The 72,089-nt window shown below is 40.8% G+C and overlaps 1 protein-coding gene and 1 long non-coding RNA gene across 3 annotated transcripts; both read left to right on the top strand.

Annotated features, from left to right (window-relative positions):
- The first annotated feature begins 2,495 nt into the window (after positions 1-2,495).
- On the top strand, positions 2,496-51,574 carry ube2d2 (ubiquitin-conjugating enzyme E2D 2 (UBC4/5 homolog, yeast)). Its single transcript, XM_043703678.2, has 7 exons — positions 2,496-2,821; positions 38,800-38,863; positions 38,969-39,000; positions 39,091-39,168; positions 39,256-39,361; positions 46,340-46,433; positions 48,165-51,574. Exons 1-7 carry the CDS (start codon positions 2,798-2,800, stop codon positions 48,208-48,210), a joined length of 444 nt encoding a protein of 147 aa, XP_043559613.1. The 5' UTR covers positions 2,496-2,797; the 3' UTR covers positions 48,211-51,574.
- On the top strand, positions 22,960-36,905 carry LOC148147535 (uncharacterized). Of its 2 annotated transcripts, none has more exons than XR_015759750.1 (3): positions 22,960-26,808; positions 35,158-35,322; positions 36,305-36,905. It is a non-coding gene; the product is annotated as an uncharacterized LOC148147535 (long non-coding RNA). The 2 variants fall into 2 exon arrangements; XR_015759749.1 differs by having other exon boundaries at positions 36,336-36,905.
- Positions 51,575-72,089: the final 20,515 nt, after the last annotated feature.

Here is a 72,089-nt window from a genome sequence, read left to right on the forward strand (position 1 = left end):
TAAGGGATACGGCGAGAGCACGGGTAAGTGGATCGGAGTCCACGAAAAGATCAGCCATGATCTTATTGAATGGCAGAGCAGGCTCTACAGGCTGGACAGACTACTTCTGTTCCTAGTTCGTATGTTCAATAAGGCCCAGATGACAATATATATCTTTAAATATTACCACTGCATATCCAGTATTTCAAATCTAAAGGTTCAGTAAAATGAAAACATATTATAACAATATGGACAATCAAACACAGAGATTCTTTTTTACAACTTAAACAATAGTGCAATGACTGAGCAAAGTGAATATTTCTTCTGTACAGTACAGTGATTGGCAAAGAGTTACATTTGGGTATTTCATGTTGCACACATGTACTATTCAAGTCTTAAGTGGAGATTTTACACTTGTAACATGTTGGAAATGCTTTCCACAAAACAGAAAGGATACAATGTAAAACAATTCCAATAAACAGCTTGATCATAGATTACTACAAAACAAATAAACAGTATCATTTTATGAAAGCAAAAGCCAATCTTTACAAATAAGTTGTGAAAAAATTAACTTAGGTATTCATAAATTGATACAATCTGCATTGGTTGCATATTTATTGTGCTTACAATAATAAGTGACGCATTCCTGAAGTCTGACTAAGGAGGAGAAAGTGAGGACGACAGGTGCTGGAGATCAGAGTCGAAAAGTTTGGTGCTGGAAAAGCACAGGTGGTTAGGCAGCATCCGAGGAGCAGGAGCGTCGACGTTTCCAGCATCAGCTCTTTCATGATGAAGAGCTCATGCTTGAAACGTCGATGCTCCCGCTCCTCGGATGCTCCCTGACCACCTGTGCTTTTCCAGCATCACTTTTCGACACTGAAGTCTGATCAAGGCTACTCTTAATTTTACCAGTTTCTAATTTGCTGATGAGTATTCATTAGCCAAAATTGCCAAGCATAATTCAATAGATGCTAAAATCTTATTTACAGATCTGTGAATATGACTACTTGACAAACTACTTTTGTACAGCTAAGAGCATCACATTGCCCGCCCATGTTTTACGAACTTTGCCAATCCTTGCAAAATGAATTGATAGCTGTGCCCTGAAGTAGAAAACTGTGACGGTCATGAGCAGCACACTGAACGAAGCTGGTTCTAGTCCTCACTTCTCAGGCTGATGGAGTTACACTGAGAACTCATCTCATCCGAAGAAAGAGAGATTCACGGTGATTGCAGCTCCTGCTTCTCACTCGCAAGACGAGACAAACTGACACCAAGCAAAGATGATCCCAGAACTACTTGATGTACCCCATTGTTGATGCTCACACCCCAGGGTGAGATGAACCCATACTGAGTAATCTTACTTCTTCTGACAACCCTCTGTGTCTGATGTACTCTCTCACACTAACTGCCTGAGGAAGGAGCGGGGACTCCAAACGCTTGTGGTTTCAAAATAAACCCGTTAGATTATTAATCACCGGAGAGATTAACCCTTTCGGAGTGAATCTACTGCGGACTCTTCTCACACCCCGGGGACACTGACCTGTTCAGAGTGAACCCAGTGATGACCCTCACTCACTCCACAGGCACACTGGCCCTCTCAGTGAACTCCGTGATGACCCTCACTCTGCCCAGGGACACTGACTCGCTCAGAGTAAACCCCTTGACCCTCACTCACTCACTCCCGAGGGACACTGACCCCCTACTCAGAGTGAACCCAGTAATGACCCTCACTCACTGCCCAGGGACACTGACCCTCTCAGAGTGAACCCTATGACCCTCACTCACTCACTCCCGAGGGACACTGACCCGCTCAGAGTGAACCCAGTGATAACCCTCACTCACTCCCTGGGGACACTGACCCACTCAGAGTGAACCCTATGACCCTCACTCACTCACTCCCGAGGGACATTGACCCGCTCAGAGTGAACCCAGTGATAACCCTCACTCACTCCCTGGGGACACTGACCCACTCAGAGTGAACCCAGTAATGACCCTCACTCACTCCACTCCCCAGGGACACTGACTCGCTCAGAATAAACCCCATGACCCTCACTCCCTCCCGAGAGACACTGACCCTCTCAGAGTGAACCCAGTGATGACCCTCACTCACTCCCTGGGGACACTAACTCCCTCTGTGTGAACCTGCTGCTGGTGGATTGTCCCTCTTTGCCTCCAGCCGCCGACCCTGACTGCGCCTGCGCGCTGCTGGAGGAGGGGGCGCAGCGTCCAGCGCTCGCGAGAGCTCGGAGACAATCGAGCCGCATCACCTCCCTCGGTGTGGGTCCGCCGCTGACTTCCTTTTCCAGAGGGACAAGGGGGGAGCTGCTTCAAAAGGCGGGGGGGTGGGGTGGTGGTCGTGCAGGCGGGCAGCTGTATTGGGAAATGTCACACACACACACATAAATTCCAGCAGGGTGGGCAGGCAGTGTCTGAAAAGAGAGGGAAAGGGCGGGGGCGGGTATGTGTGTGTGGAAATGAGTGTCTTTCCCCCCTCAGCAGCGCCTCCCCTGCAGCTGGCGGACGGATACACGGGGACTACTTTAAAGCGGCCGGTCCTTTCCTTCTATTTTCTCGGTGTCTCCGAGCGGACTCGGCGGCTTTTCCGGGTTCGCCTTTAAACCCGGCTCTTAGCAGCAGCAGCAGCAGCAGCACATACATACACAGAGAGGGAGTGGGCAAGTACAGCAAACACAGCCCCAGCCCTGGCCCGAAATCTAACCAGAGCAGACCCAGCACCGCACCGCACAGCCCATTTGCACTCCAGTGTAGTCCAGCGCAGCCCGATAATCACAGCTAACGGCCCGGCACTCCTAACATGGCTCTCAAAAGAATCCACAAGGTAATGGGGGAAGCGGCACCCACACCCGCCGTTCATTGTCTCTCTCTCTCTCTCTCTCTTTCTCTCTACAGCTCTCGGTTGTTTATTCAAGACGGTACCCCCTGCTCGCCACCACCTTCCCGACCGCAGGGCCCGGCCGACCATCCTCTATCCTCGCCATCCGATTGTTTCCTTCTCTTCCCCACCCCCCCCCCCCCCGACCGCCATTTGCTCTGAGGCCTGCGGTTGTTGGGGTAGGGGGGGAGAGACCAGGCCTCAATGCCAGGCCGCAGTGTACCCGGGTGGAGAGGGGAGGGGCGGGGGAGGGCGGCTCTGGGTTATCTTTTTGTTGTTGTTGGGGGGAAAGGTGCCCGTTCAACGGTTCGGTTATGTGCAGCTTGCGGGCGGCGGTAGCGAGGCGCAGGCAGGCTGGCCCCGAGGCGCTTCCTTTCTCACTCCCACGCCCTAGGGGTTCAGGAGGAAGTGGCGGGGGCCCGGCCACCACCGGGGTGGGGACCGGGGGAAGGTGGGGGTGGTTAGCGGCTGGCCGTGCGGATCCCATCGGGGGGTAGCGGGCCGCGCCGTAATGTCAGAGTGACCCTCAGCCGCCCCCCCAACACCGGAGCTGGGCCTCGGGTCGCAGCGGGAGTTTGTCTCCGGGTCCGATTGGCTAGTCCCGGGCCTACTGCGTTTCTTCACACAAGCCCAGGGCGATGCTGGAGGACTTAAGACCCTGGGGCGCCTATATTTTTCTCTCTCGGTGTTCTTACTCTGGAAGTTGGTTTCTTGCATCCTGTTTCCATGTGCGCTGTTTGTATTCTCTATTAGATTCCTCTCCGAAAAGCAGAATTCAAAATCCCATCTCCGTCCTCACTGTCTCAGTTGATGAGTAGGAACTGGAAGCAATAACTGTAACTTTTAATGAATAATAGGATGAGTTTTTTTTGATGTAACTACCGATGAAAAGATGTTTCTATTCATTGCACAGAGCGTGTGGATTTGCGTTGGATTTGCTAGTTTTCATTGGTGAATCTGAGTCTTTTGATCTGTCTTTTTCTTAGTGAAGAATTAGTACGAAAGAAAAACTTAGATCACATTTAATTTACAGTTGATGTATTATTGTCGTTACTTCCATTATCCACAGTAACGAAGCTTAAGATTTCTGAAAGTTTGATTCATTCTTTTTACTTGAATCTGATTAGTGATGAGTTGTATATTCATAATTGGCATTTTGTAATTGTGCAAGTTGGCATTTGTTTTTAAGATTCTCATTTATGTGGTAAATTTTGATCTTATTACACTGGTTTCTTATGTAATTAAGTTAACCTTTTTGTTAGTCTTTAAGTCTGTTTACTTTGAAAAGTTTTCTGATTTTTTGGGTCAAATGACCTTCAAGTACATAATGACTACAATGAAAACTTTAAAATGTGACATCCTTGATTTGGATTATGTCTTGTGGGAGCTCTTTATGAATAGTTGACTATTTCTTTAAAATCTGGATGTATCGAGTCTTTGACGTCTCAACATGGGTTGCAATTGTTCAATTAATCAAAAGTTTCTCAATTACTTTTTTAAAAACTGCTTCTTAAATATTTTGACATATAGCAGCACTTACCTGTATTAACTAGCAAGCAGTGCCTTGAATTTATTTTTCATCTTTGCATTTAAGTCTCATGGCTTGAACCTTCCTATCCATACAATCCTTTTGAGAACTCTGAATTACTTTCATTCTGTATTCTTGTGCATCCCTGATTTTTATCTTGCTCCAACATTGACAACTAATGTTTCAGGTCTGTGGAATCTTAAAATTTCCCTTCAATAACCTCTGCACTACTTGATGTAGCTTTTGGCTAATAGTGTGCGTATGAAGCACTATGGCATGCTTTATTACTTTAAAGTCGGTATGTTGAGCAAATTATTTGATTTTTAATAAATTGTTTTCGGAATTAGTCAACTTTTGTGACACTGCATGAGGTCGTACTTTGCTGTGATTTGTCATGTTATTCATCAAGATCATAAGTGCAATGTTAATCACTTTTCGAAAATCTTTTGTTGCAAACTAATTTCAAAGTCAAGCTGCTTTGTTCACTTGCTTTATGAGAAAACATGTTGTTTCTGCTTCAATTGTAATTGTAGTCATGGAGACCCTTAGAAGGGAAACAGACCCTTTGGCCAACTCGTCCATGCTGATCAGATATCCCAACCCAATTTAGTCTCACCTGCCAGCACCTGGTCCATATCCTCCCAAACCTTGCTATTCATATACCCATCCAGATGCTTTTTAAATGTTACAATCGTACTAGCCTCCACCACTTCCTCTGGCAGCTCAGTCCGTACATGTTCCACCCTTTGCATGAAAAAGTTTCCCTTTAGGTCTCTCTTTTATATCTTTCCCCTCTCACCCTAAACCTATGCCCTCTAGTTCTGGACTCCCCCACCCCAGGCAAAATACTTTGTCTATTTATCCTATCCATGCCCCTCATGATTTTATAAACCTCTGAGATACACCCTCGGCCTCCAATGCTCAAGGGAAAACAGCCCCAGCCTATTCAACCTCTCCCGATAGTTCAAATCCTCCAACCATGGCAACATCCTTGTAAATCTTTTCTGAACCCTTTCAAGTTTGAGCATCCTTCCAATAGGAAGGAGATCAGAATTACATGCAATATTCCAAAAGTGGCCTAATCAGTGTCGTGCACGGTTGCAACATGACCTCCCAACTCCCATACTCCATACTCTGACCGTTGAAGAATTCTGGACTTTTTTTTTACCCGAAGGCAAGTATGCTTTAGGAATGGTGCAGTAAAGGACAGCTAAATTAGTAGTAGTGATTAGACACCTGAGTTTCCATGGGAAACTGTTGAAGCTGGAATTGTTTACTCTGCAAGCGCTGAGGTAATCTGACCGTCTTTTCTGTTGAAGATCTTTTGATGACGGGCACCAAAACATTTAACAAAGTCGCAGGTTCTTGCACATGTAAGCATAATCTTAAACTTGGGTTGGGGGGACATGGTGCCTCGCAACAGTTTTGTTTGTGCTATGTTACAAAGTAGATGGAATGGCCTACAAGGGAATCAGAGGGAGCTGGTTTATGTAACAGGAAAATTGGTTTCTTACCTAACTCGAATTGTTCTCCAGGTAATGATGGATGTTGTGGTATGTATTTCCCTGTCCTTGCAAGCTGGCCAAAGGAACTACAGTGATCTTTTTCTGATTTGTATGTTGCTTTGACATTTGTTCCACTAATTCATGGACGTATTCAGTACTCGCAGAAACAGTACATATTTTGAAATTAAGTGTTCATTTTTACATCTGATCCCATTCACCCATCACCCTGTACTTGTTGATGTATATTGTGTCCTTGAGTAGCAATGTCACAGATTTTAAAAATTTTCTCTAGTTCAAATTCCTGTACCTCTCCATATCTCTGCAAACTCTTTCAGTCCAACAACTGAGAAATATTTTTCAAATTTGCATCTTTGCTTGTTCACATCAATTGGCTGTTTTCTCTGAAGCTGTAAAGACCATAAGCTCCTAAATTGGCGCACCCCCCTCCCGATGTCTCTCCTCTGCCCCTGTCAGGTACTTGTTCAGAGGTTAGTTTAAACAAGTATTTTGATTGCCTGTCTTAATGTCCTCTTGTGATTCAGTGTTGGATTTTTGTCCAACACCTATGAAGTGTTGCAGTGTAAAAATTCTTATTACAAAAGCAGTTAGCGCTGTAGCCACCTTTTTGGAGTTTAGTTAACAGATGAAGTGTATTTATTTGCAGTGTTTTAAAAATACTTGCTATTGTAGTTAACTAGATTTTATCTGTACATTTTTTTTAGAACAGTATGCAACAGCATCATGTGCTTCACTCAAATGACACATTCTTGTTCCTTTCAACTGTTAGAGACATTCTGATGTACCACAGGTTCTAATTGACATTGTTTAATGTCTCTGTTGTAAGTGTATTACAGAGCACTTGGAATCTGGTGCTGTATGTTCCTGAGATTAATACAACCTGTGTAAGGTAATGATAGTTTGCAAAATTTAACAAGTTGAATTTGGAAATGTATTGTTCTTTTGAGGTGATTGTAACCACTTGGGTGTTCAAGATATGAAGCTGACCATTTGGCCTGTCAAGTCTGGTAGTCTCCACCTGCCCCAAGTTGTCTACTTTCTACATTTATTCTGATTTATTTCTAACCTGATGATTTCTAACTTTAAAAAAATCTGCCTTGCTGTTAATTCAACATCTAAAAATCACATCTGTATGGTTGTCAAACTCAAAAGCAAGTCTAACTTAAAATTTCAATGTTCTTGAACAGTATACGTTTGAAAATTATTGGTGAAAAATCAAATATGAAGTGCTGATCCAAGGAAGTAAATGTTGTCCAAACCTGCCAATAATCTGCACCCACCTGGGAATGGCATGTTGAAATTAACGACCTTTCATTTACAAGTTGGCTGAACAATTACATTTCTAGTAGCCTGCACTACAGATCACTTCATACCCATTGGATCAGCCTGATGAGTTTCTTGGGGGTGTTGTTAAAAAGCAGGTGGAAAGAACATTTATGTAAACAATTTGGATGTGAACATACGTATAGTTAGTAAGTTTGCAGATGACACCAAAATTGGAGGTGTAGTGGACAGCAAAGAAGATTACCCTTAGATTACAGTGGGAATCTTGATCAGATGGAGTTTAATTCAGATAAATGTGAGATGCTGCATTTTGGCAAGGCAAATCGGGGCAGGACTTGTACGCTTAATGGTAAGGTCCGAGGAAGTGCTGCTGAACAAAGACACCTTGGGTTGCAGGTTCGTAGTTCCTTGAAAGTGAAGTTGCAGGTAGATAGGATAGTGAAGATGTTGGGTATGCTTTCCTTTTTGGTCAGAGCATTGAGTATAGGAGTTGGGAGGTCATGTCGTTGCTTTACAGGACATTGTAAAGGTCACTTTTGGAATATTGTGTGCATTTCTGGTCTCCCTCATATTGGAAGGATGTTATGAAACTTGAAAGAGTACAGAAAAGATTTACAAGCATTTTGCCAGGGTTGGTGGGTACAATTGCAGCATTTAAAAGGGATCTGAATGGGTATATAAATAGGAAGGGTTTAGTGGGATTTGGGCTAAGTGCTGGCAAATGTGACTAGATTAATTTAGGGTATTTGGTTGGCATGCAAAGTTGGACCGAAGGGTCCGTTTACATGCTGTGCATCTGACTCTATAGTTAAACAAACCCTTTTTTCAAGGGTTTATTCCTATATAGTTTCTGAAATTTTACTGACTCAATTACAAAATTTTTTTCCTTTTTGAAAGTCTCATTACTGGAAAGCTTAATTGACTTCATCCCAAAGCACTTAATGGTAAGATCCTGGGGAGTCTTGCGAATGAGAAGGGTGATAATGGTTCATATTCTTAATTGACATTCAGCAAAATATGTAGATATTGGGAAAGACACATCACTCTTGGCTTGAGAGTCCAGGCTCTGCAGTGTTTGTATACTTGCAGTTTAAAGCTTGTTTTTGTCAAAACCTCTTGAAATGAGGTAATCGCGAGCTAATGATACCTGTTGCACTATGCCTTAATATCAGCCATTGCAAATAGTTGTGAAAGTGGAAATTAAAAGTTTTGCACTATCCATTTTAAATTCTGAAAGTTCGTCTGATATGAAAAGGTTACCTGTGTGCTTGGTGAACTTAATACCAAGTTTCTATTACTGATTTCCTACTGTAGCTGTGATGTTGGGCATCTAGGTTTTTGGAACTGTAATTAATGGTACCTGCATACTTATTCAGCCTCTTTTGCTTTTGGTTCTGTTAACTCTTGAAATTGAAAACTTTGCCTAGAAAATGACGTGGGAAGGTAATCTTTTCTGCAATATGCAACATTTCTACGTTCATGAAGAGAGTTCCTCACTTTAATTCCAAAGTTTGCTGAAATATCAGAAAATTGTGCAGTTGTGTGAAAATATTTGCTAAAGTGTTTCATTGAAGGTCAGGATCAAACCACACTTCGTACCTAATCACTTTTTACTTGCCACCCAGTTGTTGTTCTGCAAGTTGTGGAGAAGATTGTTACTTTGGGAAAACTTCTTTTGAAGCTTCCAAGGTGCGTTTGCTTATTTATTGTGGAAATTGAGTTAAAGTTCAACCATCTCCAGTTTGCTTTAATGCCAATATAATCAGATGCTCCCTGCTTACAAGAAAAGCTGTATTCATGATTTGTGGATTTGAGACAACCTGGAATGTAAATGAAGTTATAAGCCATGAATCTTGGATTCTGCTGTTCATGTAAGGTTTACACCTCAAGGTAATGTATCCTTCTTTGATCTGGAATCTGCTGTGGTTGTACTGAAGTCCAGTGGTTTAATCAGAATTGCATCAAATGCAGGTGAATTGACTTGCTCCTGCTTCCATGTTGTCTCTAATCAGTTGGATCCATGCATGAACTCTTGATCCTAGAAATACTCATTGTCATTGATCATAGGCAACTTGCCTGTTTTAATGACAAAAACTGTATTGAAATTGCTGTTTGGATGTCTCATTTGCTTAGAGTGGATTGTTTTCCATAGACTGGAATTCATAACCATACTGAGGGGTCTTACCTGATGCCAAATATCATCTAAAATGCTATTGTGGTTCTGAGTCACTTTGAGAAACTTTGTTAAAGGTATACATTTGGTCTAAACAATTGCCATATAGTTCACATTTTATAAAGAATGGTTTTCATCTTTGGGGATAGAAAGCAAGCTGTCAGATCAATTGGCTGTTTCTTCAACCCAGTTTTCATAATGAATGAAAGGGTGGCTGATTTTTTTTCTTCTTGCCAATTTTCCATCCTTGATGAAATCATGCCTTTTTGTCTTTTTTGGGGGGGTGGTTTGAAGTTAGTCATTACTTTGAGCAGTAGCAGGATCTAGTTTTGGTCTCTTTCAGATCTTGCTAAAAAGAGCACCTGTACCCTGTGCATTCTCGTACTGCTGATTGGACTTTCAATGGCCTTTCTGTCCAGAATATGAAGTGGTAATGTCATGAGAGAAAGAAAGGTGATTTGTTCAGCTGACTTGTCCATGAATGTCTTTAAATCAAACTTAGTATGCTCTTTCCAGGTGAGTACAGATTATTGGCAGGTTTGGAAAGCAATTTTCCCCTTGGATCAACACTTTGTTGAAAATTCAAACAAAGATGTTTTGTGACTTGCTGTTCAGAGCATTGATGCTTTAAGTTGATCTTGCATTTGACAAGTATTCAGATGTTATACTTAAATGCAGGATTGACAGTTCGAAGTTTTTGTTTTCCCTCTAACTTAATTTTGTATGTTTTAATACTTTAAACCAAGGAAAGATGTACTGAAACTCCTAATGAAATAAGGATGCGAGATTTCTGCAGTGTTGAAATGCAGGAAGGCATCCATCCCATTGACTATCAGCCAACTGTCTGAGTAAGACTAGCTCATCCAATTTTCTCCACCCTTGTCCTTGTAGTTTAGCAATTTTTTTTTCTTATGTTTATATATTTCCCTTTTGAAAGCCTGAAATCCAGCTACAAATCATTCAAGTTCTTTGGCTTTTTCATAGTTGCACTTTTGGTTTTAATTTTTAAACAATATTAACTGTTTTTGAGTACCTGGGTACTCAATTTCTTTGTGTCTGGCCTCTAAATGTTTTCATATGCAACAGTTAAAAGGGAAGAACTTCTGTGGCTTTCCAGACATTTTAAAGTTACTGTGTAATCTCACATATCACTTAAAGGGAGCATTGCCTTTAACTTTGATCCATTATATCGTAGACACCAGACTTGTAACTTTCCAGTTGCAAAGACAGATATATTCTGAAGTCCCAAAACACTCATCCGTGTTTATTTTTTCGCTCCTGGTTAAACATGTGACATGTGCTTAAGCCCTATTTGTTTAAAGCACTGCTTTGGTTCCCTTGTGTGCTAGCAAACTTCAAAACTAATTTCTTCAAGCTGGCTTTTCTCTGCATAATATTACCACTCACCTTCCAGTTTAAAAATGCAATATGTTTGGCTGAACCACTCTTTGATAAAGCATTCCAAGTTTTAATAACTTCCTGAACTAGCCATCTCTTTTAAAACCTTTCAGTGAACATTTTGAATTGAATATCCTCCATTGTTCTGGTTTGGGATAAGAAACGTTTCATCATATAACAATACTGTAACTTAAAAATTTCTGACCTTTTATTAAAGGATTGGACACTCTGGAGGCAGGAAACATGTTTCCGCTGATGGGTGAGTGCCGAACCAGAGCACACAGCTTAAAAATACGGGGTAGACCATTTAGGACAGAGAGATGAGGAGAAACTTCTTCACCCAGAGTGTGGTGGTTGTGTGGAATGCTCTGCCCCAGAGGGCAGTGGAGGCCCAGTCTCTGGATTCATTTTAAGAAAGAGTTGGATAGAGCTCTCGAGGATTGTGGAATCAAGGGTTATGGAGATAAGGCAGGGACAGGATACTGATTGAGGATGATCAGTCATGACCATATTGAATGGTGGTGCAGGCTCGAAGGGCAGAATGGCCTACTCCTGCACCTATTGTCTATTGACCTTTTTCGGCTGGGGTGGAAATAGCCAAAGTATCCTGTGTCGTAATTTTTTTCATCCCTGGCATCATATGAATCAGTGCTGTCCAATGTCTTTAATACTTCCTTTATTGGGCTTTCTGGAATATATTCGATGCCTAGTTATGGAAGTCAGTGTGTTTTATTTTATTTTATTGTATGTAAATGAATGAATAAAAATGCAATAGAAAATGCAACGTAAATGAAACCTTTTAGAATTTGAATTGTGTAAGGTGTCATAGGGATAGCTGTATTTTCAGTTGTTTCCTCCTACCCTTGCCAAAAACAAATCGTTCCAATCGGTGACCCAAAGAAGTTAGCATTTTTAAACTTTTCTCCAGGAATGAGAATTTGAAAAGGCTGCAAGATTAGTTGGTGGTATAAGAATTCACTTTATAAGGCACATTAAGCATTAAATGATGTCCAGTGAAGGAACATTGTTGTAAAGTGTCATCTTTGTTTTCAATTCCCTCTGTGGCCTTGCCCCTGCTCTCAAATATCTTCTCATCCCGCAACTGCCCCTGTTACCTGCTGTCATCTAATCTTTCAGTTCCTGAACTTTTACTGTTTCACTGTTGGTAGCTGTACCTATAGCTGCTTGGGCTCTTACGCTCTGGTCATTTGATTGTAATATTTCCTTGTCTGGATGGTTTGTTTGATTATGCTTTGAAATGTGCTGGGATGCTTTAAGTTAGAGGTGTAACATTGATATTTGATGTATTGATGTAAAGTATTGATATTGTAATCTTTGTGGTGTGTTCAAAGAAGCAGTTGAGAACAGAAGTGAAGAATTCCAAGACTGAAATGCTCTTTGCAAGTGTCACATGTGCAAAAGCACATGATGATCTGTTTGGTATGTATGTTGGCAGCTGTTCTGTGGTATCTCATAACCGCATGCAGACACGTCAGAGCCCTAAATGCATACTTGCTTCGGTTAATGGTAACCCTTTTTACTCAGGTGGATTTGAGCTCACTGCATGTTAAGGTAATAGATTGCCTTATTCTAGTTGAGCAGTTAACTGCAAATGGAGTGCTACAAATGTGTAGTTTAGGTAAAATAAAAACAAATGTACCAAGCAGTTGTTGAAAACAATCTGTTCTATTTCACTTTGTGTCGAAGAGCTGTTTGCATAAATGGGATATGTCAGTTTGTGCAAAAGCCTTTCTTTCTTTGGCCTATTTTGTGAACTATGCAAGTTGTAGATAAAAAGAATTGCTTCAGAAAAACTAATGAGAAAATTGATTTTTACTTTTGCCTCAAAGATGTACTTGATGTAAAAATAAATCAGGATGCATGTACCAAAGCCATTTGAAAATGTTTGTCTTCACCAATGATCCTTTTAGGGCAATGGTTTATGATTGTGCTTTGACGTATTCCCATTTAAGGAAAGCAATAATAATCTTAACTGAAATTTAACTTGAACATACTCAGCAGTACGATTTCCCTGCTAATTAAAAAAAAGAACTTGCATAAGTTTGGTTATGAGAGAAGGATAAAACAAGTTACAGTAGTAGTAGATAGGGCACTAACATTTATGCACCAATTGACTTAAGTTGTGAGAGTTTAAATGTAGCCATAGAATTTTTTTAAAATGTTAATCTGTTCAGTATGTGTAGGTGTGTTTCAAATACGTCAGAGGTGGTAGGTGAGCCTGCCCTCAAGTCCTTCACAACATTCTGGTCAGCCTGCTGGATAATTAACTCTCAGAAAAAACATTTCTTTATAATGTGAATGGAAGGAAAGGGTGAGATCTCACCTTCAAGTAAGAGAATTGGCTTTTTTTTTTTGGATGAGCAATGAGATTTGATGGGGGCTGCTGTCGCTAATTTGTTGGGGCTTGGAGCAGGCATCCTGCCAAAGGAGGAAAGAGCTGTTTTAGTGAGGTGACAATCTCCCTGTTGAAGCTGGACTGGAATGGAGAGGCTGCAAGAAGAGAACAACTTAAAACTTGTGAATAAAGGACCACTTGGCTAACTAGGAATAAGGAGTACATGAAATTCCTAAAATAATTAATTATTTACAAATGAATGTGGTATCTTGGTTTGTGTTTAGGAGTTGGGAGGTGGTTTGGGCGATATGTCTGTTGTATTGTAACAAACTTTTTGTCAATTGTTAAATTTAAATCTGATACTAAGATCTGTGAAACTTACAGGTTGTCAATGAGCCAAAATATTCCAGCTTTGTGAACACGATGGAAACATCATTAGCTGAATGTGAAAGTAAGGAGACCATGTTTCAATTGCACAGTATATTAGTAAAACCATGTTTCAAATGTGTGCAGTTTTAGTCTGGTTCAGAGGAGGTTAGTAGGTTGATATCTGCAATGAGTGGGTTGTTTTGAGAATAGATTGGATAATCTAGGTTTATTGAAATACAATATTAGTGATGGATGATTTGAAGTATACAAGATTCTGAATGGCCTTGACAAGGAGGATCAGGAAAATATATTTCCTTGAGTCCAGAACAAAGGGATGTTTTTTTTTAAAAAAGGAAAACGTTTCCCTTTTAGGACATATGTAAATTTTTTCTTCAGGGCTATGAGACTTTAAACTCTGCTTCAGGTGGCAGTGGAGGCAGGTCCACGAAATATTTTTAAGCTAGACGTAGATTCTTAAAGAAGGGAATCTAAGGTCAAGAACGGTACATGACAGTCTAGAAATCAGGTCACAGATCAACCAAGATCTTATGAGAAGTGGAGGCTGGGAGGGTTAAATGTCAACTTTTGTATATATGACCTTATTGGGCTGGAAGGTGTGTGTTTAGGGTGATGGCTTATTTTAATGCACAAGTTTCTGTCAGCTGCTTTGTAAAAATAAAATTTACAAACTTAGGCTGCTTTCGTTGTGCCAGTTTATCTGCTGTGGTATCTAGGAAGTTAATGTTTTCCTTGTGTTGTGGCTTACGTTGAATGGGCAGTTGATGATAATTATACTTCCAATTCTGTGTCTGAGTCCAAACAATGCACAAGTCAGCACAAATACAAAAGGTATATTACTTTGTAACAGTAATGACTTCTGTGACCTAATAAGAGTTAATGTGAATGATGAAACACCTGAACATTAAAAAAAAGCCCTTGATATATATTGGGGGCTGAGCTGTGAGAAGGGAGAGGCCTGGTTGCTGAAATCAAAAGTTAAAACTGCAGTTTACTTTGTTTAAATAAACAAGTTTTCCCCTATGCAAAGAAAGAAACATTGAGATTTGGCTAATGTATGACTGTAGACTATATTGTCATTTTTGTCAACCAAGAGGAGAATTCTTCTTAGAGTGAAGTTCATAGGAAGGCCAAATAGAGTAGCTCAAAACTGAGAATTTTACTGGAATATTAAATAGCAGACACAGTTAAGGTGATTAGCAAAAGAATCCTTGTGGTTTGGTGGTGAGAGAAGAATATGATGTTTTCTTTATACAGCAAGTATATGGAATATGCTGCCTGAGAGAGTGAGGAAAGAAGATTCTATATAAGTTTCAGAAGAGAATGGATATGCCTTAAGGGGGCAATATAGGGACATGGAGGAAGAGCAGGGCAATGGAACCAATTGGATAGTTCCCTCTAAGAGCCGGCGCAGCCATCATTGGCACGAGTGGCCTCCTGTGTTCTGAGACTTGATGAGGTAGGTCAATCAGTGTTACTCTTGCATATAGTTGCACTTATGTCATGGAGTTGGGATAAGAACATAAAAAGAAAAAGCGGGGTAGGGCATTCATCACCTTGAGCCTTGTAAGATCGTGGTTGATTTGGCCCAGGCTTCAACTATATCATGTCAGCTCCTTGTAACTCTAACTCCTCAATTTCTAAACTCTACCTACCTCCTCTTTAATATTTTAATCTAGCTTCTGCAACTCTCTCTGGGTTAGAAGATTCCAGACGTTTACTACCCTCTGAGAGAGGTTCCTTCACATCTCTTTAAAATCAATATTCCCTCACTTTGTAATTGTTGTAGTTCAGATTCTCTCAAGTAAAATGTTTTCTCAATCAACCTTGTCAAGATCGGAGTCTTGGATGTTTCAAAAAGATCACCCCTTGTTATAAATTCCAATAAATAAAGGCCTTTTTTAAAATCAACCCTTTCTTCCCAGGAATCAGCTTAATGAATCTGTTTGAAAGACCTCCAAAGCCAGTAATTCCCCATTAAATATGGGGACGACAGTACTCCAGGTGTGCCACACAGTGTACAGTATTAACAAGGCTACTCTATTTTTAAATTTCAATGTCCAAGTAATGAAGGCCAAATTTCCACTGCTTCCATATTTACTTGCTGCATCTCCATGCTGGCTTTGTTTTCTGTACAATATCACCAATTCCTGATGAATTTTTTTGAAGTTTGTTTCCATTAAAATAAGAGTCTGCCTTTTAATTTTTCCTAAGTGTATAACCTCTCTTTCATGTATTCTATCTGCCATATTTTTGCTTGCTTGCTCACCCTATCCATATCCCTTTGCAGATGCCTTATCTCATCACAATATTCCCTCCCATCTATTTTAGTATCCACAAATTTGAATTGATTAGACTCTGGTCCCTCTTCAAAGTCATGCACGTAGATGGTAAATACTGAGATTCGAGTTGGTCCTGTGACATTCCACAGAAAGCTGTGTCTTTCTGAACTGCAAAAGACTTCTTAATCCTGACTGTTTATCACACGAAAGACAATCTTGAAGCCATGCTAATGTTAGCCCCAATACAGAGATCTTGGGCAGTTGCTTTATATGTGGGACGGGGACATCTTATCAAATGTCATACATTTGTTTTCCCCTTTAGCAACTCTGCTTGTTATCCTCCAAAGAATTCCAGCAAATTTGTCAAATGATTTCTCTATTACAAAGTTGTTTGATTCTGATTGCAATAAGCTTTTTAAAATTGTGCTGCTATAGTTTTCTTTATAAATGGGCTCTGCCTATCATCTTTTTGGGGAATGCTAGCTAGTTTGAAGTTTCCTGTTTTGTCTCCAACCTTCCCTTCAACAGCAACATCACATTAGAGGTGTTCTAATCACTGGAATCCTGTGTATTCTGGAACATTTCAGCCATTCAAACTTTGCTATCTTTGGAGCAATTCTTCAAAAGCACTTGGATGCAGGAGGGGAAGGTAGCTGCGAATATGATTGGTAGATGAAAGTGGGGATGGGAGGGTGGAACGGATAGGTGGGAAGGAAGATGGACAGTTCAATGGGTCAGTGCTGCATTGGAGGCTTGAACCTGGGATAAGGTGTGTGGAGGGAAAATGAGGAAACTGGTGAAATCAACATTGATCCCGTGTGGTTGCAGGGTCCCAAAGCAGAACATAAGGCATTCTTCCTCCAGGTGTCAGGTGACTAGGATTTGGCGGTGGAGGAAGCCCAGGACTTGCATGTTCTTGGCAGAGTGGAAGTGTAGGTGCAGGTTTTGCACTACTTGCGGTGGCAGAGGAAGGTGCAGGGTGGGTTGGTGGAGGGTGTATGGACCTAACAAGGGAGTTGCGGAGGGAAAGGTCTCTGCGGAACGCGGGTGGGGTGGGAAATATATCCCTGGTGATGAGGTCTATTTGTAGATGGCAGAAATGGTAGAGGATGATGTATTGTATTTCATAGCAACAAGGACAGACCCACCCCCACCCCTGCATACAACGCATCATCCTCCGCAACTCAGTCATTCCTGATAAAGAGCTCATGCTGGAAACATTGACTTTCCTGCTCTTTGGATGCTGCCTGACTGGCTGTGCTTTTCCACCAACCCACGTTTCGACTGCTTTAGTTAATTTGTCAAATATCTTGTCATTTGTGGTAGAGACTGTTAAAGACTCTTGCTTCCGTTAGCACCTTGCTTATCTGATATCTTTGAGCTGTTTAGTTAACCCCCCCCCAACTAGGAAGACAAAGTATCTGTTTAAATTGTCTGGCATTTTCATATTCCCTGTTATCAATTCCCCAGTCACATACTCCAGCTGTTTGCTTTTCACATGAACCTCGAAGCTCTTGCTTCATACTTTTTTTTTGCCCATTTTCTTTCTTCAATCAATTTTTTCCGTAATAGCTCATTTGACATCTGGTACCTTAAAACAAAGTTGCCAATCCTGTGGCCTGCCATTTATGAATGCCTTCGTTTTTGATTAGATACTCTCCTTGACCACCTTTTTTGTTAACCACAGGTGGTTCATACTTCCCATTGACTCTTCCTCCTTGACCAGAATAATATTTTACTGGCCATTCTGGAATGTCTACTTAAATTGTTTGCTGCTTATCGACTGACCACTTCCTTAGTCCAATTTTCCTAGCCAACTTCAAAATATCTTTCTTCATGCCTCAGTTCTTGCCTTTAATGACACACTTTCAAACCAGCGTTGCCCTCCTCAAACTGAACTTGAATTTATACTGAGTTGTGGTTGCTATCCTCTATAGATCCTTAACAAAGTGATTTTTTTTAAAAAATTGTCCCTCATTCCACATAATTAGATTGAAAGCTCCCTGTTTCTGGGTAGGATGTACAAAGTACCACTCCAAGAAACAATCCCTGATATATACTAAAAGTTAGTCTCTCATGTTACCCATGTGTATCTGATTTGTCCAGTTAGTATGTAATTAAAATAATCAGTAACAGTCAGAATACTCTTGCTTCCAGTATTTCCTGTTTTCCGCTCTCTTCTACAGCGAGACAATCCTCTTGGGGGGCCTATAGACGACGCTCACCTATAATTTCTTTCCCTTGCTATTCCTTATTTCGTCACTGATTTCATACTACAGTTATTTGCATCTATACCACTTCACCTTTTACTGATGCCTTCGTTTATTAACAAGGTTACTCCAATTCCTTATTGCCTATTTTTCAAAATATTGAATACAGTTGACTATTGAGTTCCCAGTCCCATTCACCCTGCACCCATATATTACAAAATCCTCTGGTGTTGGGCAGGGGAATCAAGGATTACAGTGCCAGGGCAATAAAGTGGATATGAAGGACGTCTGATCAGCCATGATCTTATTGAATGATGGAGCAGGCTCCAGGAGCTGAATGGTCAACTCCTGTTTCTATTTCTTCTTATTTCTATTCTTGCAACTCTTTCTAAATAAAAATGCAACATGCATGTTCAGGTAAAGAACATTCAGCTTTTAGACTTCATGGTTGTTATTTATGATTACTTCTGACTCTAATTTTTGACACATTCGTTTGCTTCTATTATCTGCCTTTTTTCTGTCTCATTTTGATTATCATTCACCTCTTCACTACCTGCACCTCTGCTGTCTTGTTTCCTTTTGATTTTTTTTTAATTTAAACTTCCTCACTATCAATCTACCCAATCATCTAAAGCCTTAATGGCAGCCTGAGTAATGATTTGTGAGGATGCTGGTGCCAACATGGTTTAAATAAAGGCTGTGACACAGGACAGCTCTCTCTTCCTAGAATTGGCAGCAGAGCCCATTTCTCTCACACTGTTCTTTGAGCTACATATTTACTGCATGCCGGTTTTCATTACCATTGTGTTTATACCATTATGGTTCTTTTTAATTTTAGTGTCGAGCTGCTTGTATCTCCTTTCTGTTGGTACCTGTGTCATTGGTACCAAATGGATTCTTCTCCCATTCCCAAGTTACCTTACAGCCCAGAAGAGATGTTCTGAGCTTTGGCACAAGATAAGCAACACAACCTGTGGGATGTGTCCTCTGGAAAAACAGCAGATATTGCTCTGTGATCACCTATTACCAATACATTTCTTTTTCCTCCACCTTATTGAATGTTCTGTGTCACTGATTCACTTAACTTGGTCATCCTCCCTGCAGGCCGTGTTGTTGTCCATGCTGGGAGGCGGACCATCCTATTTGAACAACGGCACTGGCTGAGTCTCATCCAAAGTTAAATTCTGGATCCCAATACTTGCTTCGTTCTGTACCTAGCTAAGGACACCTAGCACACCTCCCTATCTCGAGCTAAGGACCATATTTAAACGGTGTTATGATTTCAAGAAACAGTGTCCTGATAATCTCTGCTCCCCCACCCCCCTCAGCCAGGTCAGTGTCCACAGTTCAAACTCCAGCTCATCACTCCTGAGCTGCGATTCCTCAAGTGGCCAGCATTTGCTGCAGATATGGTCACCGTGGATTTCACCAGTGTTCTGCACCTCCCATATACTATAACTAGAGCACACAACCCTGCCCAGTCATCTTTATTTAATTTAATTAATTAATTGTGAATGTTAAATATTTAGTGAATTTCCCAAGGTACTCTTCAGCCAGTATGAAACAACACAGAATAAATACCAACCAATCACCTTGCTGTTTTCCTGTGATGCCCCACTTTGACAGGTAGCATTTGAAGGGGCATTGCCTCTTGTTTTCATCTCGCTGCTGCTGACCACCTCATGCAGGTCTGTTTTCCTAGTCTGCTTCACTGATGCTGACTTGCTGCATGCTTCTCCCCATCTGCTTCACAGTGATGCTATGACTTGCTATGGTGAATTCTGGACCTCAACCAGAGCCAAAGAAATGCTTCTCTTGGTGCAGTTGAGCACTGAAATCATTACTTTTTATGATGCTTACCCAATTCTGATTTTTTTGCCAGATATTTAATTACTAAGTTATAAGCCAGGAAGTTCAGTTTTTTGAGGGGGAATGACTTTATCTGTCATCTGGTTCTTTGCACAAGAGCTCTTGCTTTGCATTTAATGTTAGTTCTTGGGAATTAAACATCCTCCTATTTCACAATCATACTATTACTTCCAGATAATACAACAGATTGAAATTTGATCACCGTTTATTGCCTATTGCATTAAGTAGGATTTTTATCACTTCCTTGTCAGAGCTAAATTAATGGTTATGTGCTGTAGGGGCATTGCCACTAGAAACTAGATTGATTAACATCATGTGATTCTTCCAGTAGACTGAGGAGACTTTCATCAGTTTGGCAATAGTTAATTTGGTCCAGAAGTAGAAGTTTGAAATCTCTATGTACAACCTACTTCTGATGAAGATTTTTATTTTTTATAATTTGAATTTCTCCTGCAACTTGTGATCAGAGTCTATGGTTATACTAAATGTTCTGCTGAACTCATTTGTGCCCATGCATATCAAGTGAAAAATAGTCCTCTTCACTTTGTTTTCTACTATCCATTAGCTCACAACACGTAGCATCCTCTATTAAACTGATCTGGTAAACCATGACTGACTATATTTCCTAAGCTCCCCACCCAAAAAAAACAATTTTTGCACTTTATCCCTCTTCTCTCTAGGATATAACCATAAGGCAGAGGAGCAGAAGTAGGCTATTCAGCCCATTGAGTCTGTTTCTGTCATTCAGTAAGATCATAGCTGATCTGATCCTTTTTAACTGACTTTCCTGCCTTTTGCCGGCTAAGCCTTGATTCTCTTCCAGATTGAAAATCTATCTGTCTCAGCTTTGAAGATGTTTAATAACACAGCCTTGGCAACGCTCTGCAGTGGCTCAGATGCAAGACTGAATAACTTTGCTAATAATGCTAGTAGTTACTGTCCCCCCCTGATTTCAGATTCCTCTAGTTTCTCACCTATTTTCCCTTTGTCACTATTTCTGGTTCACTTCCTGTTCCCACTAAACTGTTGGCAGCCAACTCCTGTTCCTGGCCTCCATGTTAGCTGATAATGTAATAATTTCCCCTCTTGCTTTGCTGTCTCCAGTCTTCTCAAGCCCACATCCTTGACTCTACCATTCTTTTAAATTAGAATTCAGTTTCAAGCTTGCTTTCCTTGCGAATCCTTGAAAATGTTTTGTCTAAAGTTCATACTCTTGCCCCACGATTGTATGTTTAAATCCCACCAAACAGATTTCCATCCCTCATGTAGTATAAATAAATGGCTTCCATCTAAACGTAAGGTTGCTCGTTGGCTTACCTGATATGGATGTCCATACCAAGCACCTCTTTGGTCATCCAGCTTGATTCCATTTTGCCCATGATAACACTTGAAGTGGTTTCTCCTCTTTTTATATCTGCACACTATTACTGAGAAATAAGTAGCCAAAGATCGATCCGGAAGCTGCCATAGTTACTTGGTGGGTTTTGTTAAGATTGCACTTAGCTGAAGTCTCCAGGCATGGTTTATAGTTCTCAAGCTTGAGATGTTTCTGTTGTGGAAGAGGGCCTTTGAACTTGAAGGTAGTGCACTTTGTAATTCATTAGTGGATGCAGGAGGTATCTGGGATCTTTAAAGGTTGAATATAACTATAATGGCTGAACACTTGATCAATGATTTAGTTATTACCCCAAATGCTTGCTAAGCAATTTACTGCTTGTGGTCTTGATCAAAGTTAGGCTATGTCTCCTGGCATGGCTGAAAAGGTCTGTGCATGCCCACTTCGTCAAATGCTCAGGCCATAAAAGTCATGGCACCCAAATGCATGCAACAAGTAAGTGAACAGAATGGAGTAATGTTCTGTCCTATGTGTCTTGGTGGTGTCAGTAGGCCTCAGCGCCAGGGACCCAGGTTCGGTTCCCACCTCCGGCAATGTGTGGAATTTGCACGTTCTCCCTGTGTCTGTATGGGTTCCCTCCAGGTACTCTGGTTTCCTCCCACAATCCAAAGATGTACAGACCGTGCTAAATTGCCCATGGTGTTCAGGGATGTGTAGATTAGGTATATTAGTTAGGGGTAAATGTAGAGTGATAGAGGAATGGATCTGAGTGGGTTGTGTAGACGTATTGGTCCGATTGAATGGCCTGTTTCCACATTGTAGGGATTGTATGATCTATAACCACAATACAAAAGGATTAATAATCCCTGTACTAGGGCATCAACTGAGGAATTCCTCTGGGTAGGTATTTTCTACTCAACCTGTTCAGACAGGTTATTACATACATCTGGAGCAGGTGGGACTCAGCTTAATCATCTTCAGCTGTTTCATCAAAGAAACCTGCCCCTAACATCAGGTGAAAGTATGCATTTTCACTTTTAAAACAATCACTCAGACATGTTATGATCTGCCTCTGGCTGGTCTTCTGACCCACAGGTCACCTTTGCTTTGCAAGAACCCTTATGTGAGATGTACATCTTTTTAATTAACCTGTTCAGATTCATTACGGTACACCATTGGAGCATTTGGGACGAGCTCAAGTGTCTGGTCCAGAGACTTTCTTGGGTTTGGCGGGGGTGCAGAATACTGCCATTGTATCACCAGCACTCAATGTTGTAACATTGGATTTTTTTTTTGAGGAAGCTTTTCCATGGATGGAAAGTTTTCAGGAGTCCCATTTGTTGTCAATTGGTACGAAATCTTTCATGATATTCATTTTAAATCCTGGTCATTTTCATGCATCGATCTGTAGCTCCCTTTCCTGCTGCACATGTTTGACTGATATGAAATGTGTTGAACAGCGAGCAGTTCTAGGTTCTAAGTTATGATGTATAGGAGGATCAACATGACTGTCAGTCATTTGAGGGAGAAAGTGAGGACTGCAGATGCTGGAGATCCGAGCTAAAAATGTGTTGCTGGAAAAGCACAGCAGGTCAGGCAGCATCCAAGGAGCAGGAGAATCGATGTTTCAGGCATGAGCCCTTCTTCAGGAAGAAGGGCTCATGCCCGAAATGTCGATTCTCCTGCTCCTTGGATGCTGCCTGACCTGCTGTGCTTTTCCAGCAACACATTTTCAGCAGTGTCAGTCATTTGAGTCAATCACAGTACTCTACTCAATGATCTGTCCAATCTGAACAATAGATCCAAATCTGAAATTCATGTAATATCATAAGATTGAGAATTTAGTATGCAGTTTGTGGTTAGTTAGCTGGATGGCTGGTTGGCAATGCAAAGTAATGCGAACAGTTTCAATTCAATTCCCATACTGTCTGAGGTTACCGTGAAGGAATTCTATAGGTTGGGGCATGGCAGCCCTCTGGTTAAACTGCTGTCTCTGTCAAATGAAAGAGCGGTCATGTGGTCCAGAATGGTTACAGTGACTTTGGACACATCTCTGACAAATAAAAACAAGGTTCATCAGCAAAGTCCTTCTAGTTGCTTCAAGAGCCAGTCAGCACCTTCTGTCGAATATTATTTTTGTCATTTTTTTTTGCATAAAATGACAATTTAGTCAGTTCTGAACTTCTTGGTAAATTTGATACTTTAATCAAGGGATGGACTTTGGCATCCTACATAGCAAACCATTTACTGGTGGTATTTAACATATAGCACCAAAACTCTTGTTCTTGTTGATGCAGGTGTTTTGAAGTTTATTAACAGCGCTAACTATTTATATTGCTGCAACATCACAGACTTGGACACTTCAGTTTTTTGCTCACTGATAATGTACTTTACACACACAAGTGACTGAAGGCACCACACTGGCTCCATTTAAGTGACTGAAGGTGAGGTGGTAAGCTTTATACCTAACCATGTCATGTTGTGATGTCCTGTAACTACTTTAGAACTGTCTAGTTTGAAATGTGTGAACAACCATCAAATGCACTTTGTTCAGGTATGCTGAAAGCAAAGTGTAAACAACTATTGCAACAAATCAGCAATACCACTAATGCAGTAAAAGGAGCTTGATGGAATAGTCAGTTGCCAGAATGTAATTCATCATTTTTGAGATGGAAAGTCAGTGTGATCTTGCGTCATGGTTTTGGAATGAATTTTGTCTGGTAGTAGATCTCTTATTTTGTGGTGGTTAAAATTAATGTTTCACATAACATTGATCAAATGTCCTTTATTTTAATGTCAGGATCATCTCTGGTTTTTTCTATCCCCATAGAACTTGTCAAATTACCACTTGTTTGCCTTTGAAGATTACTTTCTTGGAGAATCCTTGTTCTTAATGACTAGAATAGGCATGTTAGCTTGGACCTGTTAGATGCATTTGCAGCCGCTGATGATCCCTTTTGAGCTGTTGCTGGTCGTTGTCTGACAGCTTGCTGAACCTGGCTGAAAATGATCAAAATGCTTGTGATCCATGTTAAGACTGTGGTCTTCCAGCTTAGGTTCATTTAATATTCACACCTAGGTTTAAAGGAATATCTTTGTTAGTGAGATTCGGAAGTTGAAAAGTAGTGGAGATGGTCATTTGGGGACCTGGCTTGTACTGTAGATGAAAATATTATCCTTGAAGTTAAGAAGTAGATGTTGTAGTCATGGAGCGGTACTTGAGATTTTCTCCAGACCCTTGTTTCTAATAGTTTGCGGTTGTATGAAGAGTCAATTTTTTTAATATTGGAATAATTAACCTGAGCTGTTGTAAGGACATTAGAACTGAATACATTTGATTGTCATCCAATAATGAGCATACTAAGACCTTTGAGATGCCACTATTTCCCAAATGTAATGAATTTGTAGGAATTATAATATTGAAAGATGCATGTACTGGAAAAAGGCACATTTTTTGATCTTGCTGCATATGTTTTTTGAGAAAATCTCAAAGATTTAATACCTTAATTGCAAAACTCTGCGCATGGGAATTTAAGTTGAAGAAACTGAGACTTGAGGTCAGCTTTTTGTCTTGCAGAGTAAATATCTTCTGCACATTTTGATAAAACAAGTCATACGGGTTGACTAGTAGATTGAACTGAAGTAATTGATTTGGCTTGTTGATATGTCACTTCATTCTCATGCTAAACAAAAGGCTATACAGAGTAACCTCGATTATCCGAATGAGATGGGCGGGGCACTATTTCATTTGGATAATTGATTTCCTCTGGGGCTTGAGGTTTTCTATGAAGTCCGCTCTCCATCCAGAAGACTAGGCAGCAGCCCACCATGCGCGAGTCCCTGACCCCCAACCCTGACTCCACTCCTGCCTGCCTCAACCCTGTCTGCCCATCCCCAAAACCCTGCCCTGACCTGCCCATACTTCATTCGCTCCCAACCCTGTCCACTCGTGCTCCCACCCCGTACATCTCCAATACCACCCCCGGGCAACCCACTCCCCACCACCGTGGGGCAGTCGGACTGTACACCAACAGTAAGACTGCTGCCTTTGTGGGGTAAGTCTCCAAATAGCACACGTGCGCACGCACACCATTTTTTCAACTGCAACGTTTTGACAGGCTTCACCTTTGCCCTGTACAATGTTGGAGAGATTATCGGGGGGGGGGGGGGGGTACAGTTAGGGTAGACTCTGGTGTAGAACTCCAGGGACTCTGGTGTGTGTGTAGCAGCAGGTCAGTCATCTGGAGATAGCGCCTTGGCTGTGTCTGCAGCATTTCAGTGAACCAAATTCACTTTTTCATCATTGTACCTGTAAACAAAAGATGTGATCAGGGTTGAAGCAGCTCTTTGATGTAATGTTTCCATCGGCACTTCGATCTCCTTTGGACAATCTGATATTCGGGTATTCTAGGTTTCTCTGTACTTGATTACCACTAATGGGAAGCTTTATATCCTGCTTATATTTAGTTTTTGAGAATTGCTATACCATGTGATACAATCGTTAGTAGATTGGCAGCAAGCTGATGCATTTGTTAGAATGAGTCTTAACTGATGAACGAAATGGAAACCTGAAAACATCTACCAAAAGGTGTTCTAAGAAGTTAACTGTTCCTATCTTGTTGGGGGAAGATGTGTGGACCAACATCCATTCCTGACATTGAGTTTGCGCAAATACTTGCTCCTTAGAATGTGGAATTTTAGCTCTTGGTGATTACATATCTTGTGTAGGTATGCATTTTTGTGCATTATTAGACCATTATTAGATCTAAACACATGCGCATTACTGTCTGTCTTAAAAATGTACAGAATTGACCATGCATCAATTAGTATGATGCTCGACTTTTTGGATTTTTCATGGAATCCAGTTCCAGTTTGAGCTTGCCTTGAATGCGTGCTACATTTTTTTTGAGAAAGGTAAAAACTGAATTGAATGTCATCTTTCGTATGTAACTGTGTTTTTATCTGTGAATATTCCAAACTTGCATCCTTATTCTAGTAGAACATCAATGGTGACTTCCTTATCTTCTGAAGGACTTGTGGATATAGAGGAAATGCCAGTTCTCTAAGCCTTTCAGCTTAACATCATGTCAACTTCACCTGACTGTTATCAATGACATGAACTTAAGCATGTAATTGGAAATTGAGTCAAGCTGCAAGTTGATGTTCTGTAGTCTGAAATATTTTTTTTTATAGTTTTTGTTTTTATAGTTAGAAACACTGAAACTTTATTCTTCCCAACCCTTTCATTTCCCAAAATAAGTATGACATTCTAATTTGTTTTTTGTCAGTTACCTGCTGCTCCATAATTTAAATAGCTGAAGTTCCAACAATGTCAATGATTGCTAGTCTGTGGTTAGATATTGCTTTCCATCTTTCTTTTGATTAGTTTATACTCAAAAATCATGCAAAATTCTTTTTTGCGATGTAGTTTCATTGGCTTTTTATTTTGTTACTGCAGCTTTGAGTTGCTGCCCAGTTAAGCAGACTGTCACTCAAAGGTGAAATTCAGAATCAGTGGCACTTTTCTTATGACCTTTTTCAAGTTTTGGAAAAGAAAATGGCAGTTTCAATTGAAATCTAGACATAGGTAAGTACCTTTTAGTATGAAAATATTTTACTTTTTGTATTTAATGCAAGGATTGTATTTTTGATCATGGTTCTCCATCACTTCTAAAACACCTATGTTTTTTAATGAAGAGAGCGTACTTGCTGTACTTCTAAATAGGCCTGTAGCCTTTAGTTTGTGTTGTACCATTGTAGTCTTGGTTTGATTTATAACTTGGCTCCAAACTCCAATTTGGTTGGCTGATCAGGAAAAGACTGTTCACCACTGCTGTGTTGCTATTGTCTTTCCAACCTTCAGTGAGCACTTAGGATTGCAGCTCATTTGTGGTACTTTTTCTGACTTTAGTTGATTCTGTACAGTTAGGTTTTAAATTTGGGCTTGATTGTGCACATACTGACTTGGAAGATCTGGATGTTAGCATAAGCCAAAGGCTTTTTCTACTCCTTTTGGTGTGAAATAAATAATATTTGCATTAAGTTTTTACAGTAGATTTGATTATTTGGTTGTCCTTTATAGGATTTCAATTCAAAATCTTGAGCCTGTTTCAACGTTTAACAAGTTGGATTGAGCCATAGAGATACACAGCACAGAAACAGACCCTTCGGTCGATCTCGTCCACGCCGACCAGACATCTCAACCTAATCTAGTCCCATTTGCCAGCACTTGGCCTATATCCCTCTAAACCATTCCTATTCATATACCTATCTAGATACCTTTTAAATCTTGTAATTGCACCAGCCTCCACCACTTCCTCTGGCAGCTCATTCCATATGCGCACCACGTTCTGTGGGAAAAGTTGGCAGTTAGGTCTCTTTTATCTTTTCCCCTCTCTCCCTAAACCTATGCCCTCTAGTTCTGGACTCCCCCCACCTCAAGGAAAAGATTGTCTATTTATCCTACCCATGTCCCCCATGATTTTATAAACCTCCTATAAGGCCACCCCTCAGCCTCCGATGTTTCAGGGAAAACAGCCGCAGCCTGTTCAACCCCTCCCTATAGCTCAAATCCTCCAACCCTCCAACCCTGGCAACATCCTTGTAAATCTTTTCTGAACACTTTCAAGTTTCGCAACATCCTTCTGATGGGAAGGAAACCAGAATTTCGCGCAGTATTCCAACAGTGGCCTAACCAACGTGCTGTGCAGCCGCAGTATGACCTCCCAACTCCTATACTCAATGCTCAGACCAATAAAGGAAAGCATACCAAACGCTGCCATCACCATCCTATCTACCGGCAACTCGACTTTTAAGGAACTCTGAACCTGCACTCTAAGGTCTTTTTTACTTTTTTTTGTTCAGCAGCTATACATCTCTGACTCTGACACTAGGACCTTACCATTAAGTGTATAACTCCTGTTCTGATTTGCTTTTCCAAAATGCAGCACCTCTCATTTATCCAAGTTAAACTCCGTCTGCCACTCAGCCCATTGGCCTATCTGATGAAGATCCCATTGTAATCTGAGGTAACCTTCGCTGTCCACTGCACCTCCAATGTTTTGTATCTGCAAACTTAGGAACTATACCTCCTATGTTCACATCCAAATCACTTATATAAATGACAAAAAGCAGTGGACCCAGCACGATCCTTGTGGCACACCACTGGTCACAGGCCTCCAATCTGAAAAGCAGCTGCCCTCCACCACCCTCGGTTCTGTCCATCGCTGAGCCACATTTTTATAATTGCTGGGATATCACAGTCCCATGTTGCTAACCATGCCCTGAGTTCATCTGCCTTCTGTTAGGCCTCTTACATTGAAGTAAATGCAGTTTAATTTATCAGTCCTACTTTGTTCGCTGCTTTGTTCCTGTCTGCCCCGACTGTTTGACTCTCTTCCCAACTGTACCAGTATGTGATCTCTTTCCTCACAATTTCCTTGGGTCCCTTCCAAGTGTTAAATCCTCCCAGGCAGCTCTAGGAAATCTCCTGCCAGTATATTAATTCCTTCCAGTTCAAGTGCAATCTTTCCTCCTTGTACGGGTCATGTCTACCCCCAGAAGAGATTTCAATGATCCAAAAATGTGAATGCTTCTCCCCTGCACCAGCTCCTCAGCCATTCATCTGCTTTGTCCTCCTGCTGCTACTTTCATTCGCTCATAACACCACGAGTAATCCCGATATTACTACCCTCCAGGGTCTCCTTTTTAACTTGCTGCCTAATTTTATATATTTTCCCTTCAGAACCTAATCTTTTTTCCTTCCTAGGTCATTAGTTCCAAGGCATACAATGACATCATGCTGGTTCCTCTCCCTTTTGAGAACATTCTACACCCTTTTGTGGATATCCTTGATCCTGGCGCCAGGGAGACAATGCGCCATTCTGATTTTTCGCTGTTGGCTGCAGAAACATCTATCTGTGCCTCTGACTAGAGTCCCCTATCGCAATCAATCACTTGGAAACAGATGTACCCCTCATTACATTAGAGCCAGTCTCAATACCAGAAACTTGGCTGTTTATGCTACATTCCCCTGATAATCTATCATCACCCATATTTTCCAAAACCGCATACTTGTTTGAAATGGGGATAGCCACAGAAGAATCCTAGACTACCTGCCTACTTACCCCTCCTACCTTACCTCTAGTTAACCCATCTACCTAACAGTATCTGCAGCTTTTCTCCCTTCCTATAACTGCCAACCATCACGCCCCTAGCTCTTTTAAATTCCTCATTGCCTCTAATTGCTGCTTTAACCGATCCATGCGATCTGACAAGATTCGCAACCAAACACATTTGCTGCAGACATAATCATCAGTAACATGGAAACTCACCCTAATCTTCCACATTCAATAGGAAGAGCACATCACTACCATCTTTGTTCCTTCACAATCTACAGATCCAGAAAATAACACTGTAAAACCTTGCTCCAGGCTAACTTAGTGCTTATGGTTTATATTTCTAAAATTTTAATTGAGACATAGCAATAAAACATAATCAAGATTACACTTTAACAATCTATGTAGTTATCTGTTCCTGTGCTGTGAGCTCTCTCACACAGGTTCCTCCAAGTTCAGCTGTGAATATTGCTTTCCTAGAGGCACTCCGATGTCCTGAGATACATGAACTCAAACAGCAAAGGCAACCCCCCCCCCCACCCCACCTCTCTCTCTCCACCCCACCTCTCTCTTCCCCTCTCCCCCCCCCCTCTCCCCCCCCCCCCCTCTCCCCCCCCCCCTCTCCCCCCCCCCCCCCCCTCCTCCCCCCCCCCCCTCTCACCCCCCCCCCCCTCTCACCCCCCCCTCACTCCCCCCCCCACTCCCCCCCCCCTCTCACCCCCCCCCTCTCTCCCCCCCCTCTCTCCCCCCCCCTCTCCCCCCCCCTCTCTCCCCCCCCTCTCTCCCCCCCCTCTCTCCCCCCCCCCTCTCTCCCCCCCCCCTCTCTCCCCCCCCCCTCTCTCCCCCCCCCCTCTCTCCCCCCCCCTCTCTCCCCCCCCCTCTCTCCCCCCCCCCTCTCTCCCCCCCCCCCTCTCTCCCCCCCCCCTCTCCCCCCCCCCCTCTCTTCCCCCCCCCTCTCTTCCCCCCCCCTCTTCCCCCCCCCTCTCTCCCCCCCCCTCTCCCCCTCCCCTCTCTCCCCCCCCCTCTCTCCCCCTCCCTCTCTCCCCCCCCCCTCTCTCCCCCCCCCTCTCTCCCCCCCCCCCTCTCTCCCCCCCCCCTCTCTCCCCCCCCCTCTCTCCCCCCCCCTCTCTCCCCCCCCCCCCCTCTCCCCCCCCCTCTCTCCCCCCCCCCCCCTCTCTCCCCCCCCCCCTCTCTCCCCCCCCCCCTCTCTCCCCCCCCCCCCTCTCCCCCCCCCCTCTCTCCCCCCCCCTCTCTCCCCCCCCCCTCTCTCCCCCCCCCTCTCTCCCCCCCCCTCTCTCCCCCCCCCCTCTCTCCCCCCCCCCTCTCTCCCCCCCCCTCTCTCCCCCCCTCTCTCCCCCCCCCCCTCTCTCCCCCCCCCCCTCTCTCCCCCCCCCCCCCTCTCTCCCCCCCCCTCTCTCCCCCCCCCCCTCTCTCCCCCCCCCCCCCTCTCTCCCCCCCCCCTCTCTCCCCCCCCCCCCCTCTCTCCCCCCCCCTCTCTCCCCCCCCCCCTCTCTCCCCCCCCCCCCCCTCTCTCCCCCCCCCCCTCTCTCCCCCCCCCCCCCTCTCTCCCCCCCCCCTCTCTCCCCCCCCCCCTCTCTCCCCCCCCCCCTCTCTTCCCCCCCCCCCTCTCTTCCCCCCCCCCTCTCTTCCCCCCCCCCTCTCTTCCCCCCCCCTCTCTTCCCCCCCCCTCTCTTCCCCCCCCCCCCTCTCTCCCCCTCCCTCTCTCCCCCCCCTCTCTCTCTTCCCCCCCCCCTCTCTCCTCCTCCTCCCCCCCCCCCCCCCCCCCATTCCTCATTGGCCATGTTTTGGCTGTCTTTTTTTTGTCTTTCCCCTTTGAAATGTGCTGTTGTTTTGATCTTCGTCCCCCAAAGTTCCAAAACAATGCAACAGCTTATAAAACAGTTGGAGTTCGTGGAAATAGCCTCCAACACCTAACTACCTCAACAGGAGCTGCTCTTACGGCCATGTTTTTCCCATCCTCCATCTTGGATTACCCAGAATCCTTTTGTTCAAAATATGTACAATAATAACAGAACATGGATACCTTGCCTTCTATCTTGCTTGTCTACCTTTGTTATAGCTTGTTTTATTTAATACTGGACAAGTAAAATTACTAATGTGATGCACTGTGAGTTTTATATAACAATGTAATTTATTTCAGAATTTGGATTTTGAACTGGTGGTGTGTAGGCTTTTGTCTGTGAAGGGGTTTTAATCAGCCGGTTCTGTATCCAAATAGCTAGTTCTCCCTGTATTCCATGAGATCTAGTCTTGCTAACCAGTCTCCCATGAGGAAGCTTGTTCAATGCCTCACTGAAACCCATAGATAACCGTCTACTGCTCTGCCCTCATCAATCCTCTGTTTCTGAGACATGATTTCCTATGCACAAAGCCATGTTGACTATCCCTAATCAGTCCTTGCCTTTCCAAATACATGTACATCCTGTCCCTCAGGATTCCCTGCATCAACTTGCTCATAACAGGTATCAGGGGTTGGTCTATCATTCCCTTGCTTGTCCTTACCACCTTTTCTTAAATAGTCGTACCACATTAGCCAACCTCGAGTCTTTACGACCCCTCATCTGACTATTGGTGATACAAATATCTCCGCACGGGAGCCAGCAATCACTTCCCTAGCCTTTTCTAGGGTACACCTGATCAGGTCCTGGAGAGTTATCCACGTTTATGCATTTCAAGACATCCAGCACCACCACCTCTGTAAAATTGTCTCCCCTCCCCCCAAAAGATGTCACTATCTATTTCCCCACATTCTGTATCTTCCATGTCCCTCTTCACAGTAAATACTGATGCAAAATACTCATTTACTATCTCCGGCTACACACGCAGGCTGCCTTGCTAATCTTTGAGGGGCCCTATTCTGTTTGTTGTTACCCTTTTTGTCATTAATGTATTTATAAAATCTCTTTGGATTCTCCTTAACTCTTTGCCAAAGTGATCACATGTACCCTCTTTGCCCTCCTGATTTCTTTAAGTATATTTAAGTATAAGAGTATTCTTTAAGTATAAGAGTATTGCCTTATACTCTTCTAAGGATTCACTCTATCTCTCCTGTCTATACTTCAATGTGCTTCCCTATTTTTCTTAACCAAAACCTCAGTTTCTCTAGTTATCTGGCTTTCCTACACCTACCAGCCTTTCCTTTCATCTGAAAAGGAATATGCTGTCTCTGGACCTTGGTTATCTCATTTTTTGAATGGTTCCCATTTTCCAGCCGTCCTTTCTTACCTGCAAATAGCTGCCCCCACTCAGTTTTTGAAAGTTCCCGCCTAATACCGTCAATTATCCTTCCTTCAATTTAGAGCTTCAACTTTTAGATCCAGTCTATCCTTTTCCACTACTATTTTAAAAATAATAGAATTATGGTCGCTCGCTCCAAAGTGCTCTCCCACTGACACTCCAGACACCCACCCTGCCTTATTTTCCAAGAATAGATCAAGGTTTGCTCCTTCTCTAATAGGAACATCCACATACTGAATCAGAAAATTTTCCTGTACACACTTAACAAATTCCTCTCCATCTAAACCTTCAACACTATGGCAGTCCGTCTGTTTGGAAACTTAAACTCCCCTACCATAACCACCCTGTTATTCTTACTGGTAACTGAAATCTCCTTACAAATTTGTTCCTCAATTTCTCACTGACTACTCTGGTGGATCTCATAAAATCCCAATTAGGTGATTGTCCTTTTCTTATTTCTCAGTTCCACCTAAATAACTTCCCTCGATGTATTCCCAGGAATATCTTTCCTAAGTACAGCAGTAATGCTATCCATCATGAAAAACACCACTCGCTCTCTTCTCTTGACCACCTCTTTCCTTCTTCCCCCCCCCCCCCCCCCCCCCCCCCCCCCCCCCCAAAAGAAAAACACCTTTTGGGTTTCAGTTCACAAAAGTCCTTCGTTGAAATTAAATGTAAGAATATAGTAACAAATTACTACAAATGCAGGAATCTATACTGAAAACCAATTCTTGGAGATCATAGCAGGTCAGGCAGCATCCCTGGAGAGAGTAAGCTAACATTTAAAGTCCAGATGACACTTAAGAGCTGAAATATGGAAGGAAACTCATAAAGGACCTGATCAGGTGTACCTGTGGGAAGCTAGGGAAGTGATTGCTGGGCCTCTTGCTGAGATATTTATATCATCAATAGTCACAGGTGAGGAGTCAGAAGACTGGAGGTTGGCTAACCTAGTGCCACTGTTTAAGAAAGGTGGTAAAGACAAGCCAGGGAACTATAGACCAGGAAGCCTAACGTCTGTGGTGGGCAAGTTGTTGGAGGGAATCCTGAGGGACAGGATGTACGTGTATTGGGAAGGCAAGGACTGATTAGGAACAGTTAACATGGCTTTGTGTGGGAAATCATGTCTCAAACTTGATTGAGTTTGAGGAAGTAACAAAGAGGATTGATGGCAGAGCAGTAGATGTGATCTATATGGACTTCAGTAAGGCGTTTGACAAGGTTACCCATGGGAGACTGGTTAGCAAGGTTAGATCTCACGGAATACAGGGAGACCTCTCCATTTGGATACAGAACTGGCTCAAAGGTAGGAGAGAGAGGGTGGAGGGTGGTTTTTCAGACTGGAGGTCTGTGGCCAGGAGAGTGCCACAAGGATTGGTGCTGGGTCCTCTACTTTTTGTCATTTACACAAATGATTACATAAGAGCCATAGTTAGTATGATTGCAGATGACACCAAATTTGGAGGTGTAGTGGACAGGGAAGAAGGGTACCTTAGATTGCAGCGGGATCTTGATCTGGTGGGCCAGTGGACTGAGAAGTGGCAGATGGAGTTTAATTCTGATAAATGTGAGTGCTGCATTTTGGGAAAGCAAATCTTAGCAGGACTTATACACTTAATGGTAAGGTCCTAGGGAGTGTTGCTGAACAGAGACCTTGGAGTGCAGGTTCATAGCTCCTTTGAAGGTGGAGTCGCAGGTAGATAAGATAGTGAAGAAGGCGTTTGGTATGCTTTTATTGGTCAGAATATGGAGTACAGGATTTGGGAGGTCATGTTGCGGCTGTACAGGACATTGGTTAGCTCACTTTTGGAATATTGTGCGCAATTCTGTTCTCCTTCCTATCAGATGTTGTGAAACTTGAAAGGGTTCAGAAAAGGTTTACAAGGATGTTGCCAGGGTTGGAGGATTTGAGCTATAGGGAGGGGTTGAATAGGCTGGGGCTGTTTTCCCTGGAGCATTGGAGGTTGAGGAGTGACCTTAGAGGTTTACAAAATTGAGGAGCATGGGTAGGGTAAATAGGCAAAGTCTTTTCCCTGGGGTCGGGGAGTCCAGAACTAGAGGGTGTAGGTTTAGGGTGAGAGAGGAAAGATATAAAAGAGACCTAAGGGACAACTTTTCACGCAGAAGGTGGTACGTGTATGGAATGAGCTGCCAGAGGAAGTGGTGGAGGTTGGTACAATTGCAATATTTAAAAGGCTTTTGGATGGGTATATGAATAGGAAGGGTTTGGAGGGATATGGGCCGGGTGCTGGAAGGTGGAACTAGATTGGGTTGAGATATCTGGTCGGCGTGGGTGGGTTGCACCGAAGGGTCTGTTTCCATGCTGTACATTTCTGACTCTGACAGCATTTGTGCTGTACCTCAGGACATGGTGGTGGGCCTAGTAGTGTAGGGTGTTGGTGGAAAAAATATGTTGATAGTTCATTGTGAATGTGAGAATAGCAGAACGACCTGGTGTGTCTCCTGCCCAGTGGGATGGGGGAGGGGTGGGCATGATAAGCTGAAAGAACAGAAAGAAATGGTTCACAATTTCAAGATGTTGAACTCAATATTAATTCCAGAAGGCTATAAAGTGCCTAGTCTGAAGATGAGATGATGTTCCTCCAGTTTGCGCTGTGTTTCACTGGAACACTGCAGCATGCCAAGGACGGACAGACATACTGTCAAAGCATCTTCTCTCTTTCACCCTTGACTAACGACTGGGATATCATGGAGATCATAATATGGTACGTTTCAGGTATTTCAGGTATATAATTTTTTTTTTGGTAGTGTATAGTGTTGCTTAAAACAAAGTTTGTTGTAATAAATAATTGGTCAGGATATTTAAATGTCGTTCACGGGTATAAATGTGGATTCCTTTGTTTTTCCCGAAACATTGATCGGGGTCACTTCAGTTCACCCATGCAAAGGGAGCAATAGTTTTAATGCAGCTTTTCTTGCACACTCTACCAGCTTCCAGAAGCTTTTCTATCACATTTTGGGCAGGGAGCTTTCAAATCTTCATGCTGTATAAGCAGTAACCCAGAACAGTGTCTAAAAGCAGTTCAAAACAAACAACTTTTCTGACCCAATTAGACTGATCAACACTCTCCTCTATCACCATTCACTAACTGCCATCCGCTTGAACATGGTTCCATTAAGGCTAGAGAAGATCTAATTCCCAGGTACTGACCTTGTTAATCGCAAACTTCTGCTATCTATTAAAAGCAGACAGCTCTGCTCTTCTCGGAAGTCTTGTTCAAACCTTTAAATCGAGGTTCAGCTTGCAGGCTTGGCCCCTCAAGCAAACTTGCTTGGTCTGTTCTTTTCAATCCAAGCTGCCCAAACATCCAACAATCCAATTTCCAGCTAATAATTCAAAATTAATTTATTTAATTTTTAAATCATCAGTAAGGGTTCTCTCATGTTTTTGCTGTTTGAAATGAGATTGTAATACATTCGTGGTATAATTTCTAGGATTGTACCTGCTATGTTGTGGGCAGTTTTGTCCTTTGTCAATGTAAGATTGTATTTGCCTTGGAAGGGATGCAGCCAAGTATTGTTAAATTGATTCCAAAAGAATGAGAGATGCTTTGATTTAAATGTTTAAATAAAGGAGCTTTAAACTGTGCTAAGTTTTTTTTTCCTGGCTGGAAATTCTAGATCTAAAGGGTCATATTCTATGATAAGGAGTTTAAATTTTGCTACTTTCAAATAATTTTACTCTAGGGCTTATGAAGCTTTCAATCCTGTTTCTCAGTTTCGTTGGTTAATGTGTTCTGGATGGAGATCAATTGATTTATGGATCCTACACAAATTGAGGGATTCCTAAAGAAGTCAGGGCTGGAAAGTGAATTTCAGGTAGCAAATCAGCTGAACAGCTTCTAATGGCTGAGTAGCTCGATTTTTAGTTTACTCATTACTTTTATTCCTTTGCTGTTATAATCCATGCACTTACAGAATCTGTCCCAGGAATATTTCCTTTCTCTTCCTACCACTCCTGTCAACTAATACTTGACCAGTAACTAATGTCATATTTGCCAACCTCTGGGAAGGTGGGCTTTGGATATTTAATAAACTGCATTTTATATTGGTTCCTCCATCTCCCAATTCTTACTGATTTTTGCTGGGTATTTTTATGGATCATGTTCTTTGCATCCAGGCCTCTGTGGGTTTAGACTTGGAAGTGCAAGAGGTAAAAACAATGACTGCAGATGCCGGAAACCAGATTCTGGATTAGAGTGGTGCTGGAAAAGCACAGCAGTTCAGGCAGCATCCGAGGAGCAGGAAAATCGACGTTTCGGGCAGAAGCCCTTAATCAGGAATACAGGCAGAGTGTCTGAAGGGTGGAGAGATAAATGAGAGGAGGGTGGGGTGGGGAGAAAGTAGCATGGAGTACAATAGGTGAGTGGTGGTGGTGGGGGTGAAGGTGATAGGTCAGAGAGGAGGGTGGACTGGATAGGTGGAAAGGAAGATAGACAGGTAGGACGTCATGGGGACAGTGAGCTGGAAGATTGGAACTGGGGTGAGGTGGAGGAAGGGAAAATGAGGAAACTGTTGAAGTCCACATTGATGCCCTGGGGTTGAAGTGTTCCAAGGTGGAAGATGAGGTGTTCTTCCTCCAGGCGTCGGGTGGTGAGGGAGCGGCGGTGAAGGAAGCCCAGGACCTCCATGTCCTCGGCTGAGTGTGAGGGGGAGTTGAAATGTTGGGCCACAGGACGGTGTGGTTGATTGGTGCGGATGTCCCAGAGATATTCCCTAAAGTGCTCTGCTAGGAGGCGTCCAGTCTCCCCAATGTAGAGGAGACCGCATAGGGAGCAATGGATAAAATAAATGATATTGGCGGATGTGCAGGTAAAACTTTGGATGTGGAAGGCTCCTTTGGGGCCTTGGAGGTGATGGAGGAGGTGTAGGCAAACTGAAATATTTGGCATGGTTTTCATATCCTTTTGTAATGTGTGTATTTTAAAGTTGACTACTTTGACTTGCTGTATAAACTGATATGTTGCAATGGAGAAAATAAGAGTTGGGTCTTAATTTTGTAATTTTGGAATGAAAAAATGCTTCTTTCACTGTGCAGTCCATCCTAGTGTATATCAGAATATTTGATCATTTTGGTCCTGTTAGCACTTTTTTCAAATGATCTATTCCCCAGATCTTGAGCAATGATGATTTTTAGTGGTGATGAGCCATCAATTTTTCTCTAAGCAAGGTAAGTTTTCTTCACGAAAGAACTAGCAAGGAAACAATTACAGAAATTATTTGAGAAACTCTGGGTCTGGCAGCACTTACGCTGACTGGAGAGGGAAAGAGGAGTGAGAGGATTGGCCGTGATGGAGCCCAGGAAGGTAGAGAACAAGAGCTAGGGAGACAAAAGGCTGTTTTCCTTGCTGGCAACAGTTCTGAATAACTGCACTTGAAGCATTGACTCTGCCTTCTCTCCACAGGTGCTGCTTGACCTACTGATTTTTCTTCAGCCATTTGATTTGTTTTCTGATTTCTACAGTTCTTAGTTTGTTCCCTTGCTATAATAAGTGTAAAGTAATTCCAGAAATAAAATGTGAATTTCATTAACTTGCTTCAGGACTTGCATTTATCAAGTGCTTCACATGATCATAAGTCATCTTGTAATCACTATAAATTGGGAAATGTAGGGTCACAGATGTATTTATACACAACAAATTCCACAATGTCGCATTTTTCTGGTTAACAATTTGTTAACCAACACTACTTCTAACAGAGGTTAGATGGACCCTCTGTTTAATATCTTGAGAGAGGCTATATACCTTGCTCAGCTACTTTAGTACTTTACAAGTGTTGAGCTTGGATTCTGTGTATTAGTCAGTTGAAGTTGTGGTTTAAAGCTCCACAGCTTCTGATCTGTGCTAATGATCTCCTGCATTGGGCATCATGTTTTCCCTTTACTTGCCATCCTTTTTATCCACCCGTGGGTGCAAGTTTATTTGGAAGGGTGTCTGTGTTGGGTTGATTTCACAATTCAAGTTAATGTTTATTTCAAAATCCTATCATACTCTTGTATATTATACCAGGCATCAAGTATTTTAAGAACATAAGCCTGTTAGTGATGTGGCTATTTGAATTTTTTTTGGGTAAATTTGTAACTGTTTTATGTGGTCTCATTTTATTGATCAGAGCAGGATAAATAGCTCCTAATTGTATCTTGGAATGAGTTTATTGAAGCTTTTTTCAAATGCTCCCTATAGGAGTTGAATGATTTGGCCCGTGACCCACCAGCACAGTGTTCAGCAGGTCCGGTTGGTGACGACAGTAAGTACACTTTCTAAGTTGGTAAACGAAATATGAAAGAAATCTTGATACTTTCTACAGCAACACTAATATATGACTGAAGACTTTTTAAAATTCTTTCTGCAGTGTTCCACTGGCAAGCCACAATAATGGGACCGGTGAGTTAGTTACTTCTGTTAACCATAAGGGATGAGTGCGGTCTTAAACACATTGGATTCAAGTTAAAAACTTTTCTTTCTTTCCAACAGAATGACAGTCCTTACCAGGGTGGTGTATTTTTCTTGACCATTCACTTCCCCACAGATTACCCCTTTAAACCACCTAAGGCAAGTAGACTTGTTTGCATCAAGTATTTCATCAATATAACTTTGCCTTGATATTAAAATAATTTTCATATCTATGCATTTTGCTAGGTTGCATTTACAACAAGAATTTATCATCCAAATATTAACAGTAATGGCAGCATCTGTCTTGATATTCTACGGTCGCAATGGTCTCCGGCGTTAACTATTTCAAAAGGTATTTGTTGTTTAGTTGAAATCTGGTGCTAATCTTAACATGAATGTTCTTCAAGTACTAATCTCCAGGACTCACCAGCAAACTATTAACATGATGTCTAGCTATAAATACTGTAACATTAAGAAACATTCTGCACTGAAATCCTAAATATATTTCATAGCAAAGAGTACAATGCTCGTTTGTCCTAGCAAATAACGAGCTTGTGAAATGTTTCATTGAACAAAAATGCTATTTGAAAGAATTTATTTCCCTTCCTCTTTTACTCTGAATTGCTTCCCAAAGTTGCAACTTGAGAAATATATGTACAATAGTTTGGGGCCAAGTCCATGCTGAATTTTGGATCCTACCAGTTTTTCAGGCCGAGTGCTTCTGACCAGGTTTGATAGACATGGCCAGGTCAAGTCAGGTGGGATTGTGAATTGCTCTGAAGACTTGGACAGTGGGCAAAGATTTGCTCGTGAAACCAATAACTAGCCTGCATTGATACCATACCTAACCAAACAAGCTAGTAAGTTATTTGACTAAGCTAATGAGAATTAAAATGTATGCATGGCAGCTTATGAAAGCGTCATTTATCAGTCACCTGATTTTCGACTAGCTGGAATTGAGACACTAATTGCTGATGTTATCTTCTGAAATCTATCTCCGAACAAAGATAGATGCAAGCATTTGTGGTTGAATGAGTGTAGGAGTATTTTGATTCAGCCATTATAGAGCTATTACCTGGAGTTGTGTGGTGGCCTGAAAGTGAAATGCATAAAATATAGGTTGTTGTATTTTTGTTTTGAACTTTAGGAGATGGGAGAGACATTAAATGAATATTTCATGGCAGACTTGAGAAGGAAACTGGGTCTAGAGAATGCAGATAAATAAACTTTGATATTTTAAAAACTGTTCACATTACAGAAGTGGACATTTGGGTGGTCTTAAAGAATATAAAGGTGGATAAATCACCAGGACCTGACCTAATGTATCCCAGAATGTTGTGGGAAGTAAGGGAGGAAGAAATGGGACTCCTTGCAGAAATTTGCATCACTTCACTTGAGTGAGGTACCTTGATAACTGGAGGGTGGCTAAAGTTGTAAGGAGAAACCGGAGAACAGTAGACCTGTGAGCCTGACTTTGGTTATGGATAAATTGTTGGAAGTGATTATAAAAGACAGGATTTATTAACATTTTATAGGCAGAAATTGATTAGGGATGGAAAATCATGTCTCCTCAAATTTGAGTTTTTTTTGAGGAAGTTACCAAAACGTTTGACAGAGCAGTAGATATTATTTATTTGGATTTTAGTAAAACCGTTTTTGATAAGGTTCCGCATGGTAGACTAATAAGTAAAGTTCTTGTTTGTCATTTTATATAAATGATTTGGATGAGAATAAAGAAGACATAGTTAGTAAGTTCGTGGATTACACCAAAAATGAGCTTCAAATGGGTCAATGAGCTGAAAATGGCAGATGGAGTTCAGTCTGGATAAATGCAGGGTATTGCACTTTGGCACAACAAACGAGGATAGGACTTGTACAATTAATTGTAAGGCCTTAGTTAGTGTTGTAGAACAATGACCTGGGGTGCAGGTACATAATTTGTTTGAAGTTTGTGTTACACATGGACAAGATGGTTAAAATGGCTTTTGGCATGCTTGCCTTTGTGCTCAGTTCTTTTGAGTATTGGAGTTGAGAAGTCACATTGAGGTTGTACAGGACATTGGCGAGGACTTGTCCGGAATATTGCGTCCAGTTCTTGTCATCCAGTTGCAGGAAGGATATTCTCAAGCTGGAGAGAGCTCAAAAGTTTGCCAGGTTGTTGCATATGAGCTGTGAAGAAAGGCTGGAGTTTTTTTGTGCTTTAAGGCAAAGGCCATGATTAGTTGTAAATGTGGTACCAAATTTGAATTGGTACACTCAGCATTTTGTTAAATACTTTGTGCACAACTATATTGTCAGCCAGAAATTCATCCAGATTTTCTTTGCAATTGCTTTTGGAGCATGGTGGGCTGCATGTAGTAAACGTTTCCTTAAACGATTTGTTCAAATATCTTAATGTGCTCATTAATTAACCGCATCCACAGTTCTCAAGATTTTAATATTTGGATCATGATCCACCATCACCTCATCAATTCTGTATCCATTTGAATAATTTAATTTGTCATTTAGTTTTTCATTGTGCCAAATTATTCGGATTGGATACATGTACTGTAATTTTTTTGGTCAGGTGTGCAAATGCATAATTTCTAAGATCAAGGAATGATGCTTTGTAGTCTGTAGTTGTACAATTAAAATGCAGTTGAGTGCTAATATTGTAAAACAGCAACATAAGGAACAGGAATAGGAGCAGGAGGAGTAAGCCATCTGGCTCTTCCACTCTCTGGGTAATGAAATATCTCCTCTTACCAGTGTCTTAAATAACCTACCCTCTCCTTTAGACTCTGACCACTGGTTCTGAACTGCATGGTGATTGGAATATACTTGTGTTTACCATGTCTAGTCCTGTTAGAATTTTATAAGTTTCTTGAGATTTCTTATTGAAAACAACCGAGACAAGAGGAGTCATTACTTTAGAGCCCCACGGGTAATAGTACAGTGCAAATTGCAAGTGATGGGTCCAGGCAACTCTCATTGCTGGATGTGCTGGTTGTAGGATATGGACAAGACGACAAAAAAAAATGGTTATATTCTGAAGTTAGTGACTTTGCAAGCTTAAAGTGCTGTTGATCATGCTTTAGTTTCAAGTTTCACCAAGGATGGAAGATTCAGAGACAGAATAGTTGGGAGACTTCAAAAGGCAGTGACTGAATGTGGACTGAAAAGATGTCTTTAGGAAAGTCATCGTCTGATCTGTTTCATCTCCCAAGTGGAATGGAGACTGCATCATGCACAGTGAATGCAGTACAAAAAGATGAAGACTGCAAACCTATTGTTTTTTTTTAGGTAGACAAGGCTGTCCATGTTCTTCAATAAAAGAATTCTATTTCGTGCAGCCACTTATCTAAAATGGTTGATCTTAGTGCAGACAGCAAAACTAAATTTCCACATGTTTCAACAATGTTGTGTTTTATTGTGAGGGAAATTGAATGCAAGCAAAGGGAGGTAATGTTTCAGTATGCCAGGTATTGGGAAGACCTCATCCAATGTACTTTGATATATTGGTCACTGTATTTGTGTAAAGATGTGAATGCATTGATAGCAGTTCAGAAGGTTTACTAGACTAATACCTGGAAAGAGCAGATTGCCTTGTATAAGGGAAGTTTCTAGACAGGTTTAACCTGTGGCATGTGGAGTTCAGATGAGTCAAAGATGACTTGATAGAAATATACTAGCACCTCTCGGGTGCATTTGGGTAGGGCGATTCTTCTCGAGGGAGAGTAAAGCACTAGGGGTCCATAGAATCACAACAGGGAAGCAGGCCATTCGGCCCATCGTGTTGACACCGATCCTATGAAGAGCATCCCACCCCTCTACTCTATCCCATAGCTAATCTATCTAACCTGCACATCTTTGCATTGAGGGAGGAAACTGGAGCACCTGGAGGAAACCCATGCAGACAGGAGAATGTGCAAACTGCATGCAGTCACCAAAGGGTGGAATCTCCCCAGCGTCCCTGATGCTGTGAGGTAGCAGTGCTGACCACTAAGCCACTATGCTGCCCCTCCTAGAATATTTCCTAATTTGTCTAAATTGAGTGGTATTCCTATTTTAATGTTATAAGTATTGTTTTTGGAATTCCCTTTTTAAAAGGCAGCTGAACAGAATCTTGAAATATTTTAAAGTCAGATTCTTGGTTACCAAAGGAATGAATGATATTGAGAGTATGTTGAGACTGGAATCAGATCAGCCATGATCTTATTGAATGGCATAGAGACTTGAAGCGCTGAGTGGCTAACTCTTGCTCCTTGTTCCCAGTAATATCTTTTCACACAACTTCAATTCCAAATAATTTCCCAATCTCAATTCTGCATTTTTACTTATCCTCCAATTTATTTTCCTTGGGTCTGTACAAACAATGTTAAGATTTCCTTGTGTTCACTGGTATGAACCTTTCAAAATTTTGATCTCAATTTTTTTCAATTCTAGCAACAGTACCTTTCTACCCAGTTTGTCCTGTTGTAGAAACTGCACAGATTAAACCATTTCTTGGGTGACTGGTTCCCTTCAACTAAACTCAATTCTCAAGCGAGACTGAATTGTTCTCCCTTCTGAACTGAACTTCTGATTCTTGTGTTTTGAGGTCAAGCTAAACCCAATTGCTTTCTCTTTTAAAACTCAGCAGTATAAATATTCTATTCATTAACATTACAGAGGATCTCCTTAACTGCAGTGAGTATTTTCATGGAATTTATGGACTTGTCATCTTTCCAAATAACTTGTTTAATGAAATATCAATTTCTCAGAATTGACCTACAACCATCTATCTGCATTTTTGAAATCCAAATGCAAAAACATTTATGATCCACCTTTTATCATTGTCCACATTGCCCCTGTTTATGATGCCCAGGTTCATTTTATGCTTTAATATATCCTTGCACCTTCAGTAGTCTGTGCAATCCCGTATCCATCTATCTTGTACCCCATTTAAAGTTGTATCATTTGGCATGTATTTTCTCTCGTGATGAGAAGACCTATCTAACTTAAATTTTCTATACTTTCAACTTCGTCATATGCAAATTTTGGAATTGTAATGCATTAACAATTCCAATAAATCATTATCAAAACGACAATGTCCCAAGTACTAAATATTGGGAAACAGCGACTCAGCACGTCTTAACAACTTTGTACCCATAGTCCTATTTTCCCCACTGGCTTCAAGTTTGCTGACAAGCTAAATAGTTGGAACTAATCAAATTCCCTTGATGATCTATTCCCATGTTCCCTGTGCTGTCTTTCCCCAACTTGTAGATCAAGAAATGCAGTCATATTTTTCCATACATAATTTGTCTTGAATGAATGTGTTTGATTAATAATGAAGATCCATGCTCATCCAAGTAGCTGACCGTTTCCTCCAGAATTTTGTTTATTTAACTTTGCTACATTTGTCAGATTTTTCCTTCATCCACTTTAAAGTGTGGTATTATATTTTCACCTCCCCAGTCTTTTGGCATTGTCCTTGTACATAAGAACTTGACATTTTGGCCAACATTTCTAAAAAAATCTGTCCTGTGTTTTCTTCTGCAACTTTGGCCCATCCAGACCAGATGAATTATCTATTTGAAGTAATGCCCTTTCTTCCTAATGCCAACTCTTACTAATTTTTTTTCTATTCACTAACCTGGCAACTCTTCATTTAACAAGGCTTTTGCTACTCTTTCCCTTGAAAAACACCAATGCAAGATACTCCATTGAGTATCTTGACCATGTCATTTGCTGTCACCGATACAAGTACATTGCCTACTTAATCAGGCCCACTGCTCTTTGTAAGAATTTTCTTTTTACTGAATAGATCCGTAGAAACTCTTCAGCAATTATGTAGTGGAGTCTTGGTTTTACTGTCTCTGTGCTGATGTTATTTCCTTTTCTCAGATGTGCGCTGTACTTATCAGCCTTGTTTGTTCTTCCTTGTATTATCAAAGCTGCTATCTGAAATGCCCTTTTTTCTATTGCTTCCTATTTTCTAATTCTTACTGTCCAGAGAGTAAGACTTTGGTCCACTTTGCATTCCTATGAAGGAGAAATAGATCTGGAAGGTATTGAAAACAAACCATTACTACTTTAAAGGTTGTACATTGATATGTTCAATTTCTGCATGTCTTTTGGCTCCATTTTACCCATGCCACATCCGATTCAATTCAATCAACCCCCCTCTAGTTAACAAGCAAAACCTAAATTTAAAAAAGAAGTGTGAATTGCCAAGCTTTGGTACAAAATTGCAGTTCTCAAACTGAGGAAAAATACAGCAAATTAAACTCAGGAAGGTTGTTAGATATTTTAGGAGAGGATGCAGTTCATTGCAGAGTAATGTGAAAGGTAACATTTAAGGAGTGAAAGAAATTTCATCCTAAAATGCAAGACTTGGATGTTTTCTGGGATTTTTGAGCATGGCGATTTTAAATACAGTATTGAAATAAGTGAATTCTCACAGTTGAGTTTGCATTTGCTGGAAAACAAAATCCAGTTCTTTCACATACAAATCAGGGAGCAACTGTGCAGCAGATGAAATGCCATTCTTGAAAGATGAGAACACTGGAAAGGGGTAAGTTGATAATTTGTTAGACTTGATTTGGACCTTGATGACTGAGATTTAAGTTGCAAATTTTAAAATTAATTTCTGATAGATTTTGGATTTTTGAATGCTCAGGCTGTGATCTCTGGTTTCCAAATTGGTGACAAAACGACCTAAAGAGGATTTTAACAGGGTGGTTAGATTTAAATATAGATATTGAGGCAAGGCTATATAACATGTTCAAAGGAGTTAGTTCCATTTTCAGAATGTCTTGTAAAAGATTGCAGCACTGGAATTAAAATCTCAATTTCTGCAACTAAGCTAGCAGAGACATAGTAAAGTAAATGATCTTCAATTTCTGTAACTTCACTGTTTATGGCATTTGGGATAGCTGAATTGTGTAGTACCAGCAGTAGCACATATCTGGAACTTGGGCATGTCGTTGTTCCATAAGATGGGTTATGGGATTAAATATTTGTGTGTACCATTCAGTTTAGGTTTTTACTTCCAGATTTCCTCTTGAGGTTCATCATACTTCAAAATGATGAAAGAAAAGATTAATAAAAATGAAATGCTATGTTGACTTGTTCACTAACTATCCTTTGCAGTGATAAATAATGCACAAAGGAAAATGAATTTCAAACTGGTACCATATATTTTAAGGTATTATCAGTTGCAATGTATTTCTAAGACTGGATGCAAACATATACAATATTCAAACATTTTAATAAATTAAGGATTTAAAATTATGCTGTATATAGTAAAGGCAAGTCAAATAGTAGAATTCATATCACAATTTAACTTTAATGTTTTTTTTTCCAGTTCTTTTGTCCATTTGTTCACTGTTATGTGATCCAAATCCAGATGATCCCCTAGTGCCTGAGATTGCACGTATCTATAAAACAGATAGAGAAAAGTGAGTATTCTGTTTCAGGTAGTTAAACTCAAAGGTATTAACTGAGTCAAGTACCTTGCCTTACTAACCCTGAACAGGAAATACTTTGAAGAAACCAGTGTTCTGAGCAAAATGTGTTGTGGAACTCTGTAAAGAGACTGACCATAAGTATCTCCAAAAGAGCCTTGATTATCTAAATATCAATTATCTGAATTTTGGATTATCCGAAGAAGATCTCAAGGTCCCGATAGAAACATTACTTCAGGTGTTTCCAACACTGATCTTGTCTTTTGTTTACAATTATTAAAAATGAACTCTCATTACTGAAATGCTGTCAAGAACAGTCCTGGACATCGATGGGAGCCTAGACACTGTCTCCAAATTACTGATCGTCCGCACTTCCTCTCTTCCCCACACTTTCCCTGGAGTTCTACACAGGGGTATACCCTAAACCCCCCTTCCTCAGATAATCTTTCCAACGTTGTGTCCTGTACAGGGCAAAGGTGGAACTTGTCAAAAAGGCTGCGTGTGTGTGCTATTTTGAGTCAACCCCAATAGCAGCAGCAGTCTTACTGGTGCCCAGTCTGGTTGGTTCAGTTGGGGGGCAGGGGCTTGCACACGGTGTGCTACTGCCTGGTCTCCTGAACAGGGAGTGGACTTAGCAAGTGCTCGCTGTGTCAATCCCATTGAATTGTTGATGGGAGGAAGCGGAGGCAAAGCTTCAGCAATGCTGCAGCTCCCTTGCACGCGTGTGTCTGCTCTGAAACAAAACGAGACAAAGAGGGAGCAAGGCAGGCAGAGTGAGGAAAACGGAAACTTCAGAAAACTCCGAGCCCCGTTGAATCAATTAACTGAATAATCAGCTATTCGAACAAAATAGTGCCCACTCATCTCGTTCAGATAACTAGGTTCCTCTGTAATTATGTTTGTAAATGATGGAAAGAGTTTTGTTTCTGTAGATTTTGTTTGATTTACTCATTTGATTTTTACATTGAGGTACTACTGACATTTACCCAAATTTCTAATTCTACAGTGGTTATTCCTGCCTTGTTTAAAATGTTGCATGCTGAAATAGGCCGATAAACCTCTTTTATTTAAATAAAAGTTGAAGTAGTGCTTTAATGTTTAGCTTTTTGTTTTGCCGATTTGTCTCATGGCTGCCAACAAGTCAGCCACAAATGTGTAATTGTATTCTGACATGTTTTAGATCTTTTCCTTCCTGCTTTATTGTACCAAATTTACACCTGAATATTTCTGATTAGAACGCTAAATTAGTTATAATGAGGGTGTGTGCAACTACAAATTATCTCATTTGGTAATGTATGCAGTTTTAAATGTATGCAGGCTTTATTATTCAATTTGCATATTGCAAAGTAAATGTCCTTCAGTTTCTATGATTTTGCTGTTTATGACAGTTGGCATAACTGAGTTGTGCAGTACCAACAGTAGCACATTAATATAAATTCAAAACTCGAACTTGAGCACATCACTGTTCCACAAATGGGATTAAATATTTAATATGGGATTAAACAGATTTACTATTAAAGAATTTTATTTTAACTATTAATAATGTTAAAAATTTGATGTTTGATTAAAATTTTGCAGAAATATGGAGGAGGAGGAATTATTTGGCCCATTATGCCTATTCTTTGAATGGGCTCACTTTGTTAGCTGATTCTGACTTAAAAGTTTAAAGCGAAATTGCTGAAGATTTGGATATATTTAACACTTTTTTTCCCCTTTTCCTTGTAGGTACAACAAAATAGCTCGGGAATGGACTCAGAAGTATGCAATGTGATTACATTCAAATGTTGACGAACCTCTTATACAGCTGGGGGAACTTGCAAAACAAATTTCTTTGGTTTCCATTTGACTGCTTTCTTTGAGCCCACGCCTCTTCCCCTGTGCACATGTTCACCTGATCCAGCAGTGCTGCGTTGTATTGTGTACATATTTGGAACAGCTGATAGAAATGCCCCTTTCTCAATTGTTTGAAATTCAGACTACTTACAAAGCGAGTGTTAATTGTCCAGTTCTTCGATCATAACATTTGTGAGACTAAAAGCATTCCTAGTCATTGTAACAAGATGGTTTAAAAAAATTCAGGGTTTAAGTGCTTCCGGGGGTGGGAACTTTTCCTTTTATAAGATGTATGTTGGAATTCTTTTAAACTCATAATGGTTATGAATAATAGAATGAAGAACTTTAATTTGTTTAATGTTTTGCAATTTTTATGCTGAAGAATGCAAATCTACATTCTAGTTAAACGTTGGAATGGAAAGTTGAAAGCATACTTGTGTCCTATAAAATTGAACAGCCATTTGAATCATCACCCATAACAGTTAAATGGATTGGAGCTATTAGTTAGCCAGTCATTCAATTTTCAATACCTTTTTGGGTTTATATTTGGCTTACAGTGAATGAGTAGCTAATAGCTCTAATTTTATTTTTTTTTTGTTTTGTTAACTAATCTTAGAAGTCTCATCTGGATGTAAGGGTAAAAATTCATGACAGAACTTGTGTATATTTAATGACCCAAAGGCTCTACTGGAGCTTGTATGTTCAAAATGATTAATCTGTGTAATAAACTGATTACTAAAGTCATTAAGTATTTCTGTGAACAGGATAAAAGGCAAATTGAACACTGCCATCTTCAGTAACTAATTAGAGTGGTAGTACTTGAGTTCAAGCAATAACCATGTGGCAACTAAGATCATAATCTGTAGTTGTTTTATTGATAGCATTCTGTTATGCAGTGAACTTGCTAGAGTTCTCCTATTGAGTCTGGTAGTTACATGGTAGAGATTTATGTCTCAACTGCTAAAATTGTATCTTGTCCATTTCTACAAAAATGGGCACCTGACCTTCGAAAGTCCTTTTTTTTCCTTAGAAACCTGTATAGGATTTGATAAACTTGCAATACATGTCATAATACAGAAATCGTTAGCGATTGCACAAATCTTGCAGCATTGCAACAAATCCATTAAATATTCTGTTTTATGTAAAATTATCCTCTGGATTTAGAGATTGCCTGTTGCCACATGGCACCCTGAACCTATGGTGCATTAGATATGCTATAGCTGAAATCATTGCCCCCCACCAAAAGATTAAAAGTTGATTTTTTTTGTGTGTGTGTATTTATTGAGGAAGGATTACTTCTGGAAGTGCCAGTAGTTGCTTTTAACTTTTTGCATATCCTTAAATGTTAAACCATTTTTTCTTCTCTCCTAATTCATATCATTGAATCAGAAATGAGGCTATAACTACCCATAGTGCCTGTACCACCTCATTTGAAAGTGTGTCCAATTTGCTGTATCATTTCCCTATTGCCTTCCACATTTTCCCTTTTGACCTTTTTTAATGGTGGCTGTAAATTCATTCTTTAGGTGTTGTATGCTAGATCATGAACTCCCTGCAGGTTTTTAACCAAAAAGTTAATTTCCTGTTTGGATCTTTAAGCATTCACCTTTTTAAATCTGTGCCCTTTGGTTGCCAGTCCTTTGGACACTCATTTACTCTCGAAACATCTTTTTAATATTTTGAACATGTTAAATTTCCCTGCAGGTCTTCCTGCTCCTGAGGAAACCAGCCCTATCCTTACTAGTCTCTTCATATCCCTGGCACAAATCTGCATTCTCTGCATCCTAACCAAGTTTTGACATCTTTTTTGAGAATGTGCCCAGAATTGGCTCCAGTGTTCCAGCTGGATCCTTAATGTATCATAACACGTCAGTATAACTAGCTTTTGTATGCAGGATCTCTGATCAAGACTGTCACCCTTTAATGACAACTTTTCTTAGCCATCGTAAAAGGTTTAAATATACGTAACTTGAATGTTGATTTTTGCACTTCATTTAAAATGTTATTGCTCCCAAACAATTCTTGATATCAGTGTCACTTCACACTATGTATTTAATTTTGTCTTAGTTTCAGCAACCTGTATGCCTTCCAGAAGTCTATACTATCTTCACAATTTACTACCTTTCAGAATTGTCATCTACAAATTGTGTGCTGTCTACCCAAGACTGTCATTAATATATTTTTAAAAAACACATGCTGGTAACAGTTGCTCAGGTTGCTGCAGGACATGCTTTTTGCTTCTCTCCAGACTGGGAAATTGCCATTTATCAAAAACTTAATTTTACCTCTTGGCTAATTTTCATATAATTCCATGAATTTCACTTTTTTTTTTGCTCATTCACTTGAGCTACTCTGTCAAACGTTACTTAAACTTCAGTTAGGCAACCATAATTTGCCTGTAACAATCTTTGCCTGTCAACGCAGTTTTTTCAGTTGATCACTTTTCTTCAGCCTGTCAATTTCCCTGCCACAGGCATTCACCAGGTTGGCTAGTAGTAGCTGGGTTTGTCCTGCCCTTAATTTGAGCATGTAATTTAACACTTGCAATCCTCCACTGCTCTATTTTCTTTTTCTAAGAAGGAATAGAAGGTTACAGCCAAAGCTGCTGCTATCTCCTGTCCTTCTTTGCCTCTGAAATTGGATGCCTCTTGTTTGGATGACCACTGCAAATTTGAAAGAGGTTTCTAGAGGCCTATCACATTATGTACCTTCCATACTGGAATTCTTCTGGTTGCATCTGCAGCATGTTGAACATGGAGATTAATTTTCAGCATCACTAGAAGACATTCCTGTTGAGCCAGGGCCGTAGAAATTTGCTCATTATTGCAAGACTGCTAGTGGTTTTTCAGTAACTTAGTAAATTCAGTGGCCTATGCTTTTTTTTTGGCCCAGTTCATATTTTCCGAGAGATTTTGGATTCCTCCATATGTTTAGCTCCACCCCTCTCACTGATCACCTTTTTGGTTCCAGTTCGCTTTGTGAAGTTTATTTTGCAAGTATTTAATCCCCAATTAAAGGTAAAACTGGACAATGCATTGAAACAATAGATTTTACAAGGATTTGGAATGGTGTCAACCTGTTCTGAGGGTGTTGCCATATAACCAGATTGAAATCATTATTATTTTTAGAGACAAATGCTAATTAGTTTATCTCGATCCCCTTTTTTGTGTATGTGTACAAAATATACAAATTTATTTTAAATGTAACTTGTGGGTAAGACTGTAAGTTACTTTTGCACATACTGGCATTTTAAGGAGTGTTGCTATCAAATCCAAACCATTAAAGGAATGTGGTCAATGCTCTTTCATTTTCCTGTCCTGTCTCGACAGTAAGTGCTTGGTCATTGTCAGAGCACTTTTATCATGGTTAAACGCCTGTATTATGCTATTCAAGTATCTATATAGTTGTGATTCTAAATATCCACAGCTCTGTTGCTCCCCAAGTTGACTGCAAACATTTAAACAAATGCCCTGCTGGCAGAAATTGGCTGAAATTAAAGTAGAGCAAAAATAAAGTCTCCATGTATTTAAGGTGGCTCTGATTTAGAGATTTGATCTTTAAGTATGTTTTACATATTCGAGAATTAATATTCCAGCATATTTGATATAAAAAAATAAAAGTCTTGCTGTATTTTAGTTCGCCACTACACTTTTAAAGTCTCTTTATACGACTAAGAATTCAATTCCCAGTCACAATTGGCTTATTTTTAGCCTGATGTCTTATCACAAACCATTAAATGTATCAGTAATTTGAACTGGGCACATGGACTGTTCTTGAGTACAACCATGTGCAGGTTTGTACAAGGTTTCCTGAGGTTGGTAGACAAGTAGCTTTATAGCTTGGGCCGAGATAAAAGAATAGCATGCAGATTGAAGTAAATGGACTGTTTGGTCAGTTGGGTGCATTGAAATGCATTGTATGCACTTCATATTGCACTTAGGTGGTTCTATGACTAAAATCTTTTTGAAAGCAAACACTTCGCATTGCTGAAATGTTGGTCTTCAGTATTTTTATCTACTGTTCTATTTACCATTCCTGATGAAGGGCTTTTGCCTGAAACGTCATTTTTTTTTTCCCCCGCTCCTCAAATGCTGCCAGACCTGTTTGTGCTTTTCCAGCACCACATTCTTGACTAATGTCAAGCATCTGCATTACTCACTTTTGCCTTTTTTAAAATCTACTGTCAGGTAGTTGTATGAACATGGGTTATTCTTGGTCATGTTATCAAATTAACATTGAAAATCTGACTTAAATTCTTGGTTGCATGTAGATCGTCTTGATTGAGCTTTTCTAAAGTTGGAGGAACGAAATAGTTGTAGAAATGCTTGTAACATTTTGTTAACACCAACATTGCAGTCACATTTTCAATCAATCTTTGCTGTTGCAGAAATTGTTAGAGCATTTACAGACCTTGTGCATCTCTGAAGAACCATTAATCATAAGTTTCAATGGATGCAATTAATTTGTTGCAAAATAGTACATTTGCAAAAATTTAGTACAAATTGGGAGGTTGGACCTTTTCGTTAATTAGAAAAGGTTGGGTACAATTTCTGAATTCTTTAGATTGGTAATAGTTTGTAGACAATTGTGAAGGCTGGAGGTCAGACTTCAATTTAGTTCATTATTTTAAATGAGTCAACTTGGTTCTTTTTCTACCTGGCCTTTCTCTTGCCCCTCTCCAATTCTTAGCCAGACCTCTTCACAATGGATGTAAAACTAAATGCCCATATCCCCATTTTTATATGTACCCTTTGTGTACTAGTATTGCAGGTTCAGAGAAATGAATAATTGATGAGATGTTGCGTTGTTTTTCTTTTGGTGAGCCTAATAACTATTTCCAGATGTAAGGTTGGCGCACTTAAATGCATGTAAACTAGATTTTTGTGCTTAACAGAATGTTGTTGTTTTAAACTGGCAAGGTAATGGCAAACCTCAGGCCATGAAAACTTCAGTTATCATACTGATGGACCACTCAGATATTGTAATGAACTGGTGCAAAGTTTGTGACGCTCCAGGCCTATGGCGTATGTAAGAATCCAGTTCTCTGCAAGACACATTGCATTATGTCCTAGTGGTCTTTTTGCAAGATGGTTCTGTTCTGAGCAGATTGTTTACCTAATATGGGGTTGTAATAAAATCCATTGGTTCTGTTGTTTTTGCATGAAGCAATGTGTGTTAGCTAAAACCAATTCTTGAAATCACTAAACATCACTCGGTATCATGTGAAGTTAAGCTAAACTGCTTTATGTCATACCAAGATAAATTTTAATTATTGGATCAATAGAGTTTTCTATTGATGGTTCACGGCCATGGTTCCTCCTGAGTTTGTTACTCATGTCAATGGTAGTTAGTTTTTCATTCTAGCATTGAATTTAGCTGAATTATTTCCCATTTAAATTAATTGACATTCTGTTGGCACCAGCTGTAATTCCTGCTGCCTTGCATTTTAGTGGGGAAGCATTCATCTGACAATTTTTTGGAGGTGGGTAGGGGCTTAACCATGAATGATGAATGTTAAAAGTTGGTGAACTTTAAAAGCTGCCCAGTCTTCTAAATCCTGACTACTGTCTGTGATGCAAACATTGCTGTTCAAACAAAATATTTTGAAGCTTTGATCCATGGAAACAGTGAACTTAATTTTTGAACCTTGCTAGTTTCTAAAATATGCTTTTGTTAAATTATTAAAGGAGTTTTTTTTTTACAGTTTGTGCATGGGATCTTTATCACTTTTTTTTTCCTCCCCACTCAATCATACTAGAAGTGGTAGACATTCTAAGCATGCTTTTCCCCAATATACCTGATCCCAGGTTGGTGTCATGTTGCTGTTACAACCTGTTGGAACAAAATGGTAAGTAAATTATTTATTTTTAGGATCATTATAGTAATCAAACTAGGATTTTGGATAAAAATGAATATTATGGAACCTAATCCAAAATTACCAGTGAAGGCAAAACTATAATTTTACTGTAAGTAGTGTCAAACACTGCACACTGAAGAGCTACCTGGGAACACTCTCTCATCCCTGTGTAACTCATTCTTTTTTTTTATTCAGTAACACTGAATAACTCAGTCATACTGACAATTTCTCACTATCTCTACTCAATGACATTCTGAACACTCAGGAGTTGAACTAATGGAAGAAAACTCTATTCCATTACAGTATAGGCTGCAGGGCCAGTACATCTTGTAGGTCCTTTTTGGAAAAATAAGATTTGTGTTTCAAATGTGATTTCGAGTAGCTGTATTCATGGCGAGTAGTTGCATCGGAACGGAGTCTGTCTTGTTAGAGAAGGCATCTAGTTTGTTTTATATCTATCTACCTAGTTTAATCCACATCTGAATTGTCATGTGCAATACCCAGAGTGATCTGTGAGCTCCAAGGGTTAAGCTAGCAGGCGATTGCTTTCATGAAAATTTAGGTCGTGATTTTTTTCACTAAATATTTGTATTTTCAAAAGAATGAATTGGAAAAAAGCATTTTTACCCGCCAGTTAAGGAATCTGGAACTAGAGCATGGTATTTAGAACCAAATCTTGAGTGAAATTTGACAGTACAAAAGGTGGTAGGGGTTTGTGAATCTCTTCTGCCAATGGCAGTTAATGCTAAATCAATCTAATTTAAAATTGTTGACCAAAGATATTCAAGGGACAAAGGTGGACATGGGCTAATTTGCAGATCAGCCATTTAGCTTGGGAATAGCAGAAGTTTCCATATTGTGCTCTTCCCCCTACCCATTTGAAATTTATAGATGCCCCAAATATTTTTTGTTCCAACTCAAAACAGCTACCTGTAATATGGGCAACTTCTGAGCTTTAAAGCAGTTTTATTATGGTTTGTCATGATTAACATGTTTTAATAATTTTTTTCTACAAAAAACTACTAACTTGAGTCATTCCAAATTGATTGAAATGGTGCAGTAGAGCTAGGCACCAAATAACCATTATCAACAGCAGGAACTTACAGTTAAGAACAAGTGACATTTCACCTAAATTTTGTATACAACTTGTCCTGTTGCCACACTACTCCATAATACCCCCAAATTTTGGTCCTGACCAATCTTATGATGGAGCAAAGGAAATCTGCCTGTCTGCAGAACCCAGTGGAAGTGAATGAAATGAAAATTGGACAGCTCTTTAGCTGTTCTAACTCACTCCTGGTGTGTAGGCATTGCTGGTTGGGCCTGCATTTATTGTTTATCCCTAGTTACCCTTAAAGGGGTATTGAAACTTCAGGTGAAGAGCAAAATCTATCCCAGTGTTTACTGTTTTTCATTATTCACACCCCTTTATACAAATCTGTTTTAGTAGCTTGGAAGATAATGAAGCTGAATTCTTGCGGGGCTAATGTAAATCTCTTCCACAAACTGAATTTTCCATAAGTCTACATGGATATGATTTAGCTGTTCTTTTTGCTATTGTTCAAGACCTGTTATATCCTAAATACTTTCAAACACTGGCTGTTTTTTTGTACAACCCTTTTCAAATATCTTGCCTCGTTAAATGCCACTACTGTTAGTTACATATGAAAAATTGCTTTGAACCAACTTTTACTTTTTTCCTGCTGATCACTGTTTATATCCGACAAATGCATTTATTCATCAACTTTAATGTGATAAATGTTCTTTATTTCCTCCTTTTATATTATCTCTTTTTAATCCTCCTGTTTCTTGGAATGTTTGGTTTACAAAGCTAAACTCCCCTGTCATCGATGCCACATTTTTCAAATGCTGCCTCGAAAGATTGTAGCAGAACAGAAGTTACTGGGAAGCAAATAGAAAGCTCTCTGGTTGGCAGAAATGGTGGTTGTTGATGGTCAATCATTGTTCCTGCACAATTCTGTATGAGTTTCTCTAGCCCAACTAACTTTGACTGCGATGTCAATGCTCTCCATTGTCAAGGTAGAAATGGGGATGTTTGCTGTTTGTGAATAGTACTGTATGTTATGCATCGACTCGTACTGAAGCAATCCATGTCCATATGCTGCAAAACCTGAACAACATTTAGGCTTGAGCTAATAAGTAACAACTAGTGCAACTGCCAGGCAGTGATAATCTACAAGAGCATCTAGTCATCACCTTTTGGCATTCTGTGGTATTGTCCCATCAATAAATCCTTACTTTCAGCTTCTGGATGTTGACTTGAAGTTGAACTCGTCCAGCCATATAAATTTCATTGGCTGCAAAAGCAGGTGAGTTGGGAGTTCTGTGGTGACTAACTAAAAACCGGAATCTCTTTTTGTTTTTCTGACTCAGATTTTGTAGATGGTAGTGTGATGCAATACTCTCCAGTAGCCTAGAAGAGTGCACTTTCAACAACAGCTAAGACTCAGCATCTGGAGCAAGCCAGCCCTCCTAATGGCATTCTTTTCACTGCCATGAGCATTCTCTCCCGCCACTATATGCATGTGCAAAATACTCTGCAGCAATTTATGAAAATTCCTTCTATAGTATCTTCTAAGATATGTGTGTTCCATCAAGCCGGGCTTGCACAAAAAAGACCTATAGCGACCTTCATTTTCAGCATGTTTTTCTAGTCTGGGTTTTAGGTTAGATTTCCTACAGTGTGGAAACAGGCCCTTCAGCCCAGCTAGTCCACACCAACCCTTCAAAGAGTAATCCACCCAGACTCATTTCCCTACACTTACCCCTGACTAATGCATCTAACACGATGGGCAATTTAGAATGGCCAATTCACCTAACCACATCTTTGGACTGTGGGAGGAAACCAGAGCACCTGAAGGAAACCCACGCAGACACTGGGAGAATGTGCAAGCTCCACACAGACAGTTGCTCGAGGCTGGAATCGAACCCATGTCCCTGGCGCTGAGGCAGCAGTGCTAACCACTGAGCCATCGTGCAGCCCATTAGATTAGATTCCTCACAGTGTGGAAACAAGCCCTTCGGCTCAACAAGCCCACACCGACCCTCCAAAGAGGATGGGTTCCTCCTTTGACTAATGAGCCTAGAATTGCAAACTCCACACAGTTTCCTGAGGTAGGAATGCTAACCACTGAGCCACCATGCCACCTATTTTCATTCTATCTGACATGCAGGCTGGTACCACCATGAATCTTATGGCCTGTGCTTTTCACTAAAACTGCTTTTGAATGTTTCCACTTTACCATTTGATTTCTGGGTATATCAGAATTAATGGGTTTTTCATCCATGCTGTTGATGTGACATGGGTAGGAGGTGTTTTGCCATTCTTCTACTTTTTAACAAGGTCTTTCAATAGTTTGAGTTCATTTGTCATCGTCCACAACATTAGGCATTTTTGCTTTTAAGTAAATCTACCCTGAGTACTGTGTCCAGTTCTGATCTGTTGTAGGAAGGGTAATAAGCTGGAGTCTTGTTTTTAATTCACTTTGTGGGATGTGAGCATTGCTGGCTGGCCAGTATTTATTGCCCGTCCCGCATTAAAATTGAGAAAGTGGTGATGAGCTGCCTTGAACTACCATAATCCACGTGCTATGGGTTGACCCACAATGCCATTATGGAGGGAATACCAGGATCTTGACCAAGTAACACTGTTTGTTTATTTCCAAGTCAGGATGGTGAGTGGCTTGGGGGACTTGAAGGTGATGTTTCCATATCTCTGCTGCCCTTTTTAGATGGAAGTAGTCGTGAGATTGGAAAATGCTATCTGAGGTTCTTTGAATTTCTGCAGTACATCTTGTAGGTAGTACACATTGCTGCTACTTTGGTGGAGGGAGTGGTTGTGCCAATCAAGGCTGCTTTCTCCTGAGTGGTGGCAAGTTGCTTGAGTGTTAAGGCTGCACCCATCCAAGCAGATGGGGAGTTGTTCCATCATGCTCCTGACTTGTACCTTGGAGATGATTGGTAGACTTTGGGGAGTCAGGAGCTGAGGTAGTAGCCGCAGTATTCCTAGCCTCCAATCTGCTGTGTAACTACTGTTTGTGATGAGTCTCATTGAGTTTCTGGTTGATAACTTTTAGGATGTTGATAATGGGGGATTCCGTGATGTTAACACCATTGAATGTCAAGGGCAGGTGGTTAGATTGGCCATCACCAATAACAGACATAGTCTGGCATTTGTGTGGTACAAAGTTATTTGCTCCTTGTCAGCCAGAGTCTGGATATCCAGATCTTGCACATGGACAGCTTCAGTATCTGAGTCATCTTGAGTGGGGCTGACTATTGTGCAGTCATTGGCAAGCATCCCCACTTCTGACTTTTATGATGGAGGCAAGCTCATTGATGAAGTAGCTGAAGATGTTGGGCCTAAACACTACCCTGAGGAACTCCTGCAGAGATTTCCTGGAGATGAGGTTCTGACCTCCAGTAACCATGACCATCTTCCTATATGTCAGGCATGACACAGGAGAGTTTGATCCGATACCCATTAATTCCATGGTGCTAGGGATCCTTGATGTCCCCCTCTGTCGAATGCAGCCTGGATGTCAAGAGCTGTCCCCTCGCCTCACCTCCCCTCTGGAAATCAGAAGAGATTAACCAGGATGTTGCCAGCTAAAGAAGGTTTACATTGAGGTTGTAGATTCGGCGAGCTGATGTGTTTTTCTGCAAATGTTTCATCCCCTCACTAAGTAATGTCATCCGTGTGCCTCCAGTGAAGTATTGGAGGTCTGTCCTACCTGGTATTTGTCCGTTTTCTGGTACTTCCAGTTCTGTATCTGAGTTTTTCTTTAGTATATGGGGCCTCGTTCAATAGGCTTATTGATTGAGTTCTAGTTGGGGTGGGAGAAAGTGAGGACTGCGGACGTTGGAAGTCAGTAGAGTGTCTTATGCCCAAAATGTTGATTCTGCTGCTCCTTGGATGTTGCCTGACCTATGTGTTTTCCAGTTGGAGTGCAAGGCTTCGAGGAATTCTCTCGCATGTCTGTTTTGCTTGGTTGGTTATGTTGTCCCAGTTGAATTTGTCCTTTGTGTGAGTGGGAACATAAGTACTGGTTGTGTTTGGTGGTGAGCTGATGTTCGGGCAGTTGTATAGTCAGTTTTCTTCCTGTTTGTCCGATGTGTTTTTCAGTTCTTGCAGGGTATATTGTAGATTATGTTCATGCTGTTGGATGTGGGTGTTGGGTCTTTAACTTCTGTCAGGAGTTGGTGAAAGGTGTTTACTGGTTAATGGGTCACTGAATCCTAGGACATTGGTTAGGCTACTTTTGAAAAACTCTGGAATTTTGGTCTCCTTCCTATAGGACGGATGTTTTGAAACTTGAAAGGGTTCAGAAAAGATTTATAAGGATGTTGCCATGATTGGAAGGTTTGAGTTTTCAGTAGAGACTGAATAGGCTGGGGCTGTTTTCCCTGGAGTGTCAGAGGCTGAGGGGGTGACCCCTTAGACGTTTATGAAATCATGAGACATGGATAGGATAAACAGACAAGGTCTTTTTCTCTGGGGTGGGGGAGTCCAGAGCTAATGGGCATAGATTCAGGGTGAGAGGGGAAAGATATAAAAGAGACCTAAAGGGCAATCTTTATCGCACTCAGGATGGTGCATGTATGGAATGAGCTGCCAGAGGAAGCGGTAGAGGCATCTGGATGAGTATATGAATAGGAAGGGTTTGGAGGGATACAGGCCAAGCGCTGGCAAATGGGACTAGATTAGGTCAGGATATCTGGTCGGCATGGAGGAGTTGGGCTGAAGGGTCTGTTTCCATGCTGTACATCTCTATGGTTCTAGTCATTTCTGATATGTTCTTGTAGGGTATGGTCACTATCATGTAGTGTTTTCTTCATTAGGTTTGTTTATACAAATACAGTACTGGAGGGTAGCGCTCTTGGGGTGCCCATTCTGTTTAAATCCTTGGAATAAGTATTCCTGTTCTGCTTGTGGAATTCTGGTTTGCTGCAGTGTGCCTTTGCCTATTTAAAGCTTCATTTGTACTCTCTTGTTTCCACCTACACAGAATGAAGGGAATAAATTCCACTGGGGCAATGTAATCAACTTAACACAAGAGACATGCAAGAGAATTCCTTGAAACCTGGCACTCAATCAATAAACGTGTTGAACTGGACCCCATAAACAAACCACTCAGATACAGAACTGGAAGTACCAGGAAACAGACACGAATATCAGGTGGGATACACCTCCAACACTTCACTGGAGGTGCGCTGATTGCATCAGCTCGTTAGGTGATGTCACATCTGCAGAAAAACGCCATAAGCTTAGTGAACGAGTCTGACCTAATCTACAAATCTTTTCAAAAACTGTTTAAGTTTTAAAAATAACTGGGACTTTTCACTAGAGCATAGAGGATTGAGGGGTGACCTTCGGTTTATAAAATCATGAGCATAAATAAAGGTGAACAGCTGGTGTCGTTTCCCTAGGGCGAGGGATTTCAAGATGGGACATGTTTTGAGAGGAGAATGATTTACAAAGTACACTAGCAACTTACACAATGGCTTGTGTATGTAATGAACTTCCAGAGGAAGTGGTGGATGTGGGTACAGTTATAATGTTTGAGACATTTGGGTAAGTACATGGATAAGAAATGTTTCTAGGGATATGGGCAAGTGCAGGAAGGCAAGACTAGTTTAGCTTGGGATTATGGTGAGCATGGACTGATTGGACCAAAGGTTCTGTTTCTGTGCTGGATGACTCAGCCAAAGCTCTATAATCTTTGTGAAACTTCAAATTTGATTCAAACCACTTGACCATATATATGCATCGAATACATGATCCCCAGAAATTCATTCTGATGATTGGAGACCTCCAATCTATGTATCTCCGATATATGACTAATAGCAGGTCCCTATCGTCTTGCCACAATTTGGTTTTGAATATCTTCAGGGTGTACTTTTTCTCCTTTCAGTGTTTCAGTGACATTGAATTTCTTCGAGATAGTTATTTGTCAAATTACCAAATGCGATAACTTTTAACATGAAGTCTTGTACTTGATTCATTCTCCTGGGGAGCACATTTCTGTTCATTTGTATTACTTCAGTATGGAAGTATTTATTCCTGTGCATCTCGGCAGCAAGGCTCATATCTACTTAATCTCATATGCCAATTTATAACATTGTTCCACCATGCATTTTAAGATTAAAAATTGAAGATGACTGTGAAAAAATAGTATATTATTTCTCAGCAGGAAAAGGAATCAGCTGAGGCCAAACATAGTCATAAGCATGATTTTTGGCTCCAAAGCATAGGGTCATCTTAAACACCAGGCTGTCTTCATTTGGCAATCAGTGGCATGGATGTTTTCATTGTCTTGCACTATAGAGATGTACAGGACAGAAACAGACTCCTTCGGTCCAACTTGTCCATGCTGACCAGATATCCCAACCCAATCTAGTCCCACCTGTCAGCATCCGGCCTATGTCCCTCCACACCCTTCCTATTCATAAACTCATCCTGGTGCCTTTTTAAATGTTGCAATTGTACTAGCCTCTACCACTTCCTCTGGCAGCTCATTCCATACACTCACCACCCCCTGCGTGAAAAGGTTACCCCTTAGGTCTCTTTTATATCTTTCCCCTCACCCTAAGCCTATGCCCTCTAGTTCTGGATTCCCCCCACCCCAGGTCTGTTTATCCTATCTATGCCCCTCATGATTTTATACACTTCTGTAGAGTCAGCTTCCGACACTTCAGGGAAAACAGCCCTAGCCTGTTCAAGCTCTCCCTATAGCTCAAATCCTCCCATCCTTGCTTTTTCCTTAAATCTTTTCTGAACCCTTTCAAGTTTCACAATATCTTTCTGATAGGAAGGAGACCAGAATTGCAAGCAATATTCCAACAGTGGCCTAACCAATGTCCTGTAGAGCCGCAACATTACCTCTCAACTCTTGTACTCAATATTCTGACCAATAAAGGAAAGCATACCAAACGCTGCCTTCGCTATCCTGTCTACCTGGGACTCCACTTTCAAGGAGCTATGAACCTGCACTCCAAGGTCTCTTTGTTCAGCAACACTCTCCAGGACCTTACCATTAAGTGTATAAGTCCTGCTTCGATTTGCTTTCCCAAAATGCAGCACCTCCCATTTATCTGAATTAAACTCCATCTGCTGCTACTCAGCCCATTGGCCCATCTGATCAAGATCCTGTTGTAATCTGAAGTTGCATTGAAAGCAAATAGCCATTTCTTGAGCACTTTTTTTTTGTAAGCTCATATAGTATTAACTTACTCTGGCACTACACTTTGTAGACTAATTTCAGTTTGTTTTGTGGGCTGCATCTTTTGAGATCAAATTCCTGTTTTTATTCAGTCGTACACTTCATTCAGTGAGCCGACAGGTTTTTAATTTTTCCTTTAGTTTGCGATTTCTTTTGAGTGTTGGGTTACATTGAGTAGCCACTGCAACATCTCATCATGCATTCATTCACCAAAAATGTAGAAGATTTTTATTTAGTTGTGAATGTGGCAGCTATTTTGGATGAAGTGTCACGGAAATAGTTATTGAAATGTTTTAGGACACAAAATTGTGTCTTGCTTTAAATTTTTGGTTGCTTTCTCTATTCTCCCTTTAGTTTAAAAGTTAATGTTCTGAACTTAATTTGCTTTTCTCACAATATTTTAGTGCATATTTGTTTTATTTGTATTAAATAACTTTTTAAAGTATGCACTAGTTTTTCCTCTTACTCTGACTAAAAGGAAAATCCAGAACTGGAAAAAGATCTGAGGCAGCAAAAAAAAGGACCATTTGAAGAAGGGGTAATCGCTTAGGAGGGATCTTCTATTTTGAGAAGGCAAGCAGAGGAAATAAAAATTCTTCAAAACTGCTGGCTCAAAGAAAAATCGCTTCGAGTCCTAAGTTGGCGGTTCTGTTTAATACCCTCTGCTGTGCTTTCTAGCTTATTCTAATATGTTAAATGTCCAAAAGCCATGGCACACTCCATACAACAAATAAATGCGTGTTTGTTTGATATAGGTTCTGTTAAGGCAATTTGTTTCTTTGCCGAATGAAGCAGAGCTGTTATTCTTTATGCCAATCATGTATATCTCAGTGGGAATAACTTGATAGGAAGGTTGTTGGCAGGGAATAGGAATTATTGGGGGGAAAAAAGTTTCTAAACAAAAGTACCTTTCCCTATGATGGGCTATATTCGTTAGCATCTATACATCAATAAGGTTTTGAGTTGTCTCAGTAGCATGAGATTACAGATAAAAGCAAACAGGAGATTGTGTAGACCGCAAATGAGAGCACAAATAAGAGCAGTCAACCTAAGACAAGGTTATCTTACTAAAGAAATAAGCTTTCATTTCCAAAATGATTATAATTAGATTAAAAATGGATATCAAGCCAGAAGATGGTGAAAAATGTGACTGAATGCTTGGTTAAGTTAGGTGAATTGACACAGTGGTTCAGAAGGCCTATAGGACCCTTGGGTTTATGAATGGAAGCATAGTGTAAAAAAAGGAAGTGATGCTACACCTGAATGAGTCATTGGTCAGACCACACTTGGAGCATTTTGCTCTGTTCTGAGTAACTTCATTGAAGGAAGAATGTTAAACCCTGGGGTTCGTGCAAAGGAAACTTATTGGAATGATACCAGGAATGAGGGGATTTCATTTGTAAAGAAAGATTAGAGAATTTGGGCATATTGTCCGTGGAGCATTTCATTTAATGGTGTTCAAAATTGTGACAGCATAAAGAAGGATATTCTGTTTCCATTAATTGTTATGTCAGTAACTATGGGTCAAAATCTTGAGATTCCCAGCAAGAGAGCTGGGAATGAGATGACAAAAAACATTATTTACAATTTGGAATGTGTTGTATGGGCGAGTAGAGGAGGCAGATTCAGTAGGAGGTTTCAAAAGAGTTGGATAGACATTTGAAAGTGATTAATCTAAAGGACTACAGCAATAGGGCTGGAGACGGAGCCAAGCTGAGTAGATTGGGAGCTGGTACAGATAAAATGGATCAAATGGCCTCCAGCACTCTAAACTTTTATATGCAGGTTTGTGGGGTTGGAGGCAATTAGTGATTTGGGGTGGGTGGTGGAAAGCAGAAAATTGGAAATAATGAGAAATTGAAAAGGTTTGTTGCAGTCAACCAAGGTGTAGGTCAGCTAGTACAGATGTGTTAGGTGATCAATATGTTTTGAGTTGAAGACACCTGCAACAGAATTCTTGGATTACTCTTGTATGGAGAGGGTAGAACATGGGAGATTAGGCAGGAGTCCATTGGAATAGTCGTCATCTGGAGGTAGCAAAAGCATGAATGTTTCTGCATCTGACTCAACTCTCACTGCTGTTAAGAGGAGTAGTGAAGTCTATAACTAGGTAACTGAGTTTAGAGGGGTGCTAAAGACAAGAAACGCTCTGCTCCTCCAATGTCAGACAAGCTGTGTAATGGTATAGCAAGAGTAATGAAGCATTTCATTTGTTAATCTAAGCATGATTGGAAGAAAATTATAAAATCAATTTTACTAAGTAGCTTGGTGCCATCTTGTGGAACAAACTAAATTTTATCAAACAATGCAATAAAAGCACTTGGCCTTTTCCTATAAAGTGGTCCTTGCCTCCCTTCAACTTGAGGTTTGTCAAGATGAACCTGAGAATGACAACTTTGGTCCAAAAAGAATTAAGATATTTTAAACAATGATGAACAAGTATTCAAATATTGAATCAAATATATTTGTGATTGTTTTACCTAATGAATTCAAAGCCATAACTCTGGGCTCGAGTCCCCTTATCTATGAACTGAGTTATCTGGACTGTAGAAGTTTTCTGCATGAACCTCCTGATTTTTTTTTTCACTTCAACTTGTGCCAATAAATCAAAAGAAATAGTATTCAGTGGTGGTTGGTGTAGTGTTAAATTGGCTTTGCAATGGTCTCTAGTTACCACTTTGGCAAAATCTATACAATCGCTAGCAGCTTGAAACCAGGCTAACTATCCACCTGAATTGTGTGTGACACCTTTTTTGAGTCAGCAACAGGTGTTAGAATAGTCTAACATTGCACTAAGTTCAGGCATGGTAGGGTACCTCTTTCATCAATGCAAATTCTGTGCCAGATAGGAAATCCAATGTTTTGTGTGTTTTGGTTAACCTGTTGGAGCTGTTTGGCTGTTGGAGGTCATTCAAGGAGTTGAAGCTTTATCATAGCAATTGGTAGAATATTTGTAAGGCTGAGACCTGATTTTTTTTAGATTTTGAGATGTAGCCAGGGAAACATTTATTGCCTATTGTACTGATGCAGACCAAGTCATGTAGGTATATTCACAGTGACTTAAGTATCAGGATATAAATCCTGTGACAGTGTGAAGCAGCAGTGATACAACTACTCAGAGTAGTAAAGGTATGGAATGCTTTGCCTGCAACGGTAGTAGATTCGCCAAGTTTAAGTGCATTTAAGTATTCATTGGACAGGCATATGGACGTACATGGAATAGTGTAGGTGGGATGGACTTCAGATTAGTATGACAGGGTGGCGCAACATTGAGGGCCGAACAGCCTGTACTGCGCTGTAATGTTCTATGTAATTCCAAATTGGGAGATAGTGGCCCAGCAGGTTACTAATCCAGAGTTCCAGTGAAATGATCGGGACAGCAGCATAGCTGATGGATTTTGAATTCAATAAAGGCAGAATGAAAATCTAGTCAAATGGTTAAAAATCATACCACACCAGATTATAGTCCAACAGGTTTAATTGGAAGCGCACTAGTTTTCGGAGTGCTGCTCCTTAATCAGGTGGTTGTGGACGACACAGTTGTAAGACTGAATTTATAGCAAAAGTTTACAGTGTGATGTAATTGAAATTATACATTGAAAAATACCTTGTTTTTTTGTTGAGTCTTTCATCTGTCAGAATACATGATGGTTTCACTCTCATATGTAAATCACAAGACTTTTTTAAAGTTACATTCTCCCGGTTAACTGTAACAATTGGTGTCAGCCAGATAATATGTTGAAAGTGTTAGCCCCCTGTGTTCCCTGTCTGTGCCATAATGTTTTGACTGATTCTAATCTAAAAAGTGTTAATGAAGTCTTACATGGATTCATGTCAAATGGTAATTATGAAATATCATTAAATCCAACTGAGTTCATTGTTATCCTTTTTTTATGAAAGGAAATCTGCTATCTAATCCAGCCTATATGTGACTTCAGACCCTCAGCAATGTGGTTGATTTTTAATTACCATCTGAAATTTATCTAGCAAGTCACTCTATCTAATTAAGTCTAAGGAACGAAACCAGATGAGACACCTATCAGTGGTCTGGATGGTCAGTTGAACTAAAATCTGGGAGCATATGCCAAAATGATATTTACTAATAAAGAATATAAAGACCAGCAGAGTGACTAAAATAAGACAAGAAGTGCAAATTGGAGTATGAGAGGAAGCTAGCTAGAAATGTAAAACCATAGCAAGAGTTTCTATAGGTATTTAAAATGGAAAAGGCCAAGTAAAATTTGTTAGTCCTGGAGTTCAGAATTGTCAAAGGTGATTGAGTGATAAATATAAAATTTGAGGGATCTTGACAGGTTAGTTAGAATGTTTCCTCTTAAGAGGATTGAGAGCCAAAGTTCATTATTAAATTGAGGTATCTCCCTTTGAAAACAGCAATGGGGTGGACTTCTTTCTGAGTTGTAAGCTCTCTTGAAAAGTTGGGAGAAGCAGTCATAGATCCATAGAATCCTTACACTGCAGAAGGAGACCATTCAGCCCATCAAGTCCACAGTGACCTGATAAAGAGCATCCCACCCAGATAAACCTCCACCACCCTATCCCTGCATTTACCATTGCTACCCATCCTTTAACACAATGGGCAATTTAGCGAAGCCAATTCACCTGACCTGCACATCTTTGGACTGTGGGAGGAAACCAGAGCACCCAGAGCAATTCCCGCCTCAGGCGACTGACTGGAGTTTGCACGTTCTCCCCGTGTCTGCGTGGGTTTCCTCTGGGTGCTCCGGTTTCCTCCCACAGTCCAAAGATGTGCAGGTTAGGTGAATTGGCCATGCTAAATTGCCTGTAGTGTTAGGTAAGGGGTAAATGTAGGGGTATGGGTGGGTTGCGCTTCGGTGGGTCGGTGTGGACTTGTTGGGCCAAAGGGCCTGTTTCCACACTGCAAGTAATCTAATCAGAGGAAATTCATGCAGACACTGCAAACCTGCAAACTCCACACAATCACCCAAGGCTGGAATCCATCCCAGGTCCTTGCTACTAACCACTATGTTGCCCCATTGAATTTTTTTTAAAGGCAGAAATGGATGGACTATTACTAAGTGAGGGTCAGATAGATTTTCATCAGTAGACAGGAATGTTAATTTGCGATTACAATCAGACCAGCCATGATGATGATTAGAGTAGGTTCAAGGGGTTGAGTGGCATATTTCTGCTCTGACTTTGTATGTACATATTATGCAGAACATCACCAAAATACTGTGACCTTATTAGTTGAGTAAGATTTTTTTTAAAATTGGACTGACATTTTGACTGGGTTTGAGTATCTGTAAAGGATAATGCCAGAAAGTTGTTTTTGCTGTAAATTATTGCAACTCATTGGGGTGACATTCTGTAAATCGAGCTTCAGTACTCCCAGAATTGTATCCAAGTGTTAAATGTTTTTAAAAGTGTACACAGTCTGACTTTCAGAAACCTGTGCTAACCAAGAATTATTGTTTTATTACAAGTCATTAGACTAGCTGCCAATAAACAGATATAAATCATTGACTCGCACTCTAATCCCCTTAAGGTCCACCTTTCCCACCCTGACACACGCACACAAACCAAGACGATAGATTATGGGCTGAGATAGCAAAGTGGTAATAGTGGTGATATTTGTCTCCTGTTTCTGATGATGAGATGACCCTTCAGCTGGCCAGACCCAGGTCAGATGTGTGACAAACCCACGAATTCTTCTCTACAGAAGCACAGAGTGACTGATTGACTTGGGAAACGTTTCTGATTTATAAATTCAAAGGTCATAGCATGTTGCAGGAAAGATGATTCGTTTTATTCAAAGATGTTTTTCTTTTAAACCACGGAGAGCAACTACACCCATCTGTGTCCTTGTGTGTCTGTTTCTAACTGGCTTCGAGTTCAAACCTGCTCAGTTAGCTGAGAATCAATCTACTTCATTTGTAAATTGCTCCTCAGGTGCTGATCTACTCCACATAACAGGAACCTGTCGCCCCTAAACATAACTCGCCCTAGATATCAAATTCATTGCGGTGAAGTGCAGCCATCCTGGTAAGTCTGTATTTGGTAAGACAGCTCTTCCTCACGGAGTCCACAAGTCAAAAGACATTTCCTACGTTATGATTTAAAATTGTTTCACGTTGCCATATATATAAATAAAAAATATGGCTTGGTTTTAAAAATAAATTCTCTTGTATAAATAAAAGTATATTGGCTTGCTGTGTTCTTCTAACCAGGCAGCATCAATAGGTGGGGAAGTCTGTTTCTGGTATAACCCACCTGAAAATTAGATGCTGCCTGGCTTGCTGTGTTCTTCCAGCCTTCTGCCTGTCTACTTTGCATTCCAGCATTTGCAGGGGTTTTTTTTTTGTCTCTAAAAGTATATTAGCAGCCTCCTGTGACTCTTTCCCAGCCTCTGAACAACATGGGCAATTATTCCAGAGTTTGCACAATACAGTGAGAATTTTTAAGAAAATGGGATTCTTGACATTAAATGGAAAATCAGACTATTTTTCTCAATGTTTAACCTTTAGATGAGACTCCTGCTGGTGAGAGGTGAGGTGCCCAGTTGCATATATTAACATCTCATTATCACCTAATCATAGAATCTCACCTCATTTATTTGCAGATTGTTACTTTCCCTGGTACTGGTACTGGGTGAATCCTGATTTGAAACTCTCATTGTTAACAAATGCCTGCAGCTCATCGGCATCTACTCCAAGTGTTTACCATGTCCAGAATTCCTCAACATCTAAGGGCATGCTCCATTGATAGCAGCTGTCTGCATCATCATCCTCAGCAGTTGGCATTGGCAAAGCAGCCTCATCATATCATCATGGCCCATTTTCAAATACAGTTTAGCACTTCAGTACTGCTTTTTGGAGCTCTGTTATGCTTTATTTTGTAATGGTAGTGTTAGACTCCTTGGTGCCTGTCTCCAAGCACAATCATGCATTGAAACAGGAATAGTCTCTGGCTACTTCAGTTGCTGTCTTAGTGTTCACTCCCTTTTCCTCTCCTTGGGTGCTCACAGAATATCTGCTTTGCGTTTTGGTGCATTGCTGCTTAATTCAGAAAGGAAATGTGGAAATCCATTGAGGGAAGATGCTGTATGTGACAGTGGGAGTGGCCGTATTTAATCTAAAAGTTCCCTGACGGCACCACTATTTAGGCCAGATCTCAAAACCAATGAGAAGACCAAATACTGGAAAGAGAGAGTGATTAGTGTCCTGGTGTAAAGATAACAAGCTCTCCCTCAACATCAGCAAAATGAAAGAGCTGGTCATTGACATCAGGAAGCAAGGTGGAGGGCATACCCCTACCTACTTCAGTGGGGCTGATTGAAAGCATCAACAATCTGTCCTGGTGTACCCATGACAGTCAAGAAAGCTCAACAATGATTAGATTACATTAGATTAGATTACATAACATTACAGTGCGGAAACAGGCCCTTCGGCCCAACAAGTCCACACCAACCCGCCGAAGTGAAACCCACCCATACCCCTAACCTAACACTACGGGCAATTTAGTATGGCCAATTCACCTGACCCTGCACATCTTTGGACTGTGGGAAGAAACCGGAACACCCGGAGGAAACCCACGCAGACATGGGGAGAACGTGCAAACTCCACACAGTCAGTCGCCTGAGGCGGGAATTGAACCCAGGTCTACAGGCGCTGTGAGGCAGCAGTGCTAACCACTGTGCCACCGTGCCTCTGCTTCTTGGGAGGTTAAGGAAATTTGTCATGTCAGTAAAAACCTCTACCAATTTTTATAGATGCATCACAGAAAGCATTCTATCCAGATGGATCACAGCTTGGAATGGCAATTGCTCTGTCCAGAGTCACAAGAAACTACAGAGTTGCAAAAAGAGCCCAGCTGATCTCACACAAGCTATCCTTTGACTTCATCTATAGTTCTCGCTGTCTTGGGAAGGCAGGCAACATAATCAAAGACCCTTCCCACCCTGCTTCTATTCTCTTCCAATCTCTTTTGTTAGGTAGAAGATACAAAAGCGTAAATGCCTACCAACCAATTCAAGAACAGCCCCTTCCCTGTTGTTGTTATTAGACTTCTGAATGGACCTCTACAATTTCGAATCTAATGTTAATCTCACTCTTTATGCATTATCACTGTAGTCATAACATTGTACTCTTCACTCAGTTCTATTACCCTAATGCACATTGTATAGTATGATCAGTCACTACTGCAAAACAAAACAAACTTTTCACCGTACCTAGGTACATGTGACAATAATTTGGGAAGCATGGTGGCTTAGTGGTTAGCACTGCTGCCGCAGTGCCAGGGACCTGGGTTCGATTCTAGCCTCTGACGACTGTGTGGAATTTGCACGGTTTCCCTGTGTCTGCATGGGATTCCTCCAGGTGTTCCGGTTTCCTCCCACAGTCCAGAGAGGTAAAGTTTAGGTGAATTGGCCATGCTAAGTTGTCCATTGTGTTCAGGGATGTGTAGGTTAGGTGTATTAGTCATGGGAATGTAGAGTAATTGGATAGGGGAATGGGTCTGGCTGGGATACTCTTCAGAGGGTTGGTGTGGACATTGAGCCAAATGGCATGTTTCCACATTGTGGGGAATCAATGATAAATAGCTGTTTTCCCTGGAGTGTCAGAGGTTGAGGGGTGACCTTATAGAGGTTTATAAAATCATGAGGGGCATGGACAGGATAAATAGACAAAATATTTTCACTGGGGTGGGGAGTCCAGAACTAGAGGGCAAAGGTTTAGGGTGAGAGAGGAAAGATATAAACGAGACCCCAGGGGCAACCTTTTCACACACGCGGTGGTATATGTATCAATGAGCTGCCAGTGGAAGTGGTGGAGGCTAGTACAATTGCAACAGTTAAAAGGCATCTGGCAGAATATATGAATAGGAAGGGTTTGGAGGGATATGGGCCAGGTGCTGCCAGGTTGGTCTAGATTGGGTTGGGATATCTGGTGGGCATGGACGAGTTGGACCGAAGGGTCTGTTTCTGTGCTGTCTCTGACTCCAAATCAAATCATCAAAGCCATACCAGCACTTAATACTTGCTTTGTTTCTTGCAACAGTGAGTTCTATAGTTCAAAATAACTTAATCAGCTGCATGTAAAGGATTTGGGGGCATCCTGAAAAATGGCAGATAGATACAAGTCTTTTTTTTCACTTTATCATGTCTTGTACACAAGGACACATTACGAATTCCTGACTCAAAGTATGATTAGTTAGTTAACCTTGGCAAATAATGTGTCACTGACTCAGATACTCAGGCGTTCTGCTGTTTAGAATATGTGGAGGATAAGACTGGAATGAGTTTATAGTTTAAAAAAAACCCAATAAGGTCTGTTGGCAAAACAGATATAGGAAACATTAAGTCTTATTGCAAAAGATCAGATTTAGCTTTGGGTAGTTAACACTCTATGGGAGCTTTTTTTATTGTGCGTATAATCTTGATCATCCATGCATTCTTTTGCTTTGCTGTCTCTCTATCTTTCCCTTTCCTCTGGCTCCCTAGTTGCAACAGCACATTTAACCTAACAGCGAGTTAATTCGTTTTCCTGGTTGCCTCTTAGTTTGAGCTCCTGACACTTGACCATGCCCTGAGTCAGTTCTGGAAAAGATCTGGATCTTGATTATCTTTCAAATTACACATCAAATTCCTGGGCTTGTCTTGACATAAAAATCATATTTCTGCACTTGATTACCTGGGCAATAAGACGCAGCGTCTGACTTTAATCTGCTGCTTTTTGC

This window comes from Chiloscyllium plagiosum, unplaced genomic scaffold, assembly GCF_037043375.1.
Source record: "Chiloscyllium plagiosum isolate Xiang-an unplaced genomic scaffold, Cpla_swu_hap1 HiC_scaffold_16, whole genome shotgun sequence".
NCBI lineage: Eukaryota > Metazoa > Chordata > Chondrichthyes > Orectolobiformes > Hemiscylliidae > Chiloscyllium > Chiloscyllium plagiosum.

Coding starts and splice junctions, on each gene's coding strand:
- ube2d2 (XM_043703678.2), top strand. CDS start 2,798: ATGGCTCTCAAAAGAATCCACAAG. Junction 2,822..38,799: donor CTCTCAAAAGAATCCACAAG/GTAATGGGGGAA, acceptor TGCTCCCTATAG/GAGTTGAATGATTTGGCCCG. Junction 39,169..39,255: donor ACCCCTTTAAACCACCTAAG/GCAAGTAGACTT, acceptor GCATTTTGCTAG/GTTGCATTTACAACAAGAAT.